Raw genomic sequence first — 72089 nt, 5'->3', positions numbered from 1 at the left:
GGAGTTCAACCATACCCATTTAAGGTAAGGGAACCTTCATTTTCACGTCGAACCTGAGAGGTATAAATCGGGGTACTGTTCATGCACACGTTAATTCTTGTGTTTTTGGGAATTTCAAGCTTGTAGGAAGCTTGGTGAGGTCCTTAGGAGGCTCAGGGTGGTTCGTTTGAAGGTTTTGGATGTCAGGATTGTGAGTTGCAAGTTTGGCCGGAGTTGATGGTGTTTTCCCGACGAGATTCTGTTGGTTTTAGTGCTTGAAAGTGGTAAGGATTTGTTCCTCTTGTTGTAAGCTTCATTTTGGTACCAATTTCGTGAAATTTAGGTGAAAAACAAGTAAGATATCAAGTTTAGAAATTTTCCTGGTTTTCTGGCACCAGCAATGGCGCCGGAGGTTGGCCGGAGAAGACGACGAAATATTCTGTCAATTTGGACAGAATATTCCTAACGGCGTTAACGGAATCCGTCAGAGTTCACAGAATAGTCCTGATGGCGTTAACTGACGCCGTCAGTGTACCAGGCACGTGCCTGCGCGTGGGCGGCGCGTGTGGCCGTGCCTTGGCCGGCGCGTGCGGTGTCAGAAAATTATTTTAAAAATATGGGGATGTTTGTGAGGTTGAGTAGATCACGTTGGTGTATTCACACATCCCATTTGAGCATTGTATGAGAAGTTATTTCGTAATGTTGGTTATGTGCTTTAAAATTAACGTTTTTATAGTTGTTTCGCATATAGGTGAGACCTATCCTGAGGACAAGCGCAGTCACTCGAGGCAAGAGGGTTACGACCCTTCTACATACCAGTGAGTGGGCTTTTGGTTTTCCGTATATACCTATATACTTATGATTTTCCCAGAAAATGAAATGAAACGTTTATATGTTTTAAATGCCATGAATTGCAATTGCATATTTAGTTATGCATTAGTAGTTATGTATATATATATGTTGGTACTGCGGACGCACAGGTAAGTTATGGTTTATGCTTGTGCTTAGTAGTGATATGATGATGCATAGAGAGCTCATAACCTGTACCCCCAGTGTTAGTGCTCCCGCCCAGAGTTGGGCAAAATCCTTCACGTGATGTTCACCTCCCGCACCACACGCTCATCTTGGATCCAAGTTAGGTGCACAGTCCTGTCGTACAGACCACTTTCGGTGACCCGTGATTATTCGCCCAGTCTTCACGTGATCGTAGCACTTGAGTGTATTTATTTACACCCAGTCCTGTCGTACAGACCACTTTAGGTGGTTCTGACTCGTGTGCAGGTATAGTTAATGAGTTAGAGATTTGAGCTCTAGATTCAACCGTACAGGTCACGTTATGTGACTCCGACTGATATATTACATGGCATTGATTGGCATTACTTGAGTACTTGCATTTTATTTAAAGGCATTTGACATGGCATATTTCTGAGCATGACTTATATATACGTATATATTCTATTTTCTAGGAAGTATACAGGTTTTACGGTGAGGGGTTAGAACTTTGTTTATGAAATGATTTTTGAAAAGCTTTGTTTTTGCCCACTCACGCTTTCTGTTTTGCGCCCCTCCAGGTTCTAGTTTGGCTAGCACTTTTGGTGGCTCCCCAGAGGATTTCTCGGCATACTTGACAGATTATCACCAGTGTAGGACCACCTTTGGGTGTGGTTATTTAGTGTTGTTTCTCCCGGACTGCACTAGGTCTTTCGTGCTCTGAACATTGTTTTTCACACTTACGCTTGCACATGTATGTTATATACTTTGTGTATAGCTAGGTTTATTTTTATTAGTATTTGTATTATTATTTCGTAGCTTCCGCACTGTGCACATGGTTACGTCACTCCCACGTGACAGCCAGCATGCCTTGATCTCAATCGGGGTGTGTCATAAGTGCAGTCCAGAAGAACGAATACTAATTACACAACACCCAAAGATGATCCTACATTTGTGTTGTTCTGTTAGAACCACCGTCAAGTCTTCTTGAGCCACCAAAGCACTAATTAGAACTTGGAGGGGCGTAAAACAAAAAGTGTGAGTGGGCAAAAACAAAGCTTTTCAAAATCATTTCATTCTCCAAAAGTTCTAACCCCTCTCCGTAAAACCTGTATAATTTCCCAGAAAATAGAATATATATATATATATATATATCGAAATCAGGCTCAGAATAACAACATTCGTAAATATGCCATATCGAATATCTCAACATAAGATGTAAGTAACCCAGGTAATGTCAATCAATGCAAATGATATATCAGATGGAATCACCTAACGTGACCTGTATGGCTGAATCTAGAACTCAAATCCACTACTCAACAACTATACCTGTACACGAGTCGGAACCACCTAAAGTGGTCTGTATGACAGGCTGGGTGTAAATAAATACGCTCAAGTGCTACGATCACGTGAAGGCTGTGCGAAGTATTACAAGTCACCTACGAGTCGGAACCACCTAATGCGGTCTATACGACTGGTTGACACCTACCTTAGATTCAAGGTGAGCGTGTGGTGCGGGAGGTGAACGATCACGTGAAGGCTGTGCCCTAACTCTGGACGGGAGCATTAACACCAGGGTGCAGGTTTATGAGCTCTCAATGCATCTCACATAACCACTAATTCACAACCATAATCTATAAACTTACCTGGCACTTACCTGTGCGTCCGCAACACCAATCATAAATATTTGCAACTACTAACGCATAATTAAATAGGCAGGCACTTTGCATGGCATTTTAAAACATACAAACATTCAATTTCATTTTCTGGGAAAACTCTCAAGTATATAGGTATATACGGAAAACCAAAAGTCCACTTACTGGTATGTGGAAGGGTCGTAGCCCCCGAGCCTCGAGTGACTGCGCTTGTCCTCAGGATAAGTCTCACCTATATGCGAAACAACTATATAAACATCAATTTAATGCACATAACCAAAACTAGGTAATAACTTCTCATACAATGCTCAAATGAGGTGTTTGAATATACCAACGTGATCTACTCAACCTCACGAACATCCCCATATTTTTTAAATAATTTTCTGAGGTCTCACGTGCCCCCATGCGCCGGCGAAGGCACGGCCAGACGCGCCGACCAAGGCACGGTCAGACGCGCCGGCCACGCGCAGTTACGTGCCTGACACACGGACGAAATCTCTAACGACGTTAGGGAATATTCAGTCCAAAAGCAAGCATATTCCGTTAAAACTAACCTGACGTCGTTAACTGCCGTTAGGAATATTCCGTCAAAGTTGACGGAATATTCGTTGTCTTCTCTGGTGATCCTCGCCGGAGCTGCCGCCGGCCGCCGTCTGTGTCGCTGGAAATTGGGAAAATTTTCAAATCTTCATATCTTCTTCATTTCTCAACCAAATTTCGTGAAATTTGTACCAAAATGAAGCTTACAATGAGTAGAACAAAATCTTACCACTTTGAAGCCCAAAAAATGAGGGAATCTCATTGGAGAAATCTTGCAAAATCCGGCCAACCTTAAAACTTGCTATCTCGACGTCGAAAATCCTTCAAACTTGTTCCCCGAGCTTCGTGAGAAGATTCTAAAGCTCCATATAACCTTAAACTCGATGAAACCTCCGCAATCACGAGTGCATGAAAACTGGGTTCTCGGGTTTTTGAGGCTTTCCTTAGGAGCTTGCAAGGAGTTCGAATCTTACCTTCTAGACGTCGATCCGTGCGTGAAAGGTTGGTTTTGAAGTTTGTCCGTACACTTGTAAGGGAAATGGAAGAAAATCCGAGAGAAAGAAGAGAGAGGGAGTCACGAGGAAAAAGGGATGAGTGTATGTGAGTGTGTGTGTGGTCCAAATGGTAGCCCACCAACCAAAACAAATCAAACGCCCTACAATGCTAATTAATGTCTAGGGGCAATTCGTCTTTTGCCACTAACGTTACAAATAATTTGGGACGGGTTGTCACAACCTACCTACCTTAAGAAAATTTCGTCCCCAAAATTACAAAACAAAACAAACCACTAATAATCATAAAACAAGCGGGGTACAAATCTCTCATTCGATCCTCCGTTTCCTAAGTAGCCTTCTCCACTGAGTGATTCCTCCACAAAACTTTCACTAATCTCACAGTCTTATTCCTCAGAACCTTTTTTTTCCAATCCAACATTGTTACTGGTTCCTTGTCATATGTCAAATCTGGATTTATTTCTAATGGTTGAGGAGGTATCACATGCAACGGATCAGCAACGTAATGATGAAGCATGCACTCATGAAAAACATTATGCAGTTTAGCCAGCTTAGAAGGCAACGCAAGCCTGCAAGCAACTTCACCAACTCGCTCGGTGATCTGATATGGTCTGATAAACGTGGGACTTAGCTTGCCTTTCTTTCCAAACCGTACTACACCTCTCCACTGTGATAGCTTCAGAAACACCCAATTACCAACTTTATACACCCTGTCAGTAGTATGCCTGTCCGCTAAGCTCTTTTGTCGATCCTGGGCCGCTTTCAGGTTAGACTTAATTACCTGAACATTCTGAGTAGTTTCATCTATAATCTCGGGACCCAGCAAAACTCTTTCTCGGACCTCTGACCAACACAAGGGTGTACGATAAGATTTTCCATACAGTGCCTCAAATGGTGACATGCCTATATGATGTGATAAATACTAGCACTCAAATTAAACCCTCTTTTTGACAATTGTAGTAAAGATATAAATAGGGATCGTTCTAGGCGGGGGATTAGGAGGGATTGCTAATCTAATGAAAACTGACTCAAAGATACAAAATTATGCTTAAACACACTTAAACAAACTCAAAGACTCTTAACTAAACTTTAATGACTCAAAACGAACTCAAAAGACTCAAAACAACACAAAACAACCAAATATACTCAAACTAGACTCTAAGACTCAATTTGGACGAAAATAGGTTTGGTTTTGACTCAAAATACTCAAAAACACTAATTAGGATATATTTGACACAACTAAATAAACGGGATTGGGTTTTTGATGAATTTAAGGTAAAAACAGGTAACTAAAATACTTAAACAAAGTTTGGACGAATTTAGGTATATGGATGGGTGATTAGCTAGCTAGAGGGTCCCTCTCCACACATGACACACTTGCATACAAATTGATTTCCAGTTGCTTTTCCAATAAACCATGAACCTCAGCACCCCAGATTAATCGTGACATCACTAATTAACCCTCAAATTTTCCTTTAGTTTTTGGATTGGATGACATCATACGACAACCCAAAGCATTCCTCAAAAGTTCCCTACATGACATCATAATAGAGATACAATCAAAGATCATTACGTTCTATGAAAATCATAAGTATTGACAAAGCACTTGTAACTATGACATCATGATACTTATGCTAGGAATTTACTTAACATGATTCTGAAAACAACCTTAACTACTTGTGAATATAAGTTTGTAACGATTATGTGAAACTCCCTTATATTCAAGCATGCAAATTAAGTGTGCACCCTTAATCAACAAACAATAATAAGTTATCCTTCAAATGGTTAAGTAAATTGCATTCACAATTTATGAAATCACAACTGGAATTAATCAATTCATATCACAAAAATAATCATAGTTTCAAAGTCTCCTCTAGCTAAAACAAGTTTAGCTCCTTATGTTTACAGCAAAACAAAGAGAATATAAATTAAACATTGAAAACAAAGATTGAATACACCTAGAAACGCTCCAACAATCCAAGCTTGAATGGCCAAAACGTCCAAGGCTTCTCCTATCTTCTTTCTCCTTCTTTGCTACGGCACAAGGGTGTTTGGGTATGAATTATGGTGATGGATGGATAGGTTGGATGGTGGTAGAGGGTGGATGATGGCTGAATGAATGGAGAGAATGAGGGAGGTGCGGCTATAGGATTGTCGAAGGGGAAGGATGATGGCTGAAGGATGAATCCCCTCTTATATGTGTGCGGCAAAGTATATAATATAATGAGAGAAAGGGCAAGGCAATAATTAATTAATTTGGGAAGGTTTTAAGACTCCAAATCCTTTGGTTTGTGTCCTAAAATGCATAAGACACCTTCAATGTTGGTGGAACTTAGGGATATTTAGGATTAGGAAAGGTCAAACTAAAATAGGAAACCTTGGCTTAACTTTCCTACTTCAAGTAGGAAACCTTCTTTGACTAGGAATCCTACTTTGATTAGGAATCCTTCTTTGATTAGGAATCCTTCTTTAATTAGGAATCCTAACATCTTTAGGTCTTCAATTTCGTCCATTCCTTTTGCTCCAAGCATAAGTTATCCATTCCAAGCCCAATTTTGCTCCAAAAGGCTCCAAAATGCACCTTCTTACTACTTTAGCCATATGGACCTACAAACACACGAAAATAGCTTAAATCACTATAATAAATAGAAACTAACTCACTAAATGTAAGAAAACAAGCTAACTAAGTCGCCTAAATATGCTCCTATCACTATACTTAAATGAAAGCTGTTGTTATAGGCAAATTCCATTAAATCCAACCACTTGTGCCAAGCGTCGCCAAACTGCAACACCGAAGATCTCAACATATCCTCCAATGTCTGAATAGTCCTCTCTGATTGTCTTTCTATCTGAGGATGATATGCCGTACTATAGAGTAATCTCGAACCCAAAGCTTCTTGAAAAGCCACCTAAAATTTAGAAGTAAATCTAGGGTCACGATCCGAGACAAGACTCACTGGAACACCATGGTACTCACAATCTTCGATATGAATAATTCAGCTAATCAGCTTAAAGAATACTTTTCCTTCACCGAAATAAAATGCGCTGACTTAGTAAGCTAATCAACTATCACCCAAATGCCGTCGTAACCATTATGTGTACGAGGAAGCTTGTACACAAAATCCATAGTAATATTTTCCCATTTCCACTCTGGAACGGGAAACGGTTGCAATAACCCAAACTGCTTCTTCCTTTCAGCTTTAACCTGTTGACAAATGGCACACCTACTCACATACTCAGCTATCTCTCTTTTCATACCCGGCCAATAATAAAATGGTCGAATGGTATGATACATTTTAGTACCTCCTGGATGCATTGCATATGTTGAGATATATGCTTCATCAAGAATTGCTTTCTTTAATTCCAAATTATTCGGCACATACATTATGCTCTCCTACATAAGCATGCCATCACTCTCTCGAATTCTGAAGTCTTTCTTTTTTCCCTGATTCCTTGCTTGAATTATTTCCTGGGTCTCTTCATCAACCATCTGCGCTTTAAGTACACGATCCATTAAAATTGGCCTAACTTGAAAATTAGCAAGTAAGGCTTCCTCTCGATCTTCTACCCCTAACCTCACTCTAGTTGACCTCAAGTCTACCAGAAGAGGAACACGACTAGCGTACAACGCGTTAATACGACCCTGAGATTTTTTGCTAAGTCCATCAGCTACCACATTCGCACGACCAGGGTGATAATCAATCGTGCAATCATAATCACTAAGCAGTTCCAACCATCTCCGCTGTCAAAGATTAAGATCCCTTTGAGTGAAGAGATATTAAAGACTCTTATGATCTGTGAAAATCTTACATTTTTCTCCATAAAGATAATGTCTCCACAACTTCAAGACAAAGATAATGGCGGCTAACTCCAAATCATGTGTAGGGTAATTCATCTCATGAGGCTTTTATTGTTGTGAAGCATAAGCAATCACCCTAGCATGTTGCATCAGCACACAACCTAGACCTATTCAAGGAAACATCACTGTAGATTTCGAAATTACTACTATCATCTGGGAGTGCCAAAACAGGTGCATGAGTGAGACAATACTTCAATTGCTGGAAACTCTGCTCACAATTATCATCCCACTCAAATTTAACATCCTTCTTAGTTAGCCTCGTCAGTGGTAAAGCAATCACGGAAAAATCCTTTACAAACTGTCGATAATATCCTGCTAAGCCAAGAAAACTCCGTACCTCTGTGACGATTCGAGGCTGCTCCCAATTCTCAACAACTGCTACCTTTTGAGGATCCACCAAAATACCTTGAGCAGATATGACATGTCCTAAAAATGCCACTTGATCTAACCAAAATTGGCACTTGCTAACCTTAGCATACAATTGGTGTTTCCTCAATCTTTTCAACACCAAAGTAAGATGTCGAACATGCTCTACTTTAGATTTAGAGTACACCAGAATATCATTAATAAAGACAATGACAAACCTATCCAAATACAGCTGGAATACTCGATTCATCAAATCCATAAAAGCTGCTGGTGCATTCGTTAATCCAAATGGCATTACTAGAAACTCGTAATGACCATAACGAGTCCTGAAAGCTGTCTTAGGGACATTCTCACTACTGATCTTCAATTGGTAATAACCAGACCTCAAATCAATCTTAGAAAATACGCAGGTGCCTCGACGCTGATCAAACAATTCATCTATACGCGGCAATGGATAACGGTTTTTAATTGTTATCCGATTTAATTGCCGGTAATCAATGCATAGCCTCAAAGTCACGTCTTTCTTCCTCACAAACAACATTGGAGCTCCCCAGGATGAAGTACTAGGCTGAATAAAACCTTTATCCACTAATTCCTGCAACTGGATTTTCAATTCCCTTAACTCAGCAGGAGCCACTCGATAAGGAGTTAAGGATATAGTATTTGTACCGGGAAGCAAATCAATAGTGAACTCAACATCTCGGTCTGGCGGCAATCTAGGTAAATCATCAGGGAATAAATCAGGAAAATGCCGGACTACCCTTACATCCTCCACATTACCAGGAGCAACATCATTCAACACCACATGGGCTAAAAAACCCTGGCAACCTTTTGATAATAGCCTTTTTGCTCTCACAACAGAAATAAAGCCATATCTCACCCTACTCTGCTCACCCACAAAAGTAACCACAGGTAATCTAGGACGATAGAAAGTAACTGTTTTCCCGTAGCAATCTATATTGGCACGATTATAATGCAACCAATCTGTGCCCAAAATCACATAAAAATCAACAATATCTAACGGGATAAGGTTAGCTGGCATAACTACATCCTCCACCATTATTGGACATCCCGGATACACACAATCAACATAACATCTCTCCCCTCTAGGCATAGCAAACTCTAAATCATACCTTAGAGGTATAGGGTGAGGTTGTGTCACTTGAGCAAATGTATGAGAAATAACAGAATGTGTCGCACCACAATCAATCAATACTCTAGCAAAATAACCAAGGATATTTAATGTACACATAATCAAGTCAGGATTATTCTGAGCATTCTGCAGAGAAATATTGTGGATACGCCCCTAGGTCTGCTGTCGTCCACTATGACCTTTGATAGTCTGACCACCACGACTCTGCACATTACGCCCCTGACTAGGTTGACCAGAATGCCTTGAAGATCCTGCACTACTAGAAGCAATCTCTCCCTGCTGAGGCTGTCCTCCTTGGTATCACTGAGATCTACCCGCTGGAATGGGAGGATACGGTATATAACCTCTAGAATACTAAGGATACCCACTCTGGGAATAAAGATACTGGGAATACGGATACTGCCCTGAAGCATAAGGAACAACGTTAACTTGATAATGGTAAGCACCACGACCCATCTGACTAAAACCACTAAACCTTAGAACTTGCTAGATCGGCACTGGTGGTGGTAAGAAAGACTGCTGGGGCCTTTGCTTATTCTAAGGACAACTTATCGCTCTATGTCCCATCTTTCCACAAGTGAAACGTCCACTGCTGCCTTTCCTACATTCTCCAAAATGCCGATTATTACATCTGCGGCAAAATGAAGCTTTTCTTCTACTAGCGTCCCCTTGTCTCTGGCCTCTAGGAGCCCCAGAAAATCTACCACCTCTTGTCCCCACCAGGTTGCCGATTCTTTACCTAAGAACCATGAAGTCGTATCTACCCACCTTTCAGAAGGAAGATTCCCTTGACTTTGCAACACTCGAAAAGTCTTTTCAATATGCTCAAGCCACCGGTCAGCTCCCTCATATCCTTCATGACCCTCAAACTTATCCAGCTTTAGATTATACATGATCTCCAAATGAGTCATTTGAGGAGGGCGGAGCGAAGACTGAATCGCATGAGCTATAACTTCCCCTAACTGAGCTATATCGGGGAAACTAGGCTTAGCTGAGCAACGTGGTTCTCTACGAAGCGGCATAGTTCTAACAGAAGACACCAAAACAATTAAACCACTCACAAATAATGTAGGACTGCCAAACCAAGGCTCTGATACCAAACTGATACACCTCGAAGAGTGGCGAAGCTAGGATTTCTCAGGGGGAGGGGCGAACTTAAAATAATGCAAGGTTAAGGAAAAATGGCAACGACTAAATCTTTTTATATAGTAATATCTTCCATAATTAATCAATACAAATAAATTACAATTCTTGCCGGTGAGGTTTCATGACATGAAAACGTCGCATAATAGGCTCATTATCAATAAAAGCAAATACATATTTCTCAATGTAAACAAGCATGCTATCACTCAACCATTGATCTCCCATTTTGTTATGCAATGGTGTTTTCACAATCTTTATAGCAGAAAAAGCTCTCTCCACTGAAGCGGTTGCAACTGGTAACACCAAAGCCAATGTAAGAAGTTTATACATTAACATATAGCTTTCACACCTCCCGGTCTTCACTAACTCTTTTGCAAGATCACTAATTCCTCTCAATGATGAAAACTCACTATGCATCTTCATATCATGAATGTAATTGTCAAGTTGAATTGGAAGATTCATAAAGTCCATACGATCAAAATCTTGAGGATAAAGTTGGGCTGAACGAACAATTTTTGCTTTGTCAAAAGATGCAAAATTATTCACTGGACTCAAACATGCCATACAAAGAAGTAACTCGGTGTTTACCTCATTGAAGTGATCATTCAACTCCTTTAGTTGCACATCAAGAACTTGAAAATAGAGGTCCACACGATAGTAATGGAAGTTTGTGATTTTTGGAGCTTTACGCCTTGATTTTCCAGGTACGAAATGCAAATCCTCCATGTTAGGAATGATAATATCATGCTCCTCACAAAACTTTTCTACGTCATGAAACAAGTCCCCAAAGTCATCATCTTTCAAGGATTGTAGTCTTTGCTTGCATCCTTCCACTAACGCCATCGCATTCATAATATCTTGATCTTTCTTTTGCAATGCTTGTGATAACTCATTTGTAATTCCCAATATAAGTCTCATCAAGAAAAGGTGAAATGCAAAATCAAAAGTTTGTATGTCTTTGAATAACCTAGTTGCTTCACTGAGATTATCTTGGTTGCCATCATTTTTAATCCATTCAACCACCTCCATCACGACTTTAAACATAACAATATTACTAACTATAGTACCATAATGCGAGTTCCACCGTGTATCACATGGACGCATGAGACTACTTTCTTGATTTAACCCTTTACCCATTTCAAGATTACCAAGATCAAGAGCTTTCTGAATTTGTTCTTGTTGTTTTTCTCTAAATGCATCACAATGCTTACACGATGATCCAACAAGATTCACCAAACTACTAGCATTGATGAAGAAATTGGCAACATCCTCATTGTCCTTTGCCACGAATACAAGAGCTAGTTGGAGTTGGTGTGCAAAACAATGAATATAAAATGCTTGAGGGTATTTGTTCAAATTCTTTGTTTTAAGACCATTTAATTCACCTTTCATATTACTAGCTCCATTATAGCCTTGTCCTCGTAACTTGGACATACTCAAATTTGTTGTAGCAAACAATCTTTCAATGGCCTCTTCAAGGGAGCTACTAGTTGTAGAAGAGACATGTTGAACACCCAAAAACTTTTCAATTGCTTCTCCTTTTCTGTTCACATAACGCAATACCACCACCATTTGCTCTTTAGTTGAAGAATCATGTGCTCCATCAACCAAAACAGAAAAAAATGCACCTTCCATATCTTTAGCGATTGCATCTACAGTTTCAATGGCACAAGCACGGACAAGATTTTTTTGAATATCAGAAGAAGTATACTTAAGATTCTTGGGAGCATTCTCAAACACAACCTTTCTAACTTGTTCATTATGCTTGGAAAGAAATTGCATAAGCTCCAAATAATTACCCTTATTGCTTGATTTCAACGATTCATCGTGGCCACGAAAAGGCAAACCTTGTCCCAACAACCATCTTTTGCACTCAAGTGAGGCACTCAATAAAGTACGATAATTAATGCGAGCTTCATCAGTTTGCTTAATCACAAATGTTTCAATGTGTTGTTTTTGTGTCATCAAATCTCTAGCTTGTTGTACAGCCTTATTAAGAAGACTTCCAACACCTCCCTTATGGACTCGAAGATTTTCGGGTCCTTTCTTCCAATTTGTAAACCCTATCTCAGTGAAGACATCACTTCCAGTGTTACCCATTTGATCAAAATCACATTTGAAAAGATAACAATAACGGCAAAATGCATCATTTTTTGATATACCATACTCCAACCACTTGAACTTATCAAACCAACTGATGATAAGACATTGATTGTCACTAACCTTTCTTGGCATGATGTGGTCTCTAGGTTGACAAGGATCAATTTGGAGATAGTGTCTACGAATTGTTTCATGATAATTAGTTGGATAATCAAGCATTCGACTTCTATGCGCAGGGTTTGTAGGAAGATTAGCCAATATTTCATCCAACTCAGTGGCCTCACTTTGTTGTGACCTACTCGGAATATTTGAAGGAGGACTTCTTGGAATATTTGAAGGAGGATGAGGACTACTCGGACTATTTGAAGGAGAAGGACTATCTGAAATGTATGAAGGAGGATTTAAGCATTGTTTCTTATAGTATCGTTCCATTATGTAACTGTAAAATGGAAAGAAAAAAAAAATCTTAGACTCTTAACTAATCATATTCATATGAATACAACTAATCAATTCAACTAATCATCAAGAATTCAAATTTTAATTTTCACCCTAAAAAATAATTTCATAATTTCATATCAATAATCATAGAAGCATACGATTCACATCAATAATCAATAACCAATAACCACATTAGTGCATTACCATATTATTCTATACCAATTAAACGAAATTCGTATTAAATAATTAATTAGGGTTAGGGATTATACATATAGGAATTAAAAAATTTACCTTTAAAGAATGGAAGCTGACGGCTCAGTGGCTAGAGAATGGCTTGTGAGTTGTGATGGCAGCAAGAAGCCAACGGGAATAGAAATTGAAAACCCTTCCATTCCGTTGGTGTTGGAACTTGGTTGGCTACTGCTGGGATTTTGGGAGCAGCAGGACCTCACCTATTTGTCTAATTGGTGAATGGGTTACGGGAGGGATTGAAGAAAGTAGGGGAAACGGGTGGGGGACAAGGCGACACGCACGCGGTCCCCCCTATATAATTTTTTTTTTTTAAATATCCAAAACGGTGCCATTTGACTTTAAAAAATTTAAATTTTTTTACCAGACCAAAATGACGTTGTTTTGGCTTGGATATTTAAAAAAAAAAAAGCTAATATGTTGTTCTTGTGCAACAGAACAGATAACCCAACACCGTCGGCAACAAAAACAGAGGATGAACCGGTGGGTTTTCCGGCGAGGGTAGTGGCGAACCCAGATCTCCAGTGCTGTTTCCCGGCGAGGGGAATGACGGTCGCCACTCCTCACCCTTACATGGCTTTGCCACTGACCCCGACCGAAATCAAGGCGTGTTGGCTATCACGTAAGGGTGACGTAGCCATGTGCACAGTGCGGAAGCAAAAATGATAATAAAAGTACGAATAAATAAAAACCACCAAAAACTAGTTAAAGTAACACACTAGTGTGAGACTAAAAGTGATAGACAAAATTCAGAGCATAGAAAGCCTAAGTGCAATCCAGAAGAATGAATACTAATTACACAACACCCAAAGGTGATCCTACATTTGTGTTGTTCTGTCAGAACCACCGTCAAGTCCTCGTGAGCCACCAAAGCGCTTTTAACTAGCACCTGGAGGGGAGCAAAATAGAAAGTGTGAGTGGGCAAAAACAAAGCTTTTCAAAATCATTTCATTCTCCAAAAGTTCTAACCCTTCTCTATAAAACCTGTACAATTTCCCAAAAAATAGAATATATATATATATATATATATATCGAAATCATGCTCAGAATAACAACATTCGTACATATGCCATATCGAATATCTCAACATAAGATGTAAATAACCTAGGTAATGTCAATCAATGGAAATGATATATCAGCCGGAGTCACCTGACGTGACCTATACGGCTGAATCTAGAGCTCACATCCACATCTCAACAATTATAAACAAGGGGCGCTTCTGGTTCTGTAGGTGCTTGAAACAATTTTGTCTTCTCCAAATTACTATACCTGCACACGAGTTGGAACCACCTAAAGTGGTCTGTACGACAGGCTGGGTGTAAATAAATATGCTCAAGTGCTACGATCACGTAAAGGATGTGCAAAGTATCGCAAGTCACCTATGAGTCGAAACCACCTAGTGTGATCTGTACGACAGGCTGGCACCTACCTTGGATTCAAGGTGAGCGTGTGGTGCGGGAGGTGAACGATCACGTAAAGGCTGTGCCCTAACTCTGGGAGGGAGCACAAACACCAGGGTGCAGGTTTATGAGCTCTTAATTCATCTCACATAACGATTAATTCACAACTATAATCTATAAACTTACCTGGTACCTGTAGGTCCGCAGCACCAATCATAAATATTTACAACTACTAACACATAATTAAATAGGCAGGCACTTTGCATGGCATTTTAAAACATATAAACATTCAATTTCATTTTCTGGGAAAACTCTCAAGTATATAGGTATATAAGGAAAACCAAAAGCCCACTCACTGGTATGTGGAAGGGTCGTAGCCCCTGAGCTTCGAGTGACTGTGCTCGTCCTCAGGATAGGTCTTATCTATATGCGAAACAACTATATAAACGTCAATTTAATGCACATAACCAAAATTAGGTAATAACTTCTCATACAATGCTTAAATGGGGTGTTTTAATATACCAACGTGATCTACTCAACCTCACGAACATCCCCATATTTTAAAAATAATTTTCTGAGGTCTCACGCGCCCCCACGCACCGGCTAAGGCATGGCTAGACGTACCGGCCACGCGCTGGCACGTGCTTGGTACACAGACAAAATCCCTAATGGCGTTAGGGAATATTCCATCCAAAAATAAGTATATTCCATTAAAACTAACCTAACGCTGTTAACTACCGTTAGGAATATTCCATCAGAGTTGATGGAATATTCGTTGTCTTCTCCAGTGATCCTCGCCAGAGCCGTCGTCGGCCGCCATCTGTGTCGTCAGAAACTGGGAAAATTTTCAAATCTTCATATCTTTTTCATTTCTCAACCAAATTCTATGAAATTTGTACCAAAATGGAGCTTACAATGAGTAGAACAAAACCTTACCACTTTGAAGCCCCAAAAATGCCGAAATCTCGCTGGAGAAATCTCACAAAATCCGGCCAACCTTAAAGCTTGCTATCCCGACGTCGAAAATTCTTCAAACTTGTTCCTCAAGCTTCGTGAGAAGATTCTAAAGCTCCCTATAACCTCAAACTCGATGAAACCTCCGTGATCACGAGTGCATAAACAGTGCATGAAAACTAGGTTCTCGAGTTTTCGAGGCTTTCCTCAGGAGCTTGCAAGGAGTTCGAATCTTACCTTCTAGACATCGATCCGTGCATGAAAGGTTGGTTTTGAAGTTCATCCATACACTTGGAAAGGAAATGGAAGAAAATTCGAGAGAAAGAAGAGAGATGGAGTCACGGGGAAAAAGGGATGGGTGTATGTGAGTGTGTGTGTGGTCCAAATGGCGGCCCACCAACCAAAACAAATCAAACACCCTACAATGCTAATTAACGTCTAGGGGCAAAATCATATTTTCCAACTAACGTTACAAATAATTCGGGACGGGCTGTCACAACACGGCCTATCATGTTTTATTGTTCATACTTACTATAATTTAATTGTTATCTTGTTTAAGATATAAAAGATGGCACCTACTAGAAAATATCCATCTGGCTACTTGAAGCGTCAAAGAAAAAGAAGGGTTGAACAATTGACTCAATCTCAAAAATGAGCTATTGATAGGTTTTTTGTTAAATAAAAAGAACCACAAAGTTCAGTGGATGATTTAGTTAATGAATAGCACATTGACAATGAGAAATTAGTTGATGATTTGGGCCATGATGAAATTAATGACATTCTTGAAGAGAATGATAATTATGAGGATGCTCCTAATGCCTTCATTGGACAATTGAGTGAGTCCATTCCCTCGAACATTTATGATCCTCAAATTTGGGATAGTCTTGATCCCAAATGGATTGATTTGTTAGTAGAAAGAAGTCCTGTAAGAGATCTATCAATTGAGAAAGGTGCTAAAGATCAGTTTAATAGGCGTTTTAATGTAGCCTTTTACACTCGATACTTGTCCAATGGAGAGAAACATGATGAAGATTGGCTAATGTATTCAAAATATATTGTTAAAAGTGTTCTGTTTTTGTTGCAAATTGTTCAAGAAAGGGCCTCTCAAAGGTCAATTAGCAAATAAGGGCTACAAAGATTGGACACATCTTAGTGTGAGGCTTAAAGAGCATGAAATCAGTTCTGATCACATCTCAAACATGACCACTTGGATTGATTTGCATCTTAGATTGGAAAAAAATGAAACAATTAACAAAGTTGTGTAGGACCAGATCAAAAAAGAAAAAGAGCATTGGAGGGAGTTACTATGAAGGTTGATTTCCATTGTGAAATATCTAGCTAAATACACTTTGGCATTTCGTGGAACGAACGATATGCTTTATGAAGAAAGCAATGGAAATTTTATGGGCCTTGTTCAAATGATGGCTGAATCTGATCCACTGATAAAGAAACATCTTCAATGATTTCAAAAAAAATGAGATTCATTACCATTACCTTAGTTATACCATCCAGAATGAATTGATATTGTTGATATCTTGTGAAATCAAAGCTGCAATCATTCAAAAAACAAAAGAAGCTAAATATTTTACTGTGATACTTGATTGTACACCTGATATTAGCCACCAAGAACAGATGACTTTGATCTTAAGATGTGTGGATATGAATAGTACTCCAGTAAAAGTAAAAGAATATTTTTTTGCAGTATCTGAATGTGAATAACACATCTGGACAAGGATTGTTTGAAGAGTTACAAAATGTATTAAAAGCTTTTGATCTTGATATTGACGATGTGAGAGGACAAGGATATGATAATGGATCAAATATGAGAAGGAGACACCAAGGTGTACAGAAAATGCTTTTGGATATAAATCATAGGGCAATGTATACTCCATGCGGTTGCTATAGTCTCAACTGAACACTTTGTGATATGGCAAACTCTTGTGGCAAAGCTAAAGACTTTTTTGGAATAGTACAACGTATTTACAGCTTGTTCGTTAATTCTACAAAACGATGGCAGAATCTGAAAGAAAATATAAAAGGACTGACTCTCAAATCATTGTCGGCCACACGATGGGAAAGCCTCCCAACCTGTATAAATAGAAAAAGCTTTACTCCAACTAGCAGAAAGTGACAATGACTTGGTAACAAGAAGTGCAGCTAAATCTTTAGCAACATATGAAATTGGGAATTTTGAGTTTTTATTGGGCATGACTATTTGGTACGAAGTATTGGCTGCTGTTAATGAGGTTAGCAAAGACTTGCAATCTAAAGACATGCATATTGATGTTGCTATAGAACAAATGCAAGGATTGATTGCTTATTTTGAAAAGTACAGAGAAACTGGGTTTGCAGAGGCCATGATTAATGCTAAAAACTTGCTTTTGAAATGAAAATTGATTCCGTGTTTCCGGAAAAGTGTCAAGTTTGTAGAAAAAGACACTTTGATGAAAATGATGATGAATCATCCCAATCAACTGAACAATCAGCAGATGAATTTTTTAGGGTTCATTACTTCTTATACATAATAGATCAAGCTATTGGTTCATTGAAGAGAAGGTTTGAAGAATATCAAGCATATGATAATATATTTGGGTTTTTGTTCACTTTAGAAAGGTTGAATTCGATGGACAATGATAAATTGAAAGATTGTTGTGACCGTCTTCAAAACTTTCTTAAGAAAGGTGAGTTCTTTGATGTTGATGGGGATGCATTATTTGTAAAGTTGAAGCTTTTACGAGAGCGTTTGCTGAAAGAAATGAAGACATCCATTGACATATTGAACTATTTGAAGAGGATGCGTTTGTTTCCCGACTGCAAGCATTGCGTACAGAATTTTGTTGACTGTACCTGTTACTGTTGCATTTGTGGAAAGAAGTTTCTCAAAGTTAAAGTTATTAAAATCCTACTTACGATCAACTATGTTGCAGGAAAGGTTAAATGGACTTGCTTTGATATCGATTGAAAGTTGTTTTTTTGAAAAAATTGATTACGAAGGTTGAATTGATGATTTTGTAGCAAAGAATGCACGAAGAAGTATCTTTAAGTGAAACTTCAATGCTAGACTTTTTTAAGTTTTGTTTATTTGGTTTCTTAAGATTGAACAAATTGTTGATTATTTAATAATATGGTTATTTTTGTACCTTTCTTTACATTTAATGATATTTAGAAACCGATGATTACTTTGAGTTTTAAAGTTTGTTTCGATATTGCTTTTTAGCATCAATACTTTGTTCAATTTTTCTTTTCAAGATTGTCTTAAGAAAGGCTCCTTTTATAAATTTGGCACAGGGCCCTTGAAATGTCAGAGACGGCCCTGTTCAAATGTACAAGTTTTCTGAATGAGTAATTCATCTTTTACTTTAAATTGGATACAAAATTTTCATTTGTTCGTTCAACATACAATAAATATAGTGGGTTATTCATTCAAATTTAATCTTCGACACCAAATGAGAATTTGATCATAGACTTGTTGTGAGTTAGAGAGGGATAAGAAGAATGTCGAATCCGAAAACAAATCTCAACTTCCACAATCATATACAATCGAGTACAATTTTGCTCATCACCTTGAGTTCAAATTATTATTTCATACAAATATGGTACTCACCACCCACAATTTCACCAACACAAAATGAGGAAATTAAAGAAAAATAAATAAAAACCACCCACTTCATAGTATTTATTTATGAGAGTTTTAACAAAATACTCCTGATACTGTTTACTTTTAACGAAAAACCACATTTTTACCTTTTTCTGGTGCTATTTACTACACTTTTATTTGTCATTTTTCATTAAAACTAAAGTTTAAAAGGGGATGCTTGTTGAACTTACAGTAAACATAATAGCCATATTTCTTGGTCTTGTACTTTGGTGGATTGTCGGCGTTCACAAGCTGTAAATGAGGACCTACAGCGTGGCCTGCTTGCGGCTCTAATGATACTAGCCATGACATTCTTGTCTTGTCCTTGTTTACGGTGGTTCTGTGCAGGATACCCTTGTACTTTCCATTGCTCATTATATACATCACCACCATTAATTAATTATTCAATTAGGTACTTAATTAATTGGCTTATTTACCTTAATTCCAGGTGATTTAAAAAAAAATGAGGTTTGGGGTTTGGTCTATTGCTGATAAATGCATGGAAGTGACAGAAATTTGGGACCATTTTCTGTAGGAGCACCGTAATACACGATGGAATGATTCATTTACAGTACCACCTAAATATGTTTGTCTGCTCATGTGGGACCATGATTTTTCAGGGTCAAAGTAAGGTTGAATCAAATACTGTTATTTCAAGAGTTCGATCATGGACTCACTACCAACTCCGGATGGAGCTGTATCAGAGGGAGAAGGGTGCCACCATCACTCTACTATGGGACCCTAGGCGGAGTCCTAGCGACTCCACCAGATGACCATACTTGTTTTGCAAGACACGTGATGTGATCTGGATATGGACACAATCAAATCCTATAAGTCTTAGAGTCCCTACAATCTAGGGATAGGCATGCTCCGCAAGTAATCACAACTCCTAAGAAGATGCAATATCTACTCACTAATATTCTCTAGGATTCTCCCGGCTTAGAACGAGGATTCTATCATAAAAATGTCTCTCTCTTGAATTCTCTTGCCTATTGCTTGACTCTAATATCATTCATTAACTTGACTATCAAAAAGCCTTTTGTAGGTTGTTTAGGTTTGCTCGAATTTGTGCCCAACCGCCGCTCACAGAGGTGCACAGATTTGGTTTCAACAATTGCTGCTTTCATTAAAAGAAAACCTATATGCCTCTCAACTAGACCACTTTGCTCTATGGATACCATGTCCAGAAGATCGCTGTTTGATCAAACCATATACCCGAATAAAGAAAGAGCCTCTTTCATCGACCAGGTTTGGGACAACGTCCTGAAGGTACACACATCAGTAAAAGTAGTTAAGAGGAACCTGCAAGTCGGAGAAACAGTGAAGCTTACCAGGCTGAATGAAAAAATGAAAACTGTAAAAGGTACCTTCATCCGATTTGAAAATTCTATTGTTTGCGCTTCTATAGGAATGACAAATTCACAATAGTTGACCTAGGAAGCCCTCCTAACAACGTAATTGATAAGACTACGGGAAATTCCAGGACCACTGCCTCCCTAATACCTAGGCATGAAGTCCATCCAAGCATTAATCACATAAGGAGAAGATAATAATATTTCAAGAAAGCGCAGAAGGGAAGGAAAATGACCCGGGGAAAACATTGGATGAAAGATCCCTCAACCAGGCGATAAATTGTTTACCCACCATCCAATGGCACTCTCGCCATCAAGCTGCAAATCAAAGACACAATGGTTGACAGAGTTCTAATTGATAACGGGTCGGAAGTCAACATCCTCTTCAGGAGGCAGCTATAAGGATTAGCTTCCTAGATGAAATCAACTTATGAAGGTCCAATGTCCAAACACTTAATGGAAACCCTCTTAACACTATAGGGACAATACATTTCATGGTTCAAGCAAAACCATCTGAACATTTGATGACTTTCCATGTGATGGATAATTTGCCTCTATGCAACGTTATCCTCGGCCGAGAATGGTTACATGCCATGGGAAAGGTCCCCTTTAAAGACCCGTCTCGCTACTCCAAATTGATGCCAACCAGTAAAAGGTTCAATGACAGAGAAATTGAAAGACTTGTGCCGACGGATGAAACCCTTGTTGAAGAAAGAAAATCAAAACCCTTACAGGCCTCTCTAAGTGACCTAAAACAAAGTAAATCTCATATGAAATACATGCAATTTGATTCCCTTCCCGAGATATATAGGCAGTCCTCTCCGAACCCAATCGCAACGCCGCTGTTTGTGCAAAGATAAGTCCGTGGAGAAATTATCTCCGAACGCCCCACCATAGGCTTATCATCAAAAGTGATCCCTGATGTAAACTTTTACATATATCATATTTTCTTTAGAACTACATCAATGATCTAATTTTCCACCTCAGAAATATGTAGGCAATCCTTCTCGGATTCAATCACACCTCTTTTGTCAATCAATTTTACTTTGATCATGAATATAGAACATTTGTTTGTCTTAAATACATATTCGTTTCTTTATTTTTTCGATGATGCAGGGAGTACCCTACTCGTTCAAAAATAAGGCCCAAACTTTGAAAACTTCACACGAATACAAGTCTAAAAACATTCAAAGTTACACTGTCAGAGGAGCTTTCTTTAGCCCAATCCATCTAGAACGTCTAGCAGCTTGTTAGACTCAAACATGAATAAGTGCGGTAACAACTGGTAGGCTACGGGCACGGGAACATTGCACCTTAACCTAGAAGTTTAATGCACCATCCGGTCTCTGAAATGTTTATGCAACCAGCAAGGTTGTGGGTTATAACATTCCAAACCTGGGCCCTACGCATTCGAGGGAATAGTCAAAAGGGCGATCTGGAACTTATATGAGGGTGGCTCTGAAATTCGACCCCAAGTACGACTACTTCTATCCCAGACTAACTTACTAAGTCAAGTAAGCTCTGCAACACCAAGTGTTAGTAGATTTGAAGGGGGCATTTAGATTAGGTAATCCCCTGGAGGAATTTTATTCCAATGGAGCTCCAGTAAGTGAAAATGCTTTGGTTAAGCCAACTAAAGTAGCCTGATCAAAAACGCTCAAGTCCGACGCATAGGGTCTAACAAAAAGATTCAAAAAGCATTTTCGACTCACATATTGATGACCATGTATCCAAAGAACTTTTGTGGAAGGTTCACTAGAAATAAACATGCAACATGGACCAGGGAAAACTCATTCTGGCACCACGTAGCAAGTTTTGAGGTAATCGACCTCTGCTTTTACGATGCTATTAGGCACGATTTGGACCTTTTATATCTGATGAATGTATTTCAATAAGTGTAGGAGCAAGAGTTTTCTCATGGGTTTAATGTCTAATTCCTAATACCAGAATAATGTGGTATTCCAGATATCACGATGAGAATACTTTATGAATACAAATCTTGGGAGGCAATGTTCCCTGAATCAATGTTTCCAAGGGAAGTTGATGAGCTATGTCCCAAACCTATACTTGTATCTGCTCCACCATTTATTTCTCAAATAAAGTTTGTTTACTTTAGAGAAATTTATTGGATTAAGATTTTCTCCTCAAGTAGAGAAAGAAATGAAAGAAAAAGCTTAGTATTACGACAAAAAGTTTGCGAAAGGGACATTCTCCCTTTCTACTTAGAAGCAAATGCAAATTAATCCTCTTTCGGGACATCTTTTCCCTTGAATGGAGTAGAGGATTCACCAGAGGCATCAGGTGCCGGATTACCTTCAAGATCACATTCCTCTTGCTTCGCCTCTAAATTTGACATCTCATCCAACAAATGTTGCGGATGAGGAAAGTCTATGTGTTTGATCTCCTTATAAATTTTGAAGACGCTCCAACCCTTAGGGTGATCTTTTTGGGCGTAATTGGTAAGGAGTCTGATGTCGAACTCCTCTTCAAGTAACCTTTTATGATTTTTCTGGAATGCATACATCTAATAGGAATACCTGTTAGTAAGCTACTAAAGGTTCACGATGGGCTTGTTATCGTTGTGATCGACCTCTTGGCATAGATATTCGACCTCTTTTTTTGACGAGCTTCTTGCTTTTTAGCCCAAACATTTTGTTTTGAAGCTAACACACGCTCCGACTCTCCTTTCAAGACAACAAGAGCCTGGTTCGCCTCTGCCTTGGCTTGCCTCTTTAGCCTCAGCTCGTCTCTAACCTTCTAAAAAATTTCCTTGTAATCCTTGGCCTTTACCTCCTTAATAGTAGCTAGATCAATCTACTGAATTATCTCTTCATCATGAGTGGTATTCAACGCTTGTTGCCCGGTATACGCATTCTTTAAGTTCTTATGATTGGGATAACAATCGTTGTTCTGTCTCTATCTGTAATCCATTTAAGTTTCTGGATCCGTTTTACTTGTCAAAATAGGGTGACCTTCGTCCACACATTAACCTAATACAAGGGGCATATATCAACAAAAAGAAATAGAGGAGAGAAATTCAGGTACCTCATTGACTCCCGTAGCACCACATCATGACACCTTTAAGAGAAGTGTAAGCTCCTTTGAAATTGGTAGTGGCAATCACGGCCTTAAGTAGCGCCTGAGCATAATATGTGTTTTAAAGGCCATTGACATCAGAAGGAAGAATAACTCGATCAACTAAAGGCTGGATCACAAAGGAAGGACGAGCTATTCCCTTGGACCATGATGGGGAAATCGACGGAGGACCATAATAGTAGGAAGGTTCATATATAAGCACTTGCAGCGGATGGACGAAGGTTGACGTCGAGGAAATGAAAGGCAGATCGATTTCGTATGACATGAATATAAAACTTACTGGAAGAACCAAAGAAAGACAATAGGTTCTGACTTTGACGATCGGGGCAACACCACAGATAAATGGATAGAAGGTGAAGCAGATGGCTCATTTGCTATAGATAGAGAGGCAAATACAGTAAAAGTTGGTGGCACCAAAATAGTAACCCACCTATTTCTTTGAATAGGGGTCTCTTCCTTTTCTCCAAGACCTTTAGAGTGGATGTTCCTAATCAGTAGTTGGGGCTGAGGAGTCGCAACCAATGAGTGAGAAGAAGAACTGTTAGGATGCTTCCATTTATTTGGGACAGGTGACAAGGTCTATGCTAATTTAAAGGAACGAGTCCTTTTATGAGCACTACGAGCATCAACCCACTCTAGCTTTTTTATAGGGATTCTTGAATAATGAAATGTGTCTATATCTTTCCCACGGTTGTCCAAGTTCTCAGTGGAGAACAACAATTTCCAATTGCGATAAACGGTCAGAGGACGAAGCCGGATCTATAGTCCGCTAATATCTCCTTCCTAGGCTCCGTTAACAATTAGTATGCCTTTGAACCAATCCTTGTCGTGATAAGGGATGTCTTGAAAGTATGTCTCCTAAGCCATACTAGCTATAGCCGCAAAATAATAATGGCCATCTGTAAACACAAAAATTCTGTATCGAATGAAACGAGAACACGTATACAAAGTAGATTTGTATTGATTTGAATTTGTAGGGTTACAATCTCTGTTTACAATTTTCCTTTGATTCAGTCTTCAAATTTGATGTAGATGGTTGATTTTTGATTCAAGGGTCGCGATGACTTGATCTCAGGTGAATGATTAAACGATTGCTTCAAGTTTTAAGCTTGAAAACAATAGATGGTCTTTGCTTCAAAGATGTGTCAAAGATGATGTTGATGTCGGATTTTGTTGATTCAAGGGTCTTGGCGACTTGATCTTGAATGAAACATCGTTGCAAGTTTATGAGCTTGCAACAAAGTCTTGAAGGAATTGGCACGAGTGCTTATTGATTCTTCAAGAGGAGTGCTTCGGCTTTGATCGAGAGAAAGCTTCAGCTTTGATTGAATGTTCTTCGAAGAAAGCTTTGGTAGTGTATTAATCTTCAAAGATTTAGCAGAGGTTCTTCTTAATGCAAGAATTTTCCGACCCCTATGCTTGTAGGAAAACCTTGTATTTATAGGTTTCTCAATGCTTGCCTTTAGGTGGATTTGGCCTTTATTTGTGTCTTGATTTGTCCATAGGATAATTTAGGCATGTTTTGTGTTAATTTCAGCCACTTTACTCCTTTGGCCGAAATTATGAGGCCTTGTTGCCTATTTTGTGAGCAATCTTCAATTTTTGCTTGTTTTATGAAGATGCCTTAACTTTCTTTCTGGTTTTAGGACCAATCTAGACCTTAGGCATGTTTTGTGTTAATTTTAGCCACTTTACTCCTTTGGCCGAAATTATGAGGCCTTGTTGCCTATTTTGTGAGCAATCTTCAATTTTTGCTTGTTTTATGAAGATGCCTTAACTTTCTTTCTGGTTTTAGGACCAATCTAGACCTTTTTCCTGAATTTAAAGGGTGTTTCTCCCTTGTGCCCTTTTTTGGGAAGGTTTTATACTTCCTTTACTTGATTTATGCCACAGGTCATTGACGACTTGTCCATTTGTGACGAGTCATATGCCACATGGAGTTTTGTGATGCAACTTTTGTATGCAACGAAATTCACATGTCTACAAATGCCCCAAATGACGAAATAATTTGTGAAAACTAGTTTATTTGAACAACATCTATGCATGCAATTAATAATTAAAGGCGGAATCATGCTTGTATGCACTTAAAAACAAAACTTTACCCATGAAATTCAAGGCTTAGTAGTTGTGGTGAACCAAGACTTAACTCAAATCTTAAAGAAAAGAGTCGAAAAACTTTTACACCTTTGAAGCACTTCTTTTCATAAGCAAAGGCTAATCACCCAAAAGAAAGGGCCTTCATTCCTTACTTCTTATCTCTATGGATTTGTTGGAGGACGATGGTTGAATGGATTCTCCAAGTTCCCAAGAAAGGGAACATCTAAGTTTCCACACCAAGGAGGGACTTGAAGAAGAGATGAGCGACCTTGGAGGAGCATTGACACTAGTAAATCGACTCCAAGGGGGCCAGCCTCCTAGAGACAAAAAGAGAGCTTTTGTTCTCTCCAATTTCCTCAAGAAAGAACCCTAATGAATTTTGGCTATAAAGTCCTTTATATAGTCACTTCACTTAAGTGACAAAAAGAACCAAAAATTTTCATTCATGATATGGCCGGCCTTCTAATGGCTTTGGGCTGTTTAGGCCCTTTTGAGTCTTTAGTCATTAAGTTGTCATACAACTTAAGTTAATGGGCTTGACGGTTCTAAGCCCAATGGGCGTTGAGGTCCACTAATTACTTAAAAGCTAAAACGAACTTATTCGTTTGATTAATTAACATATTAATTAATCCTAGCGGTATGTCATGGCTACCCAAGCTAATCAGAAGAGGTGGAGAACCTATTTAGTTTGGGATTACAATGCAATAAGGCTTTTCTCTAATACAATACTCTTGACCACATTGTTTGGTTTGATAGTTTATTCATGTGTACTATCCAATGTGATTCTCTTACTTATATGATTACATTAAACATGATTTGGAATGACTTCCTAAATCTCATTCATACTCTGGCCAGAGATTCTTAATCATATCATACAAAATTCTCCCTCCAACGATTTGAAGGTTAGAGATCCATTGTTGTGCATTCACTTGCCTCCATGGCTAAGTAGCTTAACCCTAACTATGTTGTGGACACTCTTTGACGGAGTGACTTTGACATAGTTAAAGATCAAGGACCTAACCATAAGACTACTATGATGACTCAGGTCAAATGACTACTTTGCACTATCCCAACCATGAGTTTTCATGTGACATGAGTATGAGAACTCCTTGTTGATCACGTTCAGTAGACTCATTATCTATTGAGCACCTACATGCTTGTCTTGGTGTCAATCACACCAATGACTCGAGGCCAGTCACTCTTTCTAAGAGAAGACATAGCACGTACTGATCTTAATGGACTTTCAATGCCCAATTGGCAATCCTATGATCATGAACGTTTAGGATATGTATGCGAAAGAAGATGGTCTCATGAATCTAACTTCTTTAGATCACATTCTCCCAATTACATATTCCTTAGACTTATCGTTTAAGCATATAACATTTATATGAGACGACTTTAAAAATAATCTTTGCCCTTTATATTAAACTAGATTAGTTTAACACGTGAAATGTCTGTAAAGTATCATCATATGATTGGCTTTAGGGTAGATTTCCAACATTCTTCCACTTGTACTAGAGCCAATCAGCTTAATCATCAGTGATGATACCTTTTTTGAATTCATTTCAAAAATGGCTGAGTAATAGGCCTAGACAATGGATATCTATATGTTATCCTTAGAAACAACCTTAAGAATAACGACATCACCATTATACATGATTCTCAATCATGTGGTTCAATCTCTTATTTGAGTTCGGATCTTGATGAGACCTTGATGTCTTGGCTTGAGCTATCGCCCCATTAGTGTCGTAGTGTGTGTACACTAGAGACACTTTCTGGTTGGAACCGAATGGAGAGTTCATAAATGAACTTTCTCATCCAAACAACATTGTTGTAAGCTTCTATATGGCGATATATTTTGCATGCATGATCGAACACACTAAAGTCATTACTTATAACATTTCCACCCAAATATCTCTTTAGTCATAATAAAGAGATATCTAATTATCTCCCCATTCAGAATGAAGAGACATCCAATGATGGATACGATATTAGATTCATAATCTAATACATTTATGCTTCCATTGCATTACTCTAATTCTTCCTCATTCTTGAGGAATATATCCTTTAGTATTTCTTAAATACTTAATGACTCACTTGACAGTTACTATGGTTCTGATCCTGGGCTTGCTCTGATATCGTCTTGTATCGATCTTGGTACAACTCATAACAACATTTTTCATACAATATGAAATACATAAATCACCTTTCTACGTATGCATAAAGGATTTTATTTACGCATTATGTTTCTTTGGGAGTCAAAAGGGACATTCCCTTTTAAAAGAGCAATTTCCTAGTCAGATTGGAATTGTCCTTTCCTTTGAAGTTTATCATTCGAGAAACTTCCTACATCTATTGTCTATCAATAGGGATTGAGATAATCCAATTATATCTTGAAATCTATCATTATAGATTTCCATCCCATGTATATAGACTATGTCTCCCATATACATTCCATCATTATAGAATGTTTAAAGTCATAACTTCAACGAAGAAGAATTCCTTTCATTTCCAAAATTAATATATCATAAATATGTTCAAATTTAGGAATATGATTAACTCCCACTAATCTTTTGTAAACCTAGTAAACAAAAGGTTCATTTACATCTTTATGAGAAATTAAACGATTTGATATTTCTCTCATAAGATGCTTATAGCTTCCACTAGCTTGCTAAGATTCATGATGGATGGATCTCTACAACTTACACGTTTTGTGATTCCTAGTCTTAGACATATATTATCATGATTATCTTGATAATGGTTTCGTAAATCCATATTATGTCCAAACATTGAATCACCATTTAGTTGTAACTAGCAATTATGTCCAAACATTGAATCACCATTTAGTTGTAGCTAGCAATCTTCAAATTAACAGAAACCAAGACCACATCAAAGATGGTTTCTTCCAAGTCAACCAATCTCATTGATTGTAGTCACCTTAAGCTACCAATTAGTTATGAAGGTTTCACTATTTCGGGTCAAATGGTACTATACCATTTCCTTCAGTATATGTCGTATATACACTTAATGTAGTCATAAGGATTTTCATTCTTATTTGTTTTGAATTAAGAGGTGTAACTCTATGACATAGTCATAAAGTTCAAACCATTCAACTGAGACGGTTTATAGATCATTCTCGACTACCTTGGAGCTAGTGGTGTAGGAACTAGATTTTTATATTTGTTGATTATCTTCCTGTCTCTCAAAGAACCCATTCTTTGAGTTCTATTTTTTGTTCATTTGCTCTATCTTAGGTAAATCCTATTGTAGGATTACAATGAACTACCCAACAAATAACTTTGTTAGTAGGTTTATAGAAGTGATGTCCAAAGGTTAATTTAAGGATATCCCATAAGATTGTTCTCAAACAAATATTGCTTATTAGCACACAACCCCAAATCTTAACACGATTAAGACTTGTCTTTCTTTCCAACTACATCATATGGAGTCATGAAAAGTTTGGAAGACCTTCTAATTGACAATCATATTGTCATAGAAGTATATATCCTATATATGGGTAATTGATAACATCCTACGAACTACATCTTATTCGAGTTTGTTCTTCTCCCAATGGAGAAATCCATTATCTTATGATGCTACTTTCCTTGATATCTTTCAAGGAAACTCTTCTAAAGTGTTATTTTTCCTTGGATAAAATCTAAGGAGGTAAATACTTTAGACGTCTTACTCATCAACTTACATTCTTGAATTGTTTGAAACATTTTGCAAAGTATTCGGACTTGTGTTTATTCAAAATAAATGATAGTCCAACCGAGAGTGATCTTCGGTGAATTTCATACAACATGAGTAGTATTATGTTGTGGACAAGTGCCACTAACATCTAAGTGAATTAACCTCAACAACTTTGTGATTCTTTCTTCTGTACAAAAAAATAAAGATTCGAACATTTTGCCTCTATACAATTTTAACAAGAAGGCATTGGATCCGGATCTAATGATCCAAATCATCCATCTAGGACCAACTTGTAATTTATGTTTTAGAGGTGTCATAACTCAGTGGGATTAGTCACTACCTTGAAACCTTTTGGGTTTTAAGCATCATTATATTCTAAATAGTTAACACTACCACATCATCTCTATTATAAAGACAATCAATCAGATTACAATAATCCAATCATTCATTAATAAAGAACAATGTTTTGTCAAACAAAACATTCATCCATCTCTTAAAATTATTGTGACGGAATTAAGTTCCTTATTCAAATTGGAATGTAAAGACAATCTTTGTTTTTCTAATTTCTTTGGTAGTTCATATAAGGAAGTAACTACTATCTGCTTTCGCAGAGATCTATATTTTATTTACGTTCCAAATGTGAAGTACTTTCTCTTCTCTCATTAATCTTCTACTTCTCATTAATCTTCTACTTCTTATTAGCCACACTTTTACAATGATTGTAAAACATAGTTACTAATACGGAATCAAGCAATCAAGTGGAAGAACCAACTATTTTGAACTATTCAAGAACAATTTACAACACCTTTGAAAGGTGTGTTCTTGATACTTGCAAGACATTTCTTGTAAATACCCCTTCCAAAGTCCATCATTTCTTAAAGAAAGTTTGTTCCCTTGGAGTTATTTTGCCTTCTTCATTTGACTTCTCCACTGACTACAATAGTCATGGTCTCTTAAACTCCCACTCTCTCTTGAAACTTATTTCAATTGTGTTATACACATCAAACGATTTTACTTTCAATTCTCCCTTTAGTGATTATACACCTTTAGGGCTTCCATTATCCATGAGTGACACCTAGTAGTATGTCATGGCTACCCAAGCTAACCAGAAGAGGTGGAGAACCTATTCAATTTGGGATTACAATGCAATACGATCTTTCTCTAATACAATACTCTTGACCACATTGTTTGGTTTGATAGTTTATTCATGTGTACTATCCAATGTGATTCTTTTATTTATATGATTACCTTGAACATGATTTGGAACGACTTCCTAAATCTCATTCATACTCTGGCCAGAGATTCTTAATCATATCATACAGAATTCTCCCTCAAACGGTTTGAAGGTTAGAGATCCCTTGTTGTGCATTAACTTGTCTCCATGGCTAAGTGGCTTAACCCCAACTATGTCGTGGACACCCTCTGGCAGAGTGACTTTGACATAGTCAAATATCAAGGACCTAACCATAAGACAATTATGATGCCTCAGGTCAAAAGACTACTTTGCATTATCCCAACCATGAGTTTTCATGTGACATGAGTATGAGAACTCCTTGTTGATCCCGTTCAGTGGACTCATTCTCTGTTGAGCACCTACATGCTTATCTTGGTGTCAGTTACGCCAATGACTTGAGACTAGTCACTCTTTCTAAGAGAAGACATAGCACGTACTGATCTTAATGGACTGTCAACACTCAATTGGCAATCCTATGATCAGGAACATTTAGGATATGTATACGAAAGAGAATGGCTCATGAATCTAAGTTCTTTAGATCAGATTCTCCCAATTACATATTCCTTGGACTTATCGTTTAAGCATATAACATTTATACAGGACAACTTTAAACAATAATCTTTGCCCTTTATATTAAACTAGATTAGTTTAACATGTGAAATGTCCGTAAAGTATCATCATATGATTGGCTTTAGGGCATATCTCCAACACCCACTTCAAGGCGCGTTGTACGAATGTGCTTGTCACATTTAGAAAACGTGTTTTGAAGTCCTGCCATGTGAATGTTCTAACTCAAGGGTGGACTTGATCTTGAATTAGCTTGCTTCTTCAAGGGCCGTAGAGGCATATTTCTTGAATTGCAATAATGAATTTCTTCAAGGGCTGTTGAGGTGTATTTCTCGAACAAAACATTTCTTGAAGGGCCGTTGAGGCTTGGTCTTAAATAGAGGTGCAAGGGCCGTTGAGGCGTATTTCCTGAATGAAATGACATTGTTTCTTCAAGGGCCGTAAAGGCTTGATCTTGAAAGAAATTTTTGAAAATGGATAAATCGGCACCTACTTCATGTGTGTATTGACTTTCCATAATTGTGACAAAATACATGTGGCACATTTTGAATTTTTTTTTTCTGTGGTTGCAGGAAAAAATGTCTTCCTTCCTTCAATAGGAATCCCCTTCAATTTTGGTAACGAAGGTGACTTCCTTCAAAGTGTTGGAAAGCTTTTGCGATTTCCTTCAAGGTTTTGGAAATATGTAATGCTTATCCTTGGGTGTGTAGGAAGTGCATCTTTCACTTTCCCCTTTTTCTTTTCTTCCCTGTGGCAAGGAGGACAATTTTTCTTCCTTTCTCTTTTGATCCCCACGGCAAGGGGAAAATTTTTCTTCCCTTTATTTTATTTTATTTTTATTTTTATTTTTATTTGTGTTTCTTATTTTGATTTCCATGGCAAGAAAGGATTTTTTTTCCTTTCCTTTTTTTTGATTTCTTACAGCAAGAAGGAGCATTTTTCTTACCCCTTTTGATTCCCCATGGCAAAGAGGTATTTCTCCTTTCCGTTTTTGTTTTGTTTTGGGAAACATGTCATCTGACTTGCACACCCAGTTTGAGGTTGATTTCTCTTTTGAAAAATTCTTTAAAAATAGGAGAAACATAGCTTTATCCCTTATATTTTCAGGCATATTCCACATGCCACTAGAAAAAATCGGGAAGGCCTTCAACTTTGCATTGTCCCATAGCTGCGTAATCCTGATGGGAAAACAACTTCTGCGGGAATGATTTTGAAAATTGGAAAGTTTGGCTTTAGGGAAAATTATGAAATTTGGACACAATGATCCTCAGCCACTTAGCTTCCTTCTGCAATTAGCCCTGCATCAAAACTCTTCCAGAAAGTTAAATTATTACCAAAAACGTCCTGCCTGTGCAGATTGGCTGAAACTTGCCATTTTTTTTTCTTTTTTGCTTGGAATTTGGTTCCTTATTTTGGTGAGAATGTGCTTCCTTGTTTTGACTTTCCTTTTTCTATTTGGGTATATATTTCCCTCATAGCATTAGGAAGCAATATATCCCTATTTATAGGACAATTGGGTGTGCATTTTTTTCACACACAATTGCTTGTCATGGACTACCTTGAAGCTTTTGTCGTGGGTTTGCTACTGCCGTGCCTTTCTTGTAGCTTGGAGCTTGTTGCAATGCGTCACTTTTACTGTGTGAGGTTGTGCAAAAGACTGCAGCAAGTTTATGCTGTGTAGTGCCTTTTGGTCACAACTTTCCTCGGTGGTGATGTTGTTATGCCTCTTACCACTGCTTGGAACTTGTTGCAGTGCGTCACTTTAACTATGTGGGGTTGTACAAAAGACTGCAGCATTTTTATGTTGTGTAGCGGTCACAGCTTTCCTCGGTAGTGACGTTGTCGTGCAGTGCAAGAAATTGCTTGCGTAATCGCTGCGGGTTGCGTAGTGCGATTGCGTAGCATTTTGGTTTTCTTTGCTACTATAGCACGCTTTGAAAGACCATCCTGTAGTTGCCCTCTTAGTCGTGCAGTGCAAGAAACTGCTTGCATAATCATTGCAGGGTTGCATGGTGCGATTACGAAGCGTTTTGGTTTTCTTTGCCACTGTAGTGTGCTGTGAAGGAACATCTTGCAGTTGCCGTCTTTGCCGTGATTGATCAAGCTTGTGGCTAATTTTCTTTTGTCATCATGACTTCGTCATCATCATCTTTCAACGTTCACATGGTTCGTCTTGCATGACTTTTGTTTTGGAGAAATAAAAAAACATTTTTTCTGCCGTGCCCTTATGCTTATGTTGCCTTATTTGTTTTCGTTGCAGCCATGGTATTTTTCAAGTACTTTAAGAACAATACCATCACCATTCTTGCGAAGGAAGGCAATCCGTAAGACAGGGGAACTACATTGAAACTTTGCATTATGTTAACTGGCCCTAAGGCGCTTGTTCTTCCTACTTAAGATAACCTGATGCACATCAAGTCGTGGTCTTCTGAAGTGTCATAGGAGGTGACGGATTTTGGTCAACCAACTCCGAAGAAGAAGGTGTGTACATCAAGGATTCTTGGTGATCATATCCATAGCGGAGCTATGACTTGAAATGGCGCCTTGTCGACTACTGGAGAAGCCACCTATGTTGAGTTTTAATGAGAGTGGCCTGAAGATGTCTTGAGCTTATCCAAAGATGTGCTTACCAACGTGGGCCTTTATCACACTATGTACGCATCTTTGTTTAGCTACAATTGTCATCCTTCCGTCATTCATGCGTTCTTCAAGAATTCGTGTTCAGCAACCAACACACTTCGCACTGCTCAAGGGGAGATGTCGATTTCACTTTAGGATCTTCACAAGATAAGAGGTTTATCGATTTAGGGGAAATTTTATGAAAATGTTGGTCCTAGCGTGGAGGAGTTTTCTCTTTGCAACAACTAAGGATTACTTATGAGTTGCTGCTATTTGTTTTGGGCGTACCATAAGCTTTCCTAGAAGGCTAAGGGTAAGTCAAGCGTGAAGATTTTTTCATGCATCCGATTTTGGCACTGGGATGCTATGAAGTACAAAAGGCATTCGAAGAAAAATGGCCGCAACAAGACAACCAAGCCAAAAGAAGACTCGGATTAGTCAGGTGTCATTGGTCCAGCTGGGTGCCGTATCATTGCTAAGATGAGAGCATTTGAGGATCTTGGCATAGCGTTAGAGCATTTGAAAGAATCTTACCTAGCCGTTTTCTTAGCTTATTGGCTTTGTAAGTTTGTTTTCCCCAAAGACAACGTCAACTTTATCCATTCTGGAGTCTTCAAAGTTGCTAGCAAGATGGCTGTAGGCGAATCTTTTGGCCTTGCTATTCCAGTTTTAGCCAATATTTACAATAGCCTGAGTGTTGTTTCGAACTCAACGAGCACTGAAGATCATGCTGCGGTACTTCCCTACCACTATATGTAGGGTTGGTTGGGTGAGTACTTTGGCATTCATTTTTCTTCATTGACTTTAGACAAGCCAAGGCATTCTTACCAACTTCAGTTAAGCCAGGGCCTTTGATGACGAAGTATTCTAGCGTTTTTCTGTGAAGAGTCTTGATGATTCGTAGGCGCAAACGCTGTTTAGAAGTTGTGATGGCTTAAGGATAGACCACCTAGTGAGAGTTGGCTTGGGGCGGCAAGGTCTTGTAGATGACTCGCAGCTTTGTTCCTCCGACTTGTCTTATCTTACGAGTATTTGCTCTGGGTATATTTCTTTACGGTAAGGAGACTGATGCATCATTCAGCCATATAGCCCTTATCGTTTCAGCAGGCAATTTGGTTTTGTTTAACATGTGGCAAGCAAGTTGAAGGAAAATATGCAGCCGAAATCCTTGCAAGCTGTGCATATGCATTAGGAGTCTTGTACCCATGCATGCACAAATGCTTCTATTACTTTGCTTGCCAAAGATGAGTTTAAGAGTAATCTAATGACCTGTGCCTACGTAGGTTAGTGGTCAAAGGTGGACTGTGACGACTTGGGTACAGTAAATGGTACCAATTCTTCTCATTTGCGCAATAATGCGCCAAGATAGGGTTGTTCTTCGGTTTCTGTGCAGCTTGCACCTCTTGATTTTGCGAGTGTAGCGCATTTTCAAGATGGACCTAGGGCTTTAGCTCATCAACGTCCACGCTTGCCTTCTCAACAATTGGATGCTTCTGAAAAGATGGGTGACGAAGTTGATTCGCACAAAGATGAACTTGTTCTGTAGTAGCATCAACAAGTTTTTAACAAGCGACCGCGTGAAGGTGTTTTGGACGACTGTGATGCCAATTTTCATCATAAGAAGAAGAAAGTGTTTAGTCTTCCTCAATTTGACTTGGCGAACATGGGCGCTCATTACTTTACAGAAATGTTGTTTGGAAGCAGTCCACCTACAAATTAGGAGATTGAGGACCCATCCAGTGTAGAGCTTGCTTGGAATCTGCCAAATTGCCCAACCTTGCCGTGTGTAAGTGAAGGGACGCAGAAGCCTATCATGTGTCCAACTTCTTTGCCAGCTAACTTTGAGATCTCTCTGAGAAGGCCGAACCTTAGTGGCACTGAGCATTTTATCCATCGCATCAAACTTCGCACGGCCATGGATCTTAAAAGCCATATTGAGAAGAGGATTTCCAAGTGCCCATTAAAGGACCTTGCTTTGCTCGAGGAGGACTTGTCAAAGCTTGTTTATGCGATTGACAATCTTAACGTTGATTCCTCACTCTTGAGAGTCAAGATTGCCGTACTTATGGCTACCTCAACTGAGTATTCTTCCTTGCATGCTATTTCCTTGCAAAAATTGAGTCCAGAGATTAGAGCTCAACAACTTGCGGCAATAGACTTATCAATTGCCCAAGTTCGGTCTTGTCAGCAAGCTACTTCAAAAGGTTATCAAGTCATAAAGACTTCTTTGGCTTCTATCTAGGGACGGCTAGAAGCATTGGCACTTGAGCGAGAGCAGTTGGAAACCAAAGCATCTCGACTTCAAGGTGTTCTCTCGAAGCAAGAAGCTACACTTTCCCAGCATCAAGAGGAGATTTTACGCCTAGAGCAAGGGAAGGGTGCGGCTATGGAAGTGCCAACCTTGTCTTTTACTGATGTAGAGACTTTGAAGACTTTGGAAGGCTTGCTTGAAGATCGTCGCCGTAGTTTTAGGGACATAGCTTTCAAGTAATGCCTTCCATTTTTGTGCTTTAAGCCTTCTTTGCTTTTGCTCATTTTTGGAATAAGACTTTGTAGCAAATTTTTTTTTCTTTAAAGAAATAATGTATTCATATTTGAATTTGCTCTTTATTCTTCAAAGTGTGTGTTTTGTTGTTGATGTAACTGTACTTGAAGTTTTGAAGTTTCAAGTTGCCTACGTACCCTTGGTTGAGGAGGGATAAAGTCATGACGTAGTTCAAATGAGTGATGGATGTTGGCAATTTTAATGGTGATTTATGATGATGATTTTTATTTTTTTTTTGTTTTATCTTACATAGTTTATGCTCTTGCGGGCCAGGAGCGTTGGGTGTCACCTTTTAAGCTTGTGCAAACAAGGAGCGTTGTGTGTCAATTGGTGTCGTTTGCAGTTTAGACTCATGCAAGTGATGAGCGTTGTGTCGTTTGCAGCTTTGGCTTGTGCAGGCAAGGAGCATTGTGCTGCTCAAGAGTAGAAGCGCTTCAAGAATCTACCATTGATGGGGCCAATCTTCAAGTCGTCTTCTACCATGATTGAGTAGGCGCCATTGATGTAGACTTCTTGTATTATGTAAGGTCCATCCTACTTTGATGTGAACTTGCTTTTTGTCTTGTGAGTTGTGATGATGGGCCTTCGTAATGCTAAGACAAGATCTCTAGTTTGGAAAGCCGATCTTTGCAATCCAGACTTAAGGAGTGCCATCTATTTATGTAGTCGACGACAGGTTCATCTTTCCACTGTTTCGTACTGGTCAGCTCTAGCATGCTTCCAGTACGGCGAGTGCTGTAGAAACGATTGAGGAATTCCCTTTCTAGCTGGTCCCAACTGTTGATAGACTCGGGTTCGAGGTCGGTGTACCAGTCAAAAGCATTACTTTTCAGCGAACACACGAACTGTTTGACAAGGTAGTCCCCCTCTGTCCCAGCATTGTTGCAAGTTTCAATGAAATGGGCAACATGTTGCTTTGGGTTGCCTTTTCCATCGAACTGCATGAATTTTGGGGGCTAATAACCCCTTGGCATCTTCAAAGCATCAATCTTCTTGGAGTAGGGCTTTGAGTACAGTACAGAGTCATGTGAACTTCCTTCGTACTGTGTCTTGATAGTGCTTGCAATCATCTCTTGTAGTTGCTGGATAGAGAGAGATCCCATGAACGCTGTTGCTTGGTCTAGCTTCAGCCTCTCTTCGACTTTCTCTGCTGGAGGCTCCTCTTCTTCGTCGACTTCTTTCTTTACTAGGCTAACATTTGGGTCGACTTTCACGTCGGGCCGCGCATCTAGTTGGTTGACGAGTGCGGCAATCTGCAAGTCCTTCTCTTCCATAGTCCGTGTGAGCTTTGCGATTGCTTCATTCATCTGAGCTAGCTGCTCCTCGATTGAAGTTGCTCCAGTAGTCATGACTTGCATGGTTGCACTGCCGCTCGAATCAGCGTCAGAGAGTAGGGACTCTAAGTATTTCCTCGGGCTCTCCCCTCTTGATGCCCTTAGCGAGGCTAGGGTGATCACAGACTCGTGCCTCAGGTGCTCTTGTTCCTTTGACAGAGTTAATGCAAGGGTGGAAGCTGCGGCAAAAAGAGCTCTTGCCTTACTTCGGGTTGTGATGCCCGAAATATCACCAGTTGCGGTGATAATGTTCTTGTTCTTCACTTTGATTGCAGGAACAGCTTGATCCTTTCTTGATGCCATTTGCGTTTTTCGATGATTTGAAGATAGAGATGAGAGGTAGAGATGTCCCACCGGGCGTGCCAAATTTGTAAACACGAAAAATTCCTGAAACAAGAATACGTGTACAAAATATATTTTGTATTAATGATTTTTGGGGTTACAATCTCTTTGTAATTTGATCCTCTGATTCTATCTTCGTAGGGTGTAGGTTTGTGGATGAATTGTTGATCCAAAGGGCCGTCGGGGCTTGATCTAAGGATGAACAGTTGATGAATGGATCTTCAAGAGGCGTTGGGCATGATCTTGAAGAATGGGTGTATGGGTTTGTTGAGGTTGTTGATCCAAAGGGTCGTTGGGGCTTGATCTTAGGATGAACGGATGATGAATGATGAACACTTTCTTCAAGGGACCGTCGGGGCTTGATCTTGAGTTGGTGGGAGTTCTTCAAGGGCCGTTAGGGCTTGATCTTGAAGGAGGATTTGACGAAGAATGAAGATTGCTTTGTTGATCCTTCGGGATTTTCTTGAGAGATTTAGAGCTTCAAGGCTTCAAGGTTTTGGTGTGTATGTCAATTTCTCTTCCTTTTTCTCTTGATGGAGAAGCCTATTTATAGGCTTTGAGAGTGAATCACCACCATCCATTTTTTTGGTGAAGTGAGTGGATGTTGTAGGTGAAGTAAATGGAGTTGGTAGGTGAAGTAAGTGTGTGAGGTTGGTGAAGTAAATGAAAGTTGTAGGTGAAATGAGTGTGTGATGTAGGTGAAATAAGTGTGTGAGGTTGGTGAAGTAAGTGGAAGTTGTAGGTGAAATGAGTGTGTGTGATGTAGGTGAAATAAGTGTGTGAGGTTGGTGAAGTAAGTGGAAGTTGTAGGTGAAATGAGTGTGTGAAAAGATGAAATAAATAAATGTTGTAATTTTAATACATTGGTTAACATTTATTTCACTGAAATTTCGATGTCTACAAGTATTCAATGAACCCTATACTATATTCCTTACACGTCAAACGCTATACTATATTCATTATGCATCAAACATAATGCTTATGGGAGATATCAACAGATCACATCATCAATGTTTTATTCAATGCTCTTATATTTATACCCTACAAAATTTATTTATTGTTATGTTTTTTTTTTATATTATTAGACGTGGCTATTTAGTGACAAAATTAATATTCACTAAATTATTGTTCGCCAATTGGATGAATATAATTTTTTGTTTTGACAAAGATGGATATCCGTTAACCGATAGAAAATTCGTTACCCAGTGGGTATGGTTATGGATAATCCCCGATGGTTATTTTGCGGTTATGGATATGGTTAATTTTCATGGTTATGGGGATGGGTATAGCATTTCCGTCCCCAAACCGAGCCGTTGCCATCCCTAAATGGCCTTGAAGCAACTGTAGGGTGTAATGGCTTGGGCGGTTGATGTATGTAATTGGCGTGGATTTGACAGGCTTGGTACCTTTTGGCGTGCTCTAGGCAATCCTTTACCATGCTTGGCCAGTAATAGCCCATTCTTTTGTGCTGGAAGTGTAGCTTTAGTCCAGACTGATGTGCTTCGCATATGCCTGAGTGTGCTCCGCATGTGCCTGAGTGTGCTTTTTCCATGGCTTGATTGGCCTATTCCTTACCTAGGCATCTTAGAAGTACTCATTCAAAAGAGCGTCGGTAGAGTGTTTCTTTGTAGTAGAGGAAGCAGGGCGCTCATCAACGTATTTCAGAGCGGTGTCTAGGATCGTTTAGAAGCTTTTCATGCTCCACGTAGTTGATCAACGGCTATCTCCATTCTTCAGTGTCAACTGGAAGTACTGAGATGACGTTTGTATCATCTAGTAGCATTTCAGTGATGAGCAGGATCACCCATCTTTGGCAAACTGGCACGTCTGCAACTTCGTCTTCTCCTAACACCATACTTGAGGCTAAGTTAGTGAAAGTGTCTGCTATTTGATATGATTTTCTTGGCATATGTTCTAGCGTCACAGCCTCAAACTTTAGTAGTAGTTGAGTTGCTAGCCAGAAGTACGGGATAAGATCATCTTTCCTCACTTCATATTCAGTTAAGAGTTGATTGATTATGAGCTTGGAGTCGCTATACACTTCTAGCGTTGTGATTTCCATGTTAATCGTCATTTGGAGTCCGATAATTAGCACTTGGTACTCAGCAACGTTGTTGGAGCACAGCTCGCTTAGTCGGAAAAAATAAGGTAGTATTTGTCTTTATGGTGACATGAATACTACTCCTGGCCCAGCTTCATCTGCTCGTGCGGATCCGTCGAAGAACATTGTCTATGTTGGGAAGATGTCGACGTGGAACACCTCTTCTTCAGGCAAATCGTCTGAGATTTTCCAATCGGCTAGGATTGGATGATCGGTAAAAAAGTCTGCTAGCACTTGTCCCTTGACAGTTTTAGCTGGAACGTAGATAATCTGGTATTGATTAAGAAGCAACGTCCATTTTGCTAGTCGCCCTGTCAAAACTGGCTTGGACATGATGTATTTGATCGGGTCAGCTTTGGCAATCAGGTAGATGGTGTAAGCATGCAGGTAATGTTTAAGCTTTTGAACAGCAAAGACTAAGGCAAGGCATATCTTCTCAATTGGTGAGTAGTTGAGCTCGGCATTAGTGAGGGTTTTACCTAGGTAGTGGAGTGCTCTTTCCTTTTGGTCTTCATTTTCTTGTGCTAAGAGTGCTCCAATGAACCTTCTTGTGCAGCAATGCATAAGATGAGAGGCTTTCCAAGCATGGGAGCTCCTAAGACAGATAGGTTTTCCAGGTATCTTTTTATGTTTTCAAATGCCTTACGGCATACATCATCCTATATGAATGAAGTGTCTTTCTTCATGAGTTGACTGAAGGGTTGATAACGTCCAGCAAGGTTGGAGATGAAGCGCCTAATAAAGGCTAGCCGTCATTGTAGACATTTTAGCTCATGTAGATTCTTTAGCTTAGACATGCTTTGAATGGCTTTGATATTTGATTGGTCTACTTCAATGCCATGGTGTTTGTCAATGAAGTCGAGGAACTTCCTAGAAGTGATGGCAAATGCATACTTCAACAGGTTCATTTTGAGGTTGTAGTGTCGTAGTTTGTCGAACACCATTCGTAAATCCTTCAAGTGATTGGATCTCTTCTTGGTCTTGACAACTGCATCGTCTATGTAACATTCTACATTTTTGTGCAACATGTCGTTAAAGATCCTTTGCATTGTGCGTTGATATATAGCTTCAGCGTTCTTCAAGCCAAAGGGCATTACCTTGTAGTGGTAAATACCTACTGGAGTGCAGAAGGCTGTTAATTCCTCATCTTCAGGAGCCATGCGGATTTGATTGTACCCAGAGGAGCCGTCCATGAATGACAGCGCCTTATAGCCAGAGGTTGCATCCACCAAGATTTCGATGAATGGCAAGGGAAAGTCGTCATTCGAGTAAGCATCGTTGAGGTCATAGAAATCTACACAAACACGTATTTGTCAAGATTTCTTAAGGAAAAATGACGATGTTAGAAATCCATTTAGGATATTGCACCTTTCAAATGAAGCCTACTTTGATCAACTTGTCAATCTCGAGGATCAGACGACGGTGCAGATCAGCATAGATATCATGACCAGGTTCTCACCAGACGTTACAGTCGTCCAAAATATCAAGGTGCTCTTCAATGAAAGACTCACCTTCTTCTCGATTATGAACTCTTGTCAGATGAAGATTATAGGGGGAGAGCTTAATTGGTTTGGACTTCTTGCTTTAAAAACACATGAGAAAAGATTCAAAAGAAAGGAAAAATTTTGAAATAAGTACGTATAAAAAGTTGGAGTTTTTTTTTTTTTTTTTTTTTTTTGACAAGGAAAGTTTGTAGTGGAGTGGAAAAGTAAGATTCGAGGATATATAGGCATCATTTGGTGGAATCATCTAACCATTGAATTCAGATCAACTTGTCTTGGGATCAATAGATCTAACAGCTGGGGGATAAACAAAGAATATCAGAGAACATTTCTCGTTTCTCGTGCACAAGCATCAAACGTGACATTTCATCATTTCGAACTTTATGGCACGTTACACGAACGTACACGTCTGAATTCGAAATGATGCCACATTAGTGTTAGAGGTCACCTCACATTCATAAGGACTAAACTGTACATATTCTAGCTTACTCCAAAAGGTATGGTCTCTGGTAACAATCCATCGTCAAGAGGAATGGGTTTCCTCTCAAACGGATAGTTAGGGGAAATTGTGGGACCATGATTTTCCAGGGCTAAAGTAAGGTTGATCAGCATACTGTTACCTCATAAGTCCGGTCATGGACTCACCAACTCTAAATGGAGCTGTATTAGGCGGAGAAGGGTGCCACCATCACTTTACTGCAAGACACTAGGCGGAGTCTTTGCGACTCCGCTGGATGACCATACTTGTTCAGCAAGACACATGGTCTGATCCAGATATGGACACAATCACATCCTGTAAGTCTTAGGGTCCTTACGATTTAGATTCCGTACAATCCAAATATGGACACTAGGAGGAGTCTAAGAGAATGCAATATCTACTTACTAGATATCCTCTAGGATTCTCCTGGCTTAAAACGAGGATTGCATCCTAAAAAAGTCTATCTCCCACGGTTTAAATACACCTGTCTAAGGTTCACCTACGGTAACGCAATCTATAGACTTGAATTCTGTTACCCACTGCTTGAGTCTAAAATCATTCACTAATTTGACCATTAGAGAGCCTTTGGCCGGCACACCCCCTCCCCCTAGCCTAAGGCTTGCTCACGGTTGTTTTACTGTTTTTCAGGTTGCTCAGTTTTACAAGGATTTTTGCCCCACCACCGCTCACGGAGGTGAGCAGATTTGGTTCCAACAATTCATGTATATGCATTGCTGTGTAAAAATACAAATTTTATTTGGGTTTTTATAAATTTAGAGTTTATAATTTGAGATTTTTGAAGGGTAAATAACAACCGTTATAAAAGTCTAAAACTTGTTAAGAGTTTGCTTGTTTGTTTGTTTTTTTTTTTTTTTAGCAAACAATATTATTTACACTAAGGGGGAAATGATAAGCTTAGACTTATAATGAGCTAGCAATACCACTAGACCGTGAGTTTAAAACTTCTCACTTATAAATGAAAGAATACCACTAGACCATGAGATTAGTTGATGGACTGAAGAGCATTAGGGATGTTATAATTACGTGGGTTCCTATTAAATAGTTTATATAAACGTACCTCCATCTGATAACGAATGTGAATGACAAGGTCATTAGGGATGTACTTAATGTCGTGCCACTGGCCATCTCTGCAGACTTGGAGGCCTTGAACATCGTTGGGGACGAGAATGGTGACAGTTGACATGTCGGTATGAGCCACCACTCCAAGGGCAAAATCCGGGCGAGGACATGGTGGGTAGTAGTTAATTTTGAGAAGGTACTCCAAGTTATCACCACCGGCAGCCTTCTTTAACTCCTGTCCTTCAAGCCCCAACCCTAAAGATAGCATCTAGAACAACTTGTCCATCACCTTGTGCATATGCTTAGCATACTCCTCGTTAGCTTCCCTGTACCCCATCAAATTGAAAATAGTTAATGTTTAATCACTTTCGCATTCACTCTAATATTGTAAAAAGGAGTGGTGTTAGCAATGTTACATCTATGTGATAACCGAAGGAAAGGTATACTAAATGGTTTTCCTTTTATTACATAAGATTACTACTACTCTAACTAGAGGAAAAACGCTTGAACTCATAAAAGTGTGGGTTGAAAAGGAATATCCTACCTAATAAAACAATTTACATTGTCACTCAAATGATTTAAAGTTGAATTTGAGAGGTGGAGCTTCGTCGGTCCAAAAAATAAAAAAGAAATAAGAGTGGCCCATTAGAATAAAAGAATATTTTTTCATTTTACTCATTTGTTGTTTTTTTTTTCTTAGGAAAAAATTACTTTTAAATTGTTACTCATCATAGGAATCCACCGCCTCCTCTAAAAATTAGTTTAACTTTTTTCTGTTCACTTTAACAGTACTAAGGAGTACAAGATGATATTTTTTTTAATATAGTGAAAATGACATCTTCATATTTTTGCTAATATTATTTTTTTCAAAAGGAAAGGGATCATTTCTAGATTCCTTCAATCAAATCCTCTCTATCAATCAATCTGGACCTTTAAAATCTGATCCAACAGCTAAAAACAAGAAATGCCTTTAAAAGTTATAATAACTTTAACCGCTAGAAATGATTGATTAATAGAAAAGATTTGATGGAAAAGATCCGAAAAGCCAGGCTTGGACTCTGTGCACCTGTCGTTGATAATGGTTTGGCATTTTTTTTCTATCGATGATAATGGTATGTTAAGTAATCATAAAAAATTAAAAAATGAAAGTGATAGCGTGTTGTGTTCTTGTCGTATTACTTTAATGTTCTGTACTGAAAAATTATAAATGAAAGTGATAGTGTGTTGTGTTCTTGTCGTGTTACTCTAATGTCCTGTACTAAAAAAATAAAAATGAAAGTGATAGTGTATTGTGTTCTTGTCGTATAATGTCCTGTACTAAAAAAATAAAAAGGAAAGTGATAGTGTATTGTGTTCTTGTTGTATAATGTCCTGTACTAAAAAAATAAAAAGGAAAGTGATAGTGTGTTGTGTTCCTGTCGTATTCTCTAATGTCCTATACTAAAAAAATAAAAATGTTCCCATTAGATAATTGACCTCTAAATTTTCAACTTTTGCATGTTATTTTGCTCTGTTCTGTACATTATTTTTTAATTCACCCAGTAATCTGCATTAATAAACAAAATAATGTGTGAAATTAGTCAAATTGTACATACATCACGAACTAAAGAAATTATGGCAATTGTCTACCTTTCTATCAGATAGATCCATTGATAGTTGACGGGTCCGGCTAGAAGTGCCTTATCCGGAAAGTGAATCATGACATAGATCATGCTTGTGAAGAAAGTTGGAGGAAATATTTGTTCAAACTTGCATAACTTCAATAATATCGTCGCATAACTGTTTAACATCAAACTTGCACAAAGATCTTGCAGTTGATTGAGAAAAATATCTTGCCAAGACCATAATCAGCTTCACCACATCTTCAGGCAAAAGGTGTCAAATTCCCACTAGGAGAAGGCATTGAAGTATCACATGACAATCATGACTCTTGAGGCCTGAAAATTTGCCTCCATCTATGTTTGTGCAACGGCCGATGTTTGAAGCATACCCATCCGGAATCTGTACAAAAGATAGAAACTCCAAAAATTCTTTCCTCTTATCCGGTTTCACCGAAAACGATGCAAGCTTCTTTTTGGCTATGTCTCCGTCCCTCGTCATCCATTAACCTGGCTTAATGCCCATTTTTTCCATATTGATCTGAGCTTTTATTGTGTCCTTTGTTTTTTCCTTGATGTCTAGTATAGTTCCAATCAGCGTATCAAACACATTTTTCTCAACATGCATTACATCGATGTTGTGTCTTAATTTTAATTTGAACCAGTACGGGAGCTCAAACAACCTCGTCTTGTGTGTCCAGTTCAGATGCGTGTCTGGTCTTGTCCTATTTACAGATTTGCCCCACAAAGCAAAATCCAAATGATTCATTTGAGCCAAAATTTCATCTCTGGATCATTCTTTGGGTCTTGGCCAAAGCTTTGTGCTGTTGAAGACAGCTGTCTTCATTGTTCTATTCTGAGAGGTCATTTTACATTGCGACTCATTACATATAGGGCATTTACCCAACGCTTTATTCTTTTTGTAAAATAAAATGCAATTATTTTTACACTTGTGAATTTTTTCATATCCTAATCCAAAACCACTCAGCACCTTATTTGCACTTTTATGATCTGTAGGCAAGCAATTGTCCTTTGGAAGCATCCTCTTGAAAAGCCCCAGAAAGTAATCAAAACACTAGTTCGACATACGAAACTTTATTTTGCCATGCATCAACTCAACAATGGCCGTGAGCACTAAAAATCATTCGCAACCGGGGTATAACTCTTGCTTAGTACTTTTTAATTTTTTTTCATATTTTTCAAATGCTTCACTGTCCATGGTGGGAGGGACGTCAACTTCTACTTCCTCATTTGTATTCGAACTAGCGTTTGGAAAAGCATCATTGATAATGTCCATAATTTGTTCATTTAGGTCCACAACAGATTCAACTGTCTCCACTGCTCGAGTGCGTGACAATGAAGCATGTTGTATTTTTGCTCCATGATGATTCCACGTAGTATAAGTCTCCATCATCCCATTTTTGACTAAATGGTATCGAACAGTTTCAAAATATTCAGTCATTGAGTTGTTACACTTTCCACAAGGACATCGAATTTGAGTTGAACCTCGGTTGTTTGCAATTGCAAAATCAATGAACTGATTTATTCCATCCAAATAATCATTAACACATCTGTTAGGATTATGTATCCACTGTTTGTCCATATCACTTGCAAACATAAAAAATTTACAAGGGTTACAACAACTTCATTCATGACATGCCACCTTAAGCCTCCGGTATGGGTCCTATCTCATTCGAGAATGAACAGTTACGTGCTGTAATTTACGGTTCCAAAACATTAGAGTTCAAATGTGGGAAAACTACGGCAACATCTCCCTATAGTTCTTCAAGTGCACGACATAGATACAAAAAATTACGATGCACCCGAAGAACGCAAAGAGATGCTACCAAACTTCCCACGTTCAAACTCTAATACGTGAACCGCAAACTATAATATGTAACTGTGCATTCTCAAACTATCCAAAATTTTGGGACAATTTAAGAATTAATTGGACAACAGTCATACTTTCGCATCCATTCGTAAAATCTAACCAATTCTCAAACGAGAAACTAAGCTCATATGAACATTGCAAACCATTTTTTTGTACATTCATACAAAAATGTTTGCATACAAATTCATAAACTCACAACAAGTATACACTACATAGAACACAATTTAAATGATTGGAAATTAAATAAGTTAGTTAAGAAAATAACCTCCAAGATTAACGGCAACAACACATTGAATGCTGTTGGAAATTCCAGCATAAAGGCGGCTGCTGCAATTGTTTTGCAGCTTTTGCCATCTTGCATTATGGTTAAAATCAGAAAAGACTTTGCGTGATGAAAGCACTGTCGCGCAAAACATGTTGCTACCACTTTTGGTGCCATCCAACCACTCTTTCCCGCGTTTGTTATAAGACTTTGCATGATGAAAGCACCGTCACGCAAAACATGCTGCTTCCGCATTTGGTGCCATCCAACCACTATTTGTCACGTCTTTTATACCACTTTGCGTGACGGACCATTGTTCGTCACGCACTACCATTTTTAAAAAAAATAATAATAATAATTTGTTTTAAAAAAAAAATTGAATTTTTCCATTCAGTCTTCATTTTTTTCAAACCACATAAATACTTAATAAATCAAAAACTTATTTCATTAAACCATTTGTGCATAATTAAGTAATATAAATATTTATTAAAATGCATTAAATTTATTTTAAAAAAACATTAAGTACATGTTTAAGTAAACTGTTCAAAATAAAATACTTCTAATTCATATCTCATTATTAAATAAGCACTAAATTTAGAATAAAAAACACTATTCTACTCTTCTGTTGGTAGTTCTGGTTCTCGCTATAGTTATGTCGCACGTTGATTATCAAACTTCCACTCCCGGAAACGAGACTTGAACATGTTGTTGATTGCCTTCATCACATTTGGGTTACTTTTGGTATTGTCCCAATTTGGCTGTCATGCGTAAAATATAAATTAAAATCTCCCTATTATATTAAATTTAACAAACATAATTATTTTTTAACTAATAACTTAACACATACAACTAACTCATCAATCATGTGCATCTTCAGCTCCTCGAGGATGGCTCTATAAGACTCCCAATCCACAGCACATTTGACACGTGCCAATGCTCCAACATCGGACCAAAAGCTATTGCGCTTATCTGACTTCACCACCCCTATTAATTCGTCACGGTAACGGTTCCCACCATAAGTGTGTCGGACATCAACAACATATATATTCATAATACTAAAGCTAAATGAAAACTTTATACAAAATGCAAAATTTAAAACATAAACCTTTTTCGGAACCTTCGCCATCTATTGTCTTTGACGAACGTGCACCACCGTCGGCCATCCCACCAATAATAAAAAAAAAATTGATTATAATGTGCAAAATTGTAAAGCGTCTCCAAAACGCATTCTGAAGAAGAAGGAGAGCAAAAGCGCATATTTATAGGAAGGTCAGAGGCTTTGTGCGACAAAGCTTTGTCATGCAAACATCTACAGTAAATACGGTTTTGATTCATTTGATTCACATGCACTGAATGCTTTGACCTAAAAACTGAATGACCTTTGCACGGCAAAGGCTTTGTCGCTCAAGGTTTTACCTTCGTCGCGCAAAACATATAGATTCGAAATATGGTGGTAAGGTTATCTGCGTTTATTTCACCCTTTGCGCGATGAAACTATCGTCGCTAAAAATTTTGCGCAATGAACTTTATGGATTCTAATTATGAAGTTTATGTAAACATAGATCTTTAGTATCTATATTTATGTAAACTTCATAATTACAAATAAATATTCAGTTATAATATTTATTCTAAAAATAATTTAAAACTTAAGTAAATTGAATTAATATTCCATGCAATTATTTAAACAACAAAACATGAATTAAACCCTAATTAAGTCCAAATACATAACCGATAAAAAGACCTTAAAATTAAATATTGTCCTTAAAAACATAAATTTAAAACTACTGTTTCAATGGTCCTCCATTCTGCTCAACGCCTCCTCCATCAACTTGATTAACTCTTTGTCCATTTTGTCAAGAGTGTAGTTACACTGTTACACATATATGTAAATAATTAATTCCAATATATAACAAAAAATTTAACAAAACTATATATTTTCTACTTTTGTCACACTTACTAATAATTGATCCATCACTGCCTTCTTTGCATTCTCAAGCACATATTTCTAAGACCGCCACTCAGCAGTAGGACAATTAGTCCGCATTGCTGCATCAATTACATATGCAAACTCCACATATTGGCTCATTTGATAGGGCCCCAAGGGCATGCTATGCTCCTCCATTTGAGCATGAAGAGAATTGTGAAGAATAAGGAGAGCTGAAGCACATATTTATAGGAATGTTAGGCATTTTACGCGATGAAGCCTTTGTCGCACAAACCTCTGCACTAAATACAGTACTGATTCCTCTTATTCACATGCATTGAATGCTCTGGAACAAAAATTGACTGGACTTTTCGCGACGAAGCATTTGTCGTGCAAGTGTTCTGTGGATTACCACGCACTAAATGCTCTGACCCAAAAATCAAACAGTAATGGACATTTTTACAATGTTTTGCGCAACGAAATGTCGTTCAACAATGGTTTCTGCGACAAAAGTTTTGTTGAGTAAAATCTTGCGCAACAATTGAAATTATTTATTTTATTCCGTCTCGAAAATAGTTCCTCAAAATACTAATGTCAATATTATAGTATTTTGAAAATCTGTTCTCGAGACAAAACAAAATAAATACAGTCCATATAAATTTATTCTTCCAAATTATTAATAATTTAGTGTCATTATTTAATTAACCATAAATAGACTAATAAAAAAACTATTCTAATCTTCCTTTGGTCCAGCCACTTCGTGTCGCTTTGCGTCACGTTGATCAACTCTCGGAAACGATACTTGAACACAACGTCGATGCACTTGTTTAGATTTGCGTCACTTTTGTCAATGTCCCAATCAGATTGATATGCAAAAATAAATAAATTATGCACATCACTATTATATTTTATCTAAAGAACTAAATTATTATTTAACAAATTGATAATTTACACATACTGCTAATGCATCGATCATGACCATCTTTATGTCCTCGGGGACGTCTCTCCAAGACTCCCAATTCACTCTGCATCTGTCACGCACCAATACCACGACGTTGCCCCTATGACCTTGTTCACCATATCCTACTAATTGTGCGTTACTGATTCGGCAGTGACTCTTAGTAGAATAATGACCAACACAGTCTGCCATCGCGTATAAAAAATCAAACAAAAATTGGAATAATAATTCAGTGAAAAGAATTCTGGCTTTTTTGCGTTTCTGAAATGAATTGTAAAAATTAAGGAGAGCAGAAGCGCATATTTATAGGAAGATTAAGGGCTTTGCGTGACGCAACCTTTGTCACGCAAACATCAGAATGGCCTTTGCGCGACAAAGCCTGTGTCATACACAGTTTCCCGGGCAAAACTTCGTCGCACAATCTTTTCACACCAAAAAAAAATTACCCGCAGTTTTCGAACTAACTTTGCGCTATGAATATCTTTTTTCTGTCATGTAAACACTATTGCACAACAAATTTGTGCACCGTACAAACACTATTGCGTGACGAATATTGCTTTGTCGCCCAAACATCTGTTGTGCAAATAGTTTTTCCTACTAGTGTATGTAGATTAGGGGATTTTAATTTGTGCAGCATGAGTGTAGGAATTTGTGGTGTGAAATATCTTAAAATTTTAGAACCGTTTATACGAAGTTAATTGTGTTGATTAAATTTGTATAATAAAATCGGATAGTTCGAGAGTGCACTAGTATGTGTTTAGGGTTTGCGATGAACATATCAAGAAATTGTATATGTAGCAGAATTCCTTGGTAGAAGAAAGCAATGATGACTCAAGCAGTGAAAGGGACATAGAGAAGGACACGAAGGAAGCACATGAGTATATCGACAGTGATTGAGAGTTTATCATTAATTTCTATAATAAACTTAATGTAAATATTTAAAAAATATATATGTTTATGCAACGGAACATGTTCCGTCTGTTAAGAAGATTTTACTCGGCAAAATAATCGTCGGAATAATCCCATTACTGTTAGGGTTTAGGGTATTTTTCGAGTACATATTCGTATAACTTGCCTGACGGAGATTCCGTCGTTGAAGTACACAGCCTTATTTAACATTTCCAAATTCGTATACGATTTTTTGTCTCCGTAAATTAATTGTGACAATCAAATCGTCAATATTCTTCATATAAACAATAAGATCATATAAGCCAAAAATTGGACAAAAAATATATTTCAACATTAGGTAACATGATGAAATTATTCAATGATTACAAAAACAAACGGACCCGATCATGAAATAAAAATACTTACGATAGGGATTAGAACAAAATGATACAATACACCGAATAGTGTCAATGATGAAAACACTAAGTGTTGGTTGAATCAATTGAATTGTAGGGAGTCAAACTCCACGAACATGTTTTTGGCGATTCACCTGCCAAACTTGTTTGAACAAAGAAAGAGATCGTATACATCGAAAATCATGACATATAAACTTAAATGGACTAGAGATGATTTCAAAATGTTGGACTGTTACAAACGTAGCATCAAGATCAAATGACTAAATTACTCTTGATTTCGGTTGTTTTTACAAAATATGCTATTTGAGGGTTGAAACACACGTTCAATATACCTCATCTTAAAAATCGATTATTGATTAACTATTACAATAATGGATACAAAATTTGAGTTTTTTAGGCGACGGAACAGAAATCCATAGGGCGAACTTTACTTCTTCCGTCCTCTAACCCCACTTTTTCCATCGGGCAAAACCTCAAAATTGCTCCCTTTTGTTTTCCAGAAAATCAAACGTCCCTCCAAAATTTGATTTGCCCGACGCTATTGATCTTTTCCCTCAATCAAGTTTATTTTCATGCCAAAACATTTCACTTCCCGGCTTTTAATGCTTTTATTTACCCGACGGACACACAAACAGACACGTGTAAACACATATAAGTGTTTATCTGATGGAAGCTCCGTTGGGTAAACCCTGCTTCCTCTATATCAGACTGAGAGCCCTCCATTTCCGTAATTCATTAACTTCACTCTCACTTTCCTCGGTAAGAACCGGGAAGGAGAGGGGGACGGGTTTGGGTTTGGGTTTGGGTCGGTACAACTAGGAGTGGGTGGGTGGGAAGGGAGATGGGGACGGGGTCGAGTTTGGGGAAGGGTAAGGTGGGGAGGCGGAGGGGGACGGGTTTGGGTACGAAGAGGGGAACTTAAATTATTTTTAAGGATTGACAAAAAATTGCTGTTATAATATTATAACTTTTGTTATATTATAATTTGTTGTGTTCTAAACATAGGAGGTATATCTTTAAAAGTCCAACTTTTTTTTTTCTTTTTTTCAAATAGATGCCTAGGCATAACACTCATTCTAATCCACGAGTAAGGATTGAATATGACAAACTACGTGGGCGTCTGGCACCCCCTTAAGTTCAGGCATTGTTGAATCCTTGATAGGTGTACTCATTCCTACTAATTGTCGTATGTCTATCCACAAATGGAACTACATCCTCCGCAATGCGAAGCACAAACTAATGGAAGAACTCTCGATAAGTGTTTTATTTTTTCATATAATATTTTTAGAAAAAATTAGTATTTGGTCCCTAGTTTCTAATATTCATTGACTAAGACCTTATTAGTTTTTAGATTTTGATCAAAGTCCTTAGCATTAATATATTAATGAATTACATGTAAGTTACATAATTTTACAGTAAAAATTAGTAATTGATTTAGAGTTTTAATACTCACACCCTTATTAAACTCCTAATTAATTTCAATTCAAACATTTTCAAAATATAAAAATTAAAATTAGAATAAGTTTGTACCCATTAAATTTTTATATAAAAATGATATGTACCCATTCTTAAATATACTATTTTTTTATATGAAAATGTACCATTTTTTAAATATAAAATGTACCCGTTTTTTATATAAAATTCATTTAATCTTTTCTCTAATCCATTTTTTAAACTTATATGGGTACATTCTATTTTGTTGATTTAAGAATGTATCCATGTCAAGTTTAACAGAAGAAATGCTTAATAATTATTAAGCCTAATATCTTTTTTTTTTTTTCTGGTGTTTTTGAAAAATGTACCCATGTATTGGTAAAATAATTTTTTGGTTAGGTTTTTATGAAAGTACCCATGTATACACATAAGATATTGGAGAGTATAATTTATCTTTAATATTTTTAATCCCATAAATTATGGGTTTTATTTAAAATCTCATTAATATAAATAGCTACAAATTTCATTTTTAGTTTAAAAATAAAATAAATACATTATTACATTAACGTTAGGGACTTCGATCAAAAACTAAAAATTACAAAGGTTTTAGTCAAAGAACATTGATAGTTAGGGACCGCATCCAAAGTGTCCCCTTTTTTTTTCCGCAAACGATATTATCTACATTAAAAGTTGGGAGAGTGGGCTAAACCTCTCAATAGGCTAGGAATAATGTTGTTAAGATTTGCTGTAGCGATAATCGAATTTAAGACCTCTCACTTACAAGTGAAGATTGAAGAGGAATACCACTAGACCGTAGTACTAAGTGGTAAAACTCTTTTTAAATTATAGAAATTTTCTGTCCGTCTTCATCATGGTAGTTCTTTTTTCATCATGGTAGTTGAAGCGTATAAATCTTACTTAAAAGTATGTGTATTCTTACTTTTACATATCATTTGTTTTCTAGCAGATATACACCACTACTAGAAAATAAGCAACATGACACTGTTTTGGAGACACCATTCGTTATCGATGTCTTTTGAAACCAGGATTGCACCGTTGTGTATATTTGGTGTCCTTTAAGCTTTCCGACACCGATGTATAGTGTCATTCTTCAAATTTGTATTCATTATTTTGCTTTTTAATGCAAAATAATAATTACTTTAGGAACTTTAACGAAAAACTCCCGGTATTGTTTACTTTAACGAAAAACCACATTTTTACAATAAAAAGTCAATCATGGTACTATTCACTTTACCCTTTATTTTGTCCTTATCATTAAAACTCAAAGTTTTTAAATCATTTTCATTAGTTTTCCTTTCTTTTAGGGAATTGTTATTGGCACTCCAAATTTCTCATTCTACACTTCAAACTTTCTATATTTAGAAAGAAAAATACACTTGTGAGAAGTGTAGAATGAGATTTTTGGAGTGCCAATAATACTTTCCTTCTTTTAATGTCAAAATAATAATTATTAAGTTTTTTAATTGTCATTATATTGTGCCAAAAGCCAATCAACTAACTCTCTCTCTTCATTTTCCTTTTTCTACTTTGTTTTTTCAGACACACATTCTCTCTCTCTCTCTCTCTCTCTCTCTCTCTTACTTTCCTCTTTCTCTCTTTGTTTTCACCATCGACATCTCTCTTCCTTTTTTTCTTCTTCTTCTTGTGTTTTTCCTCAAGACTATCACTCCCCCCTTTGTTTTATTTTGGATTACATAAGAGTTGGTGAGAGTTTTTCTCTTCGTTTATGAGAGCTCTTCTCTCCTTTTGTGGGAGCTTCTCTCTCTCTCTCTCTCTTTCCGATAGCTCTTTCCTTTTCCTCTTTTTCAGATCCGATTTTTCTTTCAATCTCAACCTTGAAGCTCCTTTCTTTCAACCCCATACTTTCCATAATCCCATCAACTTTCTACATCTACTTCCTTTTCTCCCATTTTCTTCCCCACCACCCTTCCTTCTCTTAATCAAACATTAGATCTTGTAGTTTTTTATCCGATTTGTTGGGGATTAGAAGTTGTTAGGACTAGGAGATGAACTCGTTGAGATACAATCTCCATTATATATTTTTTTCTGAATTATTAACACAAGACGTACTTGCGCAACAGAAACAATGTTTCATCACGTAAAATGGATAGGAAAGGAAAAAAAAATTGCGTTACAAATATTTGTTGTCGTCGCGTAAAGTCAGAAAGAAAACGCTGGGTCGCAAACCATTTGCGTGATGAAAATGGGACATTTGCGCGACCAAGTATTCGTTGCGCAAGTTCCTATCAGTTTTGACCATTCACTGCAGATGAATCGGAGGAATCAATACCGCATTTATTCGCAAAGGCCTTAACCTTCCTAAAAATATGCGCTTCTACTGTTCTTATTCTTCACATTTCCATTCTAATTCTGTTTGTGGTGAGATGAAGGATAAAAACAAGGATTAGAGCATGACCGATGCTGACCTGAATGATTTGAGGCAGCATTTTCAGTTCGCGCATGCGATTGCTATAGCCATAGGGAACAATTGTCCTACTGCTGAGTGGCATTCTTGGAAAGATGTGGCCGAAAATGCAAAGAAGGCGGTGATGGAAGAATTATTAGTAAGTCTATTGTTGATGGATCAATAAGTAATTTTGTGAAATTTTTTATCACATGTTGGAATTAATTATTTGCATATATGTGTAACAGTGTAAGTATACTCTTGATGATGATACAAATGAACAGTTGATGAAGTTAGTGGAGGATGCGTTGGAGGGAGGTTACAATCGGTGACGTTAAGAAGTCTTGTGGAATGGACCAGGACCATCAAAATAGTACTTTTAAATTTATGTTTTGTAAGACAATATTTAAATTTAAGGTTTTTTTTTATTTTTTTTATATAAGTTATGTATTTGGACTTAATTAGGTTTTAATTCCTGTTTGTTTTTTTTATTGAGGCCTAAAGTAAGCACCCTATTCTCGGTTTGTATGTGTTTTAAATCTTCTTACTTATGCTCAAAATAATTGTATGGATTAATGCATTAATTATTTATAGAATAAATATTAAAGGTATTATATATTTTTAGAAAAAATATTTAACTGAATATTTGTTTGTAATTATAATTTTACGTCTATGCTTATGTAAACTTTATAATTATAATCATTCCACTCGTTGCGCAATATATTGCGTGACGCTACTCGATCGCGTAAGACAAAGAATGAATATTTATTGCATATTTATGTAGCGTTTTGCATGGCGAACATGCAATTTGCGCGACAAATATCTTCATCGTAGAAAGGGATCCGTGTGCTATATAAAAACAGTTTCAGAACCCTAGTTTTCAAAAAAAAAAAAATGTTTAGAAAGAATGGTTGATTCTGGAGAAGGTTCTAGGAAAAAGAAACTTGTCATGCGATTAGAGAAGCATCGATGGAAGCAAGTGCCATACTTTGAAGGCAAAAATATGGCTGAGGCGTACTACGAATTTAGGTATGACATTGGGAATTTGGTGCGGAGGGATTGTTCTACCGAGTTTAAGTCTTGGAAAAAGGTCTCTGAGGAGTTGAAGAAGTCTATGCTGAGGGAGTTATCGGCAATTTTGTAGTAAAATAATGAACAATTATATTTGTTAAAACGCAATATTTTTGTAATTACTAATTTATTGTTATTGGCATTACTGTAGATTCATTGGGATGTTGATGAAACCGATGAGAAGCAACAGACTTATGTGGATGGGCTTTTCAAGTAGAGTTTTTGGCAGGGGAAGTCTGATGTATTGTGGACAAGGGAGGATTAAAGTTGAGAAGGGTTTCTTTTATTTTATTTTATTTTAAAAAAAAAAAAGAATTTGTGGAGATTATATTTAATTTAATTAATAAATTTATGTTATTTAGATGATTATTATTTGCATTAATTATAATATCTATTTGGTATAGTAAATTAGTTTTGTTAATTAATTTAATGTTTAACTAGGTTTGACTTTTTTATTTATAATAAAATAAAAATGTACATTACATAAAAATAAAACGGAAAAACATAAAAAATAAAAAAAATTAAAATATGCATTGCGTGATGAGACATGTTTTCGTCGCGCAATTTGTTGAAAAGAATAAATTATAAAGTAAAGGAAATAAAATTAAAAAAAATGGTAAACTTGCGCAACGAATGTTTCTTTTTTTGTCGTGCAAATAACATTTGCGCAACGAAAACCATGTTAGTTGCACAAAGGACATTTGCTCGACGAAGATCTTGTTCATCGCACAAAATCATTCATCCAAAAGTGAACTTTTTAATCTGGATTCAACAATGTGCATAGACAAACTGCAAAAAAAATTGCAGATTGTGCCTCTGCACTAATCCCATTGATTTTGCTCAATCCGGCATCCGTCATTTTCATTTTCTCTCAATTTTATCATCTAAGACTCTCTCAATCTTCTTCTCTAGGTTGATCAAGCTATCTAGGTGTGTCTGGTAAGTGTTTTTTGTCGTTAGGTTAAAAATATTAATGTAAATTCATACTAACGCCATTAATTTCGTTGTCTATAAGGATATTGTGTGTGATTAGCAATTGGTGGAGAACGATTGAGAAGGGGTATTTTGTTCGTTTTATTTTAAAAAAATATAAAATTAATTAAATTATGTTGAACTTAGTTTGTTTTGTTTATATTGTGTTGTGAAATTATATTTATATTATGTTGTTAAATTTGTACGTGACGTACAAATATGTGTTGTGATGTAAATTAACTTCGTACTTGTTTTTTATTTTTGGTAAAACTTAGTTTCCTGTTCAAGGATTAGTTAGATTTCACGGATGGATGCGAAAGCATAACTGCGGTCCAATTAATTCTTGAATTACCCCATTATTTGGACAATTTGGGAATGCACTGTTATGGCGTGTAGTTTATGGTTGAAGGATTAGGTTTCGGTTGTGGGGATTTTCAATTGTTTGCCGAAAGACCATAAACATGGGCAAAAGGTGTTGAATGGTCTTGGATTGGGTTATGAAAAAATTCACGCTTGCAAAAATAATTGTATTTTATTCTACAAAGAGAATAAATCATTGGATAAATGCCCTGTATGTAATGAGTTGAGGTTCAAAATGACATCTCAGAATAGAACAACTAAGATCCCACAAAAAAATGATGCGTTATTTGTCCCTGAAACCTAGGTTACAACGATTGTATATGTCAACACATACTGACACAGACATGATATGGCATAAGGAAAAACGGGTAGACGATGATGTTCTGAGGCAGCTTGCAAATGGGGTGGCAAGGAAAGAGTTCGATTGAACATTCCCGAGTTTGCTGCTGATCCTCGGAATGTTAGATTGGGACTTGACGGATTCAATTTGTTCGGGTTTCTAAACCAACACCACAGTACTTGGCTGATTTTCGTATTCCCATATAATTTGCCGCCTTGGAAATGCATGAAAAAAGAATACATGATGATGACTCTTTTGACAACTGAGGATCCTGGAAGGTCAATCGATGTTTACTTAAGGCCGTTGGTTGATGAGCTAAAGGATTTACGGACAAACGGTGTGCACACATACGATAAATCCACTGGCAAGATGCGGGCAGCAATTATGTGGACTGTGACCGATTTTCCTGCATATGCAATGGTTTCTGGGTGGAGCACTAAAGGTTATATGGCCTGCCCTGTATACATGGATGATGTAACATCTGGTTGGCACGGCAAAAAAGTTTGTTACCTTGGTCATCGGAGAGGGTTTCCATGGGACCATGAGTGGCGGGAAAAGGATAAAGAGTTCAATGGGAACACAGAGCATCGCCTCAGACCTAGAGAATGGTCCGATTATCAGATTTTGGAATAGCTTAACCATTTGGATTTTGCTCCGTTCGGGAAAATAGTGAATCGGACTAGACCTTCTACACATATGAACTTAACGCACAAGCCTATGTTTTTTGAGCTCCCATATTGGTCAAAACTAGAATTGAGACATAACCTCTGACGTTATGCATGTTGAGAAAAATGTCTTTGACATATTAGTGGGCACAATTTTAGATAACATGGGCAAGACAAAGGACAAGATCAAAGCTTGTTTTAATTTGGAAAGAATGGGCATACAAATGGGTTTATGGATTAATAGAGACAGTGATAAAGTTCTGTAAAGTTTCCCGATAGGTATGCTTTTAATATCACGCGTTGAGTGAATGTTGATAGGGTTAAATTTGCTGGACTAAAGAGCCATGACTGCCATGTGTTTATGTAATGCCTACTTCCTGTGGGTATTCGATACCTATTGCCGGAAGATGTAATGAAGCCAGTTATGTTGTTGTCCATATTTTTTTCCCAACTGACGATAATAATGTTGCGAAAAACGGACGTTAGTCAGTTATGCCATGACGTTTTCCAAGTCCTATGCAAGTTTGAGATGATATTCCCTCCAGCTTTCTTCACAAGAATGATCCACGTAATGGTTCGCTTGCCCAAAAAGGCATTGCTTGCTGGTCCTGTTAACTATCATTGGATGTATCCAATAGAAAGGTATATAATCTTCATCATTTGTTTATGCATCATTAGCCCACGCTTACTAATTTGTATCGTATCGTTTTATTTTGGCATGGTTCTCGGGGAGCTGAAAAAAAATTGTATGCAATAAGGCGAAGCCCGAATGATCAATTATAGAGGCTTGGGTTCAATATGAGTTGCTTAATTTCTGTAGAATGTATTTAAAAGATGTGGAGACCAATTTCAATCGTCCTCAGTGCAATAATGGCAGAGGTGTGAGAAAAGATAAACTTTCTATTTTTGCCCAAAATGCGCGACCCTTTGGAGATCCTGTACGATGCGAGTCGTTTTCCAAAAGTGACATGGAGGTAGCACATTGGTTTGTACTAAAAAATTGTGACGAGATAATGGCATACTTAGATGAGAATGAAGGGATGATGAAGCGAGAACATCCATCACATTTGTATGCCAAGAAACATCGAGAATTGTTTCCACAGTGGTTTCTCAAATGTGTAAGTTATAAGTGTTCTGTATTTGTGATATGTATTGCAGTATTCAATTTTCTCAAACTAACATGTGTATGTTTTTGTATAATATTAGGTGACTAAATTGAAAGCATCAAATTCCCACACTTACAGTGAAGATTTATATAACTTGGTGTTTGGCCCGTTTTTGGGGACTTGGCCCGTTTTTGGGTTCCCATGTTATTGGTGTCAAGTTTTTGGGGACTGCACGAGATGATAAGTTGTGTACGCAAAACAGCAGTGTCTATATCCTAGGTGGAGGCGAAAGTACGGACATTGATTTCTATGGAAAACTAACAATTGTCATGCAATTGCTTTACAAAGACCGATACCAAGTATCATTTTTAAGTGTCGATGGTTTGATACAAACGCAAATAGGCAGGGAAGTGTTAAAATCGACCATGGCTTACTATCTATGAACATTAACAAAACTTGGTACGATGATGACCCTTACATTTTGGCAAACATGGCAAAACATATTATGTTTCTAGATAACCTTAAAGTCGGGAGAGGTTGGAAAGTTGTTTAGAAGATGGATCAAAGGAATATGTATGCTATACCAGAACAAGACCCAACTGATGACGATGTCGACAACGTCACTGACCAACGTTTAGAATCTTCAATGGAAAATGATGCGGAAACACTTCAAGATACAAATCTTATCCAAGAACGGTTTCAGATACAAGGAGTGTCTTCAATCAAAATACCGATTCAGTCAATTACAATTGACCTCGTTGATGCAATGAGCCTGAACGACGAGAGTGATGTAGTTATCAAGGAGGAAGATTGGAAGACCGAAAGTGATGATAGCGACAATAGCGAAAGTTATTATAGTTCAGATGATGAATAATGTAATTTATTAGGGACTTGCCATGTAAACATAGTAAATGATTTTTTTTTTTGTTTTGTAATTTAATTATCTTATGTTATTATAAATAAATTGGTTTTATTTGAATAAATATAAATTTTAAAAAATTTACCCGGGTAAATTAAATTTTCAGTTCATTGTGCAATGAACAAAATATTATTCATCGCACGAATGGCATTTGCGCGACAATTAATTACTCTTCGTTGCACAATGAGCTGAAAATTAGGCACGCATGAAAATAATTTCATAAAAAATTGAATTTATTGCGCGACGAGTATCTTCTATTCGTCGCTCAATAACTGGAGGATTAAATTGAAATTGCAAACACTTTCCCACTTTCCCTTCACCTTTCCTCTCTGTAAACTTTCCCCCCAACAGCCATCTCCATCAACTCTCCCTCGCACTCTCTCTTCCTCCTCCAGCATCCCTCTCTCTTCCTTCTCTGGCACCCCCTCTCTCTTCCTCCTTCGACAACCCTCTCTCTTCCTCATCCGACAACCCTATCTCTTCCTCCTCCGACATCGCTCTCACTCTGAGGTAAATTTCAATTTACTTAACTCTAGTCAAATTAGGAATTAGGGTTCTACAATTGGGGTTCTAGAATTAGGGTTCTAATGTTTAGAACCCTAATTTCAGGTATTTTGGCAAAATATTTTGGGTTAGGGTTCTAATTTTCTATCTCATCTTTTTCGTATTCTTTCTCCTTCTACAACCCAGAAACCACGCCTACTCACTCCAAAACCAAAACCACAACCACCATTCCTTTAACTGAATCCAAAATCGAGTTGACACATCCCTACTCACTCTCTCTCATTTCTCATCTGCCTTCACTTAGTCTTAGACTCTTTCTCTCTTTCTCAGATTCGAAGCTCAACGGCCACCCACCCTCTAACAATCTAACTCCGATGAACTATCTCCACTCCGACCACCACCACACCTCACGGCTTCATCCCCACCTCCGGTTCTCTCCAGTGATTCTCTGTGTGTGGGGGATTTCGAATTAAGGTTAAGGTTTTGAATTGGGGCTTAGGGTTTTGAATTGGAGGCTCGGGTTAGGAGGAAGACGTAGGTCTCTCTCTTCACTCTGTTTATCTCTACTACAAATCTTCACTGATTCACTATCACTGTGTCTTTGATTTCAATTTGGATTTTTAATGCAGGTTCGAATGATTTAAATTTCAATTTAGATGATTTGGATTATGATGTAGGTTTGGTTTTGAGAAATTTTGAAATACCAAAAATATTTCGAGAATCCTGAAATTTCGGTTTCGGATTAGTCATGAGTTTTTCGTCTTGAAAATTTTCGGTTCAGGATTTGATATGCCATTTTTGGTTCAGTATCCCATACCGAACCAGACCTACTAGATTTTATGGAATTTATTTTGGTTTTCAAGATGGAGAAGATCCATGCTCATAAGAACTAGTTTTAGATTCTTCCATTAACAGATAGTTTCATGTTATATTGTGTTCTTACTTCTTCATATTATTGTATTGCACAAGATATGCAAGCTTCAAGAAAGCTTATGAAATGTTTATGGTTGAGTCCTCATAAATTTTGGTTTAATCAACAATTGAAGAAATAAATGCCATCTTGTGTGTGACGGGCTGGTGTACGACCCACTCTCTAAAAGTTTCCATTTAGTTGGACTATATGCTTTTCTTGTTTTTATTAGTGTCTCAATTCTTGTGTTTCAATTGCATAAATCTAACTGTTTTTCTCTTCCTTCATATTTTGTTAATTTGTGGTTTCTCTTCAGACAATAAGGTGAATTCAGTAGCAATGCTTTTTATTTTCAGTTGGAAGTAGTCTGCCTAATCTACACTAATCTACACAATGTTTTAATTTGGTTGTTTGAATATTGTAATCGTAATTTGGTTGTTTAACCATATATATGCATTGAATTTTTTTTTCTAATTGTGTAGATGTCGCAGCTTATTAGAAGTCGTAAGGCGGTGACGATTGCACCCCGTCTGATTCCCCCACCTCCTACTGCAGCCGCCACTGCTCCAACAAAAATGGACCCTAGGCCAACTAATTCGTTGGATCCGGTTGGTCCCCGGGTCTCCCAGGCGCTAGTTATCAGCCTCTTCAGTGGCGCTACCTGTAGCTAGTGCCAAGCGTGGTCATCGCCGCCCCCGCACGCCCGACACGACATTGGCATCCACTGCTGATGCCTCAATTTAAAAGGGCTACACTTAGTTTTGTTCTTATTAATCATCAATCTACCGTAAAATAGTTAATAGACATTGATAAGTCAAGTGTAAGTTTTCCACGACTTAGGAAAGGGACTAGCCAAACATGGCCGCACCATAGCAAGGTGCTGCTTTTAAATTATATAACATATCTTACATTACCTTTTGTGCTTCTTGGAGTATCCCTTTTCCTTTGTTTTACTAAAGTTGTTTTGAATTTTCCACAATAATTCCTTGTCATTTTTGTATTTTTGTTTCTAGAATTTTGCTGAGCTATTATGATCCGCACAAAAATTTAGCTTAGTGGTTTCCATGACTTGATCCTGCATATGAATTTAAGTTTTGTTAGTTCCTCCAGCTTATTAGAAATTGCTATTACCTAGTCTACTACCGCGCTGGGAGGAGACGGGCAATTAATATAGAGAGAAGTGCTTCGTATTAATTCCTAATGCTAATTAGAAAGTGTGTCTACAAATTAAACACGTTCATCCTCAAGCAATGTGAACTTTCTTTTCAACTTAATTTGCATTAAGAAATCAAACATTCTGGAGGAAGCTTTCTGCTAAACAAAAGCATCCACCCCAATTAGCGATTGTTGGCCCATGGATAAGTTCACATCCAATTCCAAACCCTACATTATGTTTTTTTTTTTTTTATCCGTCCTTTTTTATGATTCTTTTCGAAAATCAATATTTTGATAAGGGAGAGTTGAATACAAAATTTCAAGTGACTTCTTAATCGATTGAGATACAAATCTTCTATCATGCTCTTGACGTTTTGTTTTAAAGATTTTTTTTGTTTCTTCTTTCCGTTATGGGTTAATGAAGTGGAATGCACTAGAATCAATTGTTTATATGCATTCACCCTTTTTCTTTTTCTTTCTGTAACATATTCCCACATGCAAAGACAGAGAGGAGAACTGCTATTCCACTTAAGAAGTAGCTAGAACATGTTCATGAGGATAAAGAAACTAAAACGAAATTAAAACAGGAAATATTTGTATTCTCATTTTAATTGTCATTAACTATGAGGGGCATATATTTCAATTTGCACCCCGGGATCCATGCCCTTACCCCTAAAATTTTTCAACGACCACAACCTTTCACAGTTGGTGTTCTATACCTAAACATAATTAGGCAATTTTCTAATCTTGTCTTTGTCCTGGTTCTTTTTTTAATGCAGTCTGAGTAGGAGATTTTGGCTAACGTCCTTCTTGGCTAAGGCACACGACTTACTAAACTCAAAGTCACTAAACTCAGAGTCACATTTTGCATTCGTACTTGGTTAAGTATTCTTTATGCAATTTACTTGTCTAAACTCAAAGTCACATTTTACTCATATGTATGATAAGTTTCTTTTGTCACACTATCTATGACATGTGAAATTGTTAGATTGTTTACATGCATCGTTAATTAGGGTAGTGTGCTAGTATAAAGGTTAAGTGACCGGGCTTTCTTTCAATCAAAATTGTTACATAATGCAATTGTGCGTTTAGTCCAAATTTGGCTTATTCAACTGTTGTGATTGTTGTTGGATATCATATATTATTCATTACAATATCCAGGGTTTGGGAATTGTTATAATTTTAGTGGAGGTTTTGTTGTAATTTTAGTTTTATTTGTTGTGTTTGTTTGAATTTTGTTTTTTTTTTTTTTTTTTTTTGCAGCAAAGAAAAATACTCGGGGACCTTGTCGCCAGTTGAAGACGGCAAAGATTACCCGGGTGACCAACGGACATATCAGGATCAGATACAATGACTAGCATCGGGTTGCACCAACAACAGAGCAACATAGCGCATTGGTCATGTCGTTTGGACCTTTGCCCTATGCAATGGAAGTCTTGGAAGGCGATGTCGGACAAGGTGAGGATGAAGGTGGGCACACAGTTGTCGATAAGTATCCTACCTTTTAATTGTTTTTCCTTCAAATTTTATATATTTATATTACTTAATGTATGTGGTTACATTGCAAACGAACTACAATTTCGACGACATCAATGACGATATGTTGGCATACGTCAACAGTATCTTCTCTAAACGGTACAAGCAGTGGAAGAGCGACCTGTACTAATATTTTAAGGCATTTGATGATTCGCAGGTCGCTCTTGAGGAGGGTTACCCGAAGGAGTTTGAGGATCGAGAAGATAATTGGGTATGGCTCTGCAGTCATTTTCAGGAGCCCAGCTGTGACAGCCCATCCCGGATTATTCGTACCGTAGGTGTGAAATGATGGTTTTGCCCCTAGTGTTTTTGTTTCGTTGTGAAGTTGTTTTAGGGTTATGGTTGGCTGTTTTTGGGCCACACACATGCACCCACACTCATTCTTATCCCTTTCCCTGTCCTGTATCTCTCTCTCCCTCTTCTTCATCACTTAGATACGGACAAGAATCAAAATACTCGAAAACGTTACGAATCGAGGAAGAAAACTATACCCTGTGAGGTTCATATGAGTTCAACCATACCCATTTCAAGTAGGGAATCCTACGATTTCACATCGAACTCGAGATCCTCGATTTGGTCACTGTTCATGCACACGTAAAATCGTGCATTTTTGGGAATTTCAGGGTTATAGGGAGCTTGGTCAAGTCCTTAGGAAGCTCGGAGTGGTTCGTTTGAAGGTTTTGGACATCGGGATCGTGAGTTGCAAGTTTGGCCGGATTTTGTGAAGTTTTTCCGGTGAGATTCCATTGGTTTTAGCGCTTGGAAGTGGTAAGGTTTTGTTCTTCTAGTTGTAAGCTTCATTTTGGTACCAATTTCATGAAATTTGGTTGAAAAACGAAGGCTTGAAGTTTTTCCAATTTTCCGGCGACGGCGACGGCGCCAGAGGTTGGTCCGAGAAGACAACGGAATATTCCGTCAGTTTGGACGAAATATTCCTAACGATGTTAGGTTAACTTTAACGAAATCTGTTAGTTTTAACGGAATATTCCTGATGGCGTTAACTGACTCCGTCAGTGTGCCAGGCACGTGCCTACGTGTGGGAGACGCGTGTGGCCGTGCCTTGGCCGGCACGTGGGGGCGCGTGAGACGTCAAAAAATTATTTTAAAAATATGAGGATGTTCGTGAGGTCGAGTAGATCACATTGGTGTTTTCACACACCTCATTTGAGCATTGTATGAGAAGTTATTACCTAGTTTTGGTTAGGTGCTCTAAATTAACGTTTTTATAGTTGTTTCGCATATAGATGAGACCTATCCCGAGGACGAGCACAGTCACTCGAGGCAAGGGGGTTACGACACTTCTACATACCAATGAGTGGGCTTTTGGTTTTCTGTATATACCTATATACTTGTGATTTTCCCAGAAAATAATAATGAAACGTTTATATGTTTTAAATGCCATGCATTGCGTTTGCCTATTTAATTATGCATTAGTTGTTGCATATATGTATGTTTGGTGCTGCGGACGCACAGGTAAGCACCAGGTAAGTTATGGTTTATGTTTGTGTTAGTAGTGATTTGAGATGCATAGAGAGTCATAACTTGCACCCCCAGTGTTAGTGCTCCCACCCATAGTAGGGCACAATCCTTCACGTGATGTTCACCTCCCGCATGACACGCTCATCTTGGATCCAAGTTAGGTGCACAGTCCTGTCGTACAGACCACTTTAGGTGGTTCCGACTCGTAGGTGACCTGCAATTATTCGCCCAGTTTTCACGTGATCTTAGCACTTGAGCATACTTATTTACACCCAGTCCTGTCGTACAGACCACTTTAGGTGATTTCGACTCGTGTGCAGGTATAGTTAATGAGTTGTGGATTTGAGCTCTAGATTCAGCCGTACAGGTCACATTAGGTGATTCCGGCTGACAGATTACATGACATTGATTGACATTACCTGAGTACTTACATTTAATGTAGAGGCATTCAACATGGCATATTTCTGAGCATGTTTTGTATATATGTGTATATTCTATTTTTGGGAAACTATACAGGTTTTACGGCGAGGGGTTAGAACTTTTGATAATGAAATGATTTTGAAAAGCTTTGTTTTTGCCCACTCACACTTTCTGTTTTGCGCCCCTCCAGGTTCTAGTTTGGTTGCTCTTTTGGTGGCTCACGAGGAATCCACAGCATATCTAACAGATTATCACCAGTGTAGGACCACCTCTGAGTGTGTTTAGTTAGTGTTATTCCCCTGGACAGCACTAGGTCTTCTGTGCTTTGAATATTGTTTTTCACACTTACGCTTGCACATGTATGTTATCTACTCAGTGTATAGCTTGGTTTTTATTTGTTCGTACTTTATTATTATTCTTAGCTGCCGCACTGTGCACATGGTTACATCACTCTTGCGTGACGGCTAGCACGCCCTGATTTCGGTCAGGGTGTGTCACCAGCTATGTGGTACATTTTTTCTATTAAGTTTAAAAGTATTATACGTTTCTTACTAATGTTTATTGATTTTTTTATATTTCATTTAAATTAGAACTAATACGTTTGTCTTTTGTATAACAGAAGAAGGCGAAAGCCAACAAGAGCAATCAGGAGAAGAAGACTTTTCTCCACCATTCCGGTTCGAGGCCCTTCTCATATAGGATGAAGGCGCGGTGGCAGATAATAATAAATTTTTTCATATTAAATTTTCAATATGTCAATAATTTTTTTTTTTCTTACTAACAATTTTCATATCTTCTATTCAAGGGGGTTCAAATTTCCCGGAGAACGATGTCTTTCGCAACGTTTATGTTTGACTTGGGGATGAGTTGGCCGAGTCACTTCATGTAAGTATTCTTCATTTGTAATTGCTATCTTACGCATTCAAGTATCATGATTATTATTTGAATGTTATTATTAATATTTTCATGTTATCTTACACAGGAGACGATGATGGAGAAGAGGCAATTGGTTCTTCAAGAGTCCGCCTCCCAGCTTCCTCCTAACACTCCGCTCTAGTTTGCGGATCTCCTAGAGGATGCGGGGTTTCAAATCATTACAGAGACCTTGGATCAGAATCTCGGATGGAGGCTAGGGACGTATTGTAGGGGGATGAGGAATGCTCGACGATGGGAACCTAGAGCCTTTTCATCATCGCAGTCAAAGAGTCAGGTGACATCTTTAACAACAGAGGTGGCCAACCTTAAGACTGAGCAGGCCTCGTATAAGAGCTAGATGTCACAGATTGTACAGGCCCTCAGTCAATTTGGCATTCGTCTCCCAGATCTTCATCTGCCGTCGACATCCGAGCCCCTCCAACCCAAGCATGCCCCCAACTTTGCCCCTTCAACCTCTAAGCCCGTCCCCAACCTTGAGACCTTCTAGCTACCTCCGAATGACGACCATGTTGATTATGCCGCATTATTTTCTTAGTTTTGTACTCCTTTACTTTTTAAACATTTTCCTTGTGCATACATTTATATTTATTTAAATAAATTATTTTTCTCTTCTTTTTTTTTTTTGTCAAAAAAATATTTTTCTCTTCATTACATTTTTTTAATTGCAATTTAATTTTATTACAAAATAAAAAAATTTAATTTAAAAAAAAATTATTTTTGCGCAACGAATACCTTCATCTCACAATATTATATTATAGCAACTAACAAGGTTTCATCTCGCTACTGTAAATTTTCGTCATGCAAAGTTTCGAGAGACGAATACTAGTTGTCCCATGTTTTCCTCCTAGTATTTTGTGCGACGAACACATTTGTTCTTATACATTTTGTGCAACTATATGACACTTGGCACGACCAACTTTTGTTTGTCACGCAAATAGTTAAATGTAGTAGTGTAACTTTCTATTTCTATTTGTGCTGAAGGTTCACAGCTCGGAGGCTGGTGTCATGCGATGAAGTTTGGAAGCTGGTGCATGTATATGTGTAACATACTAGGGCGTCTGAGAGTAGAAGATTGGTTTGGTGAGTGGACTCTTTTTCTGAATTCTTATATCTTAATTTTGTTCCATTGGATTACATAGAAGTTGACAGTAGATAAGTTGAAGTTGTACAAGGGGTTGGTTGTCTATATGAGATGTGCATGATGGTGAATCAAACTCAGTTCAGGTAACTAATTCATTAAGTTAGTTCTCTCCCTTTCTAATTTTTTTAACAACTAAATCTTGTTCTCTTTCTTGTTTGTATACAGAGTTTGCGAAGCAACCAAAGGTCCAAAGTCCCACAAGATATTGGTTCACAAGGACTGGGAGAAGCCTAGAAAGTGTTGAAATAAAACACTCTCTGTAAGGATTTTTTTTTTTTTTCTCTCTCTCAAATCACATGAAATTACTAAGATAAATTTCCATTTCTACTTTTACTGAACTTATTATATTAATCTTCCATTTTAATTTGTCCTGAAATCAAATTGTTTTTTTTTTTTTTTTTTTTGTGTTTTTGTTATGCGGTGCCGGTGTTGATTATGAATTATGTGGCAGTACTCATTTTCTTGGATGGAAACAATTAAAACTAACCAAGGCTTCAAATTATTATCCAAGATTTGTAATCTTTAAAAACATAAATTATAAATTTGAACTCAGAATTTAGGTGCTCAAGTTGGCATCCATTTTTAAAAATGTAATTTGGATTTTGGACACCGATGACAAAGAGCATCTTTTCTGACATAGTCACATCAAGATTAAATTAATTAGGAGCTGACTCTATTAAATAATTTAAAATTTCTGCCACCAACTTGTAAACGGTGGCGATTGTGGCATTGGAGACTGTTAGGTCTTGACACCGAAAACGGTGTGCAATGAAATCAATGGAAACCAATGGGAACGGTGTGGTCTAGCCTGTTTTCTAGTAGTGCAGTCTCAATATCATTTTCAAATGGAAGTTGTGTTTACCCCATCATATACCGGAACAATTTAATTATCATTTCACATTTTCTCATCGCCTTGTCAAGTCGACTTTATCTAGTGGTGACTCACTTGTTTGGTTTGAAGAACCCCCAATGTTATTAGAGAGGTATTACCAAGATATGTACCCTAGTTGATTTCATTCAATAATAATATCAATTCCATTCTTGAAACCGTTGATAAACTTGACCTAATTGCACGTCCAAGTAGAATATTTTACTTTCTAAAAAGAAATAGATAACCATAATTTGACAAAAACGATATATAGCATGTATAATACATGCATGAAAAAAAATATTACTATCTAGATATTAATCTAACAAGACATAAATCGCTTTAGATTAATACTAGCAACATTGTATTAAAATTTTAACCTTCTTAATTAAGTAGCCATTTCAGCTTTTAAAACAATAATACGTAAGTACTAACTGATAACGTTGAGACATAATTAACTAAGAAGCCATATCAGTTTTTAAACGAGTATTAAGAAATCGTTACACATTTTTCAATCTCTTTAATTTGATTCCGGTGCATATCCTGGTCCCTCTGTCATTTACATCAATTCGTGCATGATTCATTCAAGGAAAAACTTCTGAATAGCCAGCAAAAGGCTTCTCAACATTGATACTTAAATCTCGTGTCTTTCACCAGTCCTCCTTTGGAAAAGGTACTAATTGCTACTATTCTATATTCTATTTCCGTTTGGCAACGAAGATTTTTTTTTTTTTTTTTTTTTTTAAGTATTCTATTTATTGATTTTAGTTTTGTTTTCTAAAGAAAAATGTAAACCATCTTATCTTTTCAAGCAATATATCCAATAATTTTGTTCGATTCAAGTTTAGCAACTGTGGATTTATTCTTCTATTTTGATTAGGGCTGGTTCAGTATGGGATACCGAACCAAAAATAGCATATCAAATCCTGAACCGAAAATTTTCGAGATGAAAATCTCATGACTGATCCCGAACCGAAATTTCGGGATTCTCAAAATATTTTCGGTATTTCGGAATTTCCCGAAACCAAACCTGTATCAGAATCCAAATCATCTAAATTGAAATTGAAATCATCCGAACCTGCATTAAAAATCCAAATTGAAATCAAGGACATAGTGATAGTGAATCAGTGAAGATTTATGGTAGAGAGAGACAGAGTGAAAAGAGAGACCTACGTCCTCCTCCTGACCCGAGCCCCCAATTCAAAACCTTAACCTTAATTCGAAATCTCATACACACAGAGAATCACTGGAGAGAATCGGAGATGGGGATGAAGCTGTGAGGTGTGGTGGTGGCCAGAGTAGAGACAGTTCGTCGGAGTGAGATTGTTAGATGGTGAGTGGCTGCTGAGCTTCGAATCCGAGAAAGAGAGAGAGAGTTTGAGACTAAGTGAAGGCAGATGAGAAAGGCAAAATGAAATGAGATAGAGTGAGTAGGGATGTGTCAACTCGGTTTTGGATTCAGTGGAAGGAAGGGTGGTTTCAATTTTGGAGTGAGTAGGGGTGGTTTCTGGGTTGTAGAGGGAGAGAGAGAGAGAGAGAATACGAGAGAGATGAGATAGAAAATAGAGTAATGATATTCATATCATGTTTTTGTACCATATTTTCATACCACCTTATGTGGCATTTGATGTGGACAATCACATCATTTGAATTAATCAGATTTTATAATTTAATTCATTATTTAATAAACTAATAATTAAAAAAAAAAGTTAATTAATTGTTGTATACGAGGAGTCTTTCTCTTTCCTTTCCTTGGGTTTTGCAAATTTTTCAAATGATGTGGCTGTCCACATCAAATGCCACCTAAAGTAGTATAAAAATGTGGTATAAAAACATGATATGAATAGTATTACTCTGGAAAATAAGTGAGAGATAAAGGATTAGGTGGTTTATGGGTTGTAGAGAGACCCATCCATCTCATGTGCTTGATACAACTTTTGTCAGCACCACACCATACTTTAATTATTTTAATAATATAATAGTAGTCATTACACATTCCAACACACACACACATATACATACATACATACATACATACATACATATATATATATATATAATATTAGTAAAGTTTGGTTTGGGGATACCGAATTATTTCAAAGTGTGAGATCGAATCTCATACCAAATAATTCAGGATCGGTTTAGTTTCGGTACCAAAATTTTCGGTATTTTTTATTCGATATTTTTTCGGTTTGATTTCGGTATAGTTTGAGATTTTCGGTATTTTTTTTTCAGCCCTAATTTTGATGCATGGTTTTGACATGCCTTAGATTGTTAACAATATATATAATTTGGCAAAGCTTTCAAGGCTTTTCGTTCTAGTTGTCATAGATCAAAGTTTGTACGCCGGTTGAGTTGTGACCAGGGCTAGCTTCAAGATCAACCCCAGGTCCCCAACCCTGGCTAGTGATTGCTTTTCCATTCCCGCGTTTTTATAATCCGCCTAATTATTTCCCAATAGAGATAAAATCATTGTTGCCCATGAAAACTGGGGACATTTTTTACTGTTGTCAGAATGTCAAGCTTGCTTCCCTCATCGTCATCCAAATAGAGGGAAATAGTATCACTGAAAAAATAATAATTCTGTTCTAAAATCTTTTAATTGTTCTTTTATTATTATCAATAACATGTTCGCTTATTTTATTTTTATTACAATTAGATTTCTTAGACCATCTCTAATAATTGGGCTAAAAGTCAAATTTTTTAGCCCGAAAAATTTAGCTTTTAGCCCAAAAATAGTTTTTCTATTCCAACCATTCTACCCTAAAATTTTACCCCGAGATTATTAAAGAATGAATTTAGGCTATTTTTTTTGTTAAATTAAATTTTTTTTTTTAAAAATATGTAGACTATCGTAAATTAATTTTATGAACATTTTAATCTAAAAAAATATAAA

General features: G+C 37.6%; 2 protein-coding genes and 1 pseudogene across 2 annotated transcripts; all 3 read right to left on the bottom strand.

The window, feature by feature from the left end:
• Window positions 1-4004: 4004 nt before the first annotated feature.
• LOC125476675 lies at window positions 4005-4577 on the bottom strand. The gene has a single exon (XM_048583004.1). The coding sequence runs from the start codon at window positions 4575-4577 to the stop codon at window positions 4005-4007; it is 573 nt and encodes a 190-aa protein (XP_048438961.1).
• Window positions 4578-9602: 5025 nt separating this feature from the next.
• LOC125476674 (zinc finger MYM-type protein 1-like) lies at window positions 9603-12729 on the bottom strand. The gene is made up of 2 exons (XM_048583003.1): window positions 10547-12729; window positions 9603-10080 (listed from the first exon to the last, which is right to left on the bottom strand). The coding sequence occupies exons 1-2, from the start codon at window positions 12727-12729 to the stop codon at window positions 9603-9605; spliced, it is 2661 nt and encodes an 886-aa protein (XP_048438960.1).
• Window positions 12730-19116: 6387 nt separating this feature from the next.
• LOC125476673 lies at window positions 19117-45115 on the bottom strand (annotated as a pseudogene).
• Window positions 45116-72089: the final 26974 nt, after the last annotated feature.

This window comes from the organism of the source record quoted next, unplaced genomic scaffold (assembly GCF_019419815.1).
Source record: "Pyrus x bretschneideri cultivar Hongxiangsu unplaced genomic scaffold, Pyrus_bretschneideri_v1 Contig2, whole genome shotgun sequence".
NCBI lineage: Eukaryota > Viridiplantae > Streptophyta > Magnoliopsida > Rosales > Rosaceae > Pyrus > Pyrus x bretschneideri.
This window is presented reverse-complemented; position numbering and strand designations above follow the sequence as displayed.

Coding starts and splice junctions, on each gene's coding strand:
- LOC125476675 (XM_048583004.1), bottom strand. CDS start 4,577: ATGTCACCATTTGAGGCACTGTATGGAAAATCTTATCGTACACCCTTG.
- LOC125476674 (XM_048583003.1), bottom strand. CDS start 12,729: ATGGAACGATACTATAAGAAACAATGCTTAAATCCTCCTTCATACATT. Junction 10,081..10,546: donor GAGTTAGTGAAGACCGGGAG/GTGTGAAAGCTA, acceptor GTCTTCTGTTAG/AACTATGCCGCTTCGTAGAG.